This window comes from Megalobrama amblycephala, linkage group LG14 (assembly GCF_018812025.1).
Source record: "Megalobrama amblycephala isolate DHTTF-2021 linkage group LG14, ASM1881202v1, whole genome shotgun sequence".
Classification (NCBI taxonomy): Eukaryota; Metazoa; Chordata; class Actinopteri; order Cypriniformes; family Xenocyprididae; genus Megalobrama; species Megalobrama amblycephala.
Window position 1 is genome coordinate 31,081,064 of NC_063057.1, and position 72,089 is coordinate 31,153,152.

The 72,089-nt window shown below is 39.2% G+C and overlaps 1 protein-coding gene across 1 annotated transcript; it reads left to right on the plus strand.

Annotated features, from left to right (window-relative positions):
• Positions 1-26,254: 26,254 nt before the first annotated feature.
• On the plus strand, positions 26,255-31,310 carry LOC125244416 (E3 ubiquitin/ISG15 ligase TRIM25-like). Its single transcript, XM_048154504.1, has 4 exons — positions 26,255-26,830; positions 28,107-28,202; positions 28,289-28,317; positions 30,902-31,310. Exons 1-4 carry the CDS (start codon positions 26,255-26,257, stop codon positions 31,308-31,310), a joined length of 1,110 nt encoding a protein of 369 aa, XP_048010461.1.
• The last annotated feature ends 40,779 nt before the right edge of the window (positions 31,311-72,089 follow it).

The window sequence follows — 72,089 nt, forward strand, 5'->3', positions numbered from 1 at the left end:
TTTTTGTTCGCTATCGCTGGGACAGTAGTTTGCACGAAGACATACTGTTTTGTGGAGAGCTCACACGGACTACGGCTCAGGAATGTTTCCGCTGCATGGATAACTACTACAAAGAGAACGGCCTAGACTGGCAGAACTGTGTTGGGATGTGCAGCGATGGTGCAGCGTCAATGACAGGCAGGCATCATGGTCTCGTCAGGCAGATACTTGATCGTGCCCCAGAAGCTAAATGGACCCACTGTTTTCTTCACCGTGAAAGCCTTGCGGCAAAAAAAAATGTCACCAGAGTTACATGAGGTTGATGGATGTAAGTGTGAAAACCATAAACTTCATTAAAAATAATGCTGTGAACTCCAGATTTTCTGCTAAACTTTGTGAAGGCTTGGAAGCAGATCATGTCCAGGTGCTCTATCACAGTGAGGTGAGATGGCTCTCAAGAGGACTGGTCCTCAAGTGTTTGTTTGAACTGAGGAATGAGGTCCTATCTTTTCTCACTGAGAGAAATTCTCCTTTTGCACATTATTATGCCAATGCACAGTTCACAGCTAAACTTGCCTACCTCTGTGACATTTTTTCACAGCTGAAGCACCTGAATATCTCACTTCAAGGGAGAAATAGCAACATATTTGTTGTTGCAGATAAAGTTCAAGCTTTTAAGAGGAAACTTGCTTTGTGGATTAAGAGGGCTCAGGAAAAAAGGATGGACATGTTTCCCCTTTTGTCTGACATTTTGGAAAACTCCCCCAGGTGAAGATTAGTGACTTCGTCTCACAGCACCTCTCACAACTGGCAGTAACAATTTGATGAGTACTTTCCTGAGGATCCCAGAGAGGGACACATGTGGATTGCGGACCCATTTTCTGTGGATCCCACTAAAAATGATGTTGCTTTGCCCTCACATCTGGAATCCCAGCTTCTGGAAGTAGCCACTGACAGTACTTTAAAGTTGCAGTGGGGCAAACTGGATCTGGGCTCCTTCTGGATTGCTGTCTCAAAAGAGTACCCATGTCTAGCACTGAAGTGCACTAAGTAAAATTTGTCAAATCTAACTGATTTTTGTGTTAATATGCCTGACTTGAGCCTTTAAATTTGTTCTTGATGCAGATTGATTTGTTCCATGAATTGTTGTGTGTTTGGCATCTTGTTGTATGTGCAGGTTTACATACACATGAATAATAAACTGTTAAACAGCAAGTGGATTTCATTTAGTTATTGAATAAAAATCAAACAAAGGGTGAGATCAATAAACCAATACAGTGATAATATTTGAATGGGCCCTGGGCCACTTTGTACTGTAAAATTTGGGCCCTGACATCAAAAAGTTTAAGAACCCCTGATCTAGATCATCAAGACTTTTTTTGTTTCTTCAGATCATTGCTTCCAGCTAATGTCCTCTATCCATAATATTACTTTCCTCAGTGAAAAAATCATCTCTGACTGAATCAGGAGAGAAATATGTACAGATGAAGCACCGTTTACCAGCGAAATGAATCCAAAGGAGATCTACACAGATATGTTGGTGGATTTTGATATGAGGACAAGAGATGGATTTTTCACTGGAGGAAGTGTTACTATTATGGATTATGGACTCGTAATGTTAGCCAGAAGTGATGGCTTCAAGTTAAAATGTCTTAATGATGGATTAAGATGTTAGGGTAATGCCGATTTCTTGAGGATTATTGTGATTGTTTTTATTCAGCTGTTTTATTCTGACGGCACTCATTCACTGCAGAGGATCCATTGGTGAGTGATGTAATGCTAAATTTCACTTAAGGAAGCATTGCGTCATGTTAACGGGAGGTTCACGCTTCAAAAAGTAACAAATGTACAAGTAGCTGGATTATAGGTTAAAAACAATGTTAATTAAATCTAACTGTGTTAACAGTAGTTTTATACAAGCAATAATTATATAGAGGCTAAAAGATGTGATGAGAGCATTTCTCCCTTTACATCTCAGATATAGAGTGTTTTCACACCTGCCTAATTTAGTTCGAATCACACTAGAGTTCATTATCCTCCTTTGGTGCGGTTCATTTGGGCAGGTGTGAAAGCAGCAATCACACTCGGGTGCACACCAAAAGCAGACCAAACAAGCGTACCGAGACCTCCTTGAAGAGGTGAAAGCAATCCGAACCCAATGAACCAAATGATATCATAATTCACGGGAAATGTGTTATATAAAAAGCGATAGTGTCTGATTCTGTGAGTGAGCACATTATTTACCATAGTTGAAAACCAAAGAGCACCTCTTCATCTTAAATGTTGTGTAATTGCACTTCTCCGTGCGAGAATGCTATCCTGACAAAGCCTTTTTCCCGCTCTGCTTCATTATAACATTCAAATATGGTCTCAACACACTGACACAGCCTACTATAGAAAGCGCTGGGACATCCAGTTTAAATTTGCCGCAGCATTAATATGAATGTAGTATATAATTTAACAGCGGGAATGACAACTACATTTGTATAGTTTGTGTGTGTCTCGGCAGTTACAAATAAAGCCACAATAAGCTCATGAAGCGAACTTGTAAATCATTATTTTGATAGATAACACTGAGAAAACTCTGACCAATAAGAGGACAGCTGTACTCTCATGTGACTTGCATATACACATTTTGGTACACTTTGAAATGTTGCTGTGTGAAAGCGAACCGAACCAAGAAGAAAATGCAACACTGTAATATATTTAGTAGCTGTTTTGGAACAAATTATAGGTGTGAAAAAGCCCATAATTGACAAGATTTACTTACAGCGAGACTCTGTGATGAAGAAGAGGACTGTGGGTCTGTTCCAATCAAAGTAAAGCACAGTTTCACCGCTTCAGCAGTGGTGGGAGCTGGTTATATTCAGCATCAGACTCCTCAGAATCAATCTGATTCAAATCAAATTCAGGATTTCATCTGGGAATGACAGCGAGCATTAAAGGATTAGTTCACTTTCAAATAAAATTTTCCTGATAATTTACTCACCCTCATGTCATCCAAGATGTTCATGTCTTTCTTTCTTCAGTGGAAAAGAAATTAAGGTTTTTGATGAAAACATTCCAGGATTATTCTCCTTATAGTGGACTTCAATGGAGCCCAAACGGTTGAAGGTCAAAATTACAGTTTCAGTGCAGCTTCAAAGGGCTTTAAATGATACCAGACGAGGAATAAGAGTCTTATCTAGTGAAACCATCTGTCATTTTCGAAAAAAAACCTTTTGCTAAATTGTATTGCTATTATGCAATCATCTTCAGGGCCGTTACCATATTCATAATTTGTAAGTTTTCAGAAGATTACAGCAGCTGGAAAATTCACCTCAATGTATGGTTGATCATCCAGGCCTGGAACCTGTGTGTTTAAACGTGTTCTCACTTCAGAATGCATTAAACATCTACCGAGCAGACTATGGGCCTTTAGGTTTAAGGGGAATGGAAGGGTAAGTTGTGTTTTGATTCATTTCAGTCATAATTTTCTATTGTAACATAAGCAACTGCAGTGCAAAGCATAAAGTTCACTATCTGATCAACTGTAATTTTTTATAATCACAAAACATACCATTCAGAATGAAATACCAAATAATGAATAGACACAAAACTGTTTTGACTAACATTTATTGACAGAAATACTGTTTTACTGTATTCCACAGAGGTATGTAATAAGTTCTTAAAAAAAAAAAAAAATGCAGTTACTGCAAAAATAATTGTCGAAAAACAAACCGCAATAAATAAATGAAATTATGACATTAAATAACATTAATTTTCACAACAAAAAAATGTTGAATTTTCTCAGCTGTTACAGGTTTTTGGCATACAGAAGTTTCGTCAGCTGGTGTTGGGGCATTCTGGGCTGGAGAATCAGGGTTGTGCTGCCCTCCTGTGTGGTGCGACAAATAAGGGCAGAGTTCCCTAATGCTCAGGACAATATGTAGGGTTCAGACCTGCCCTTGATAAAACCTAGACACGTAGCTGTCTATCACTTACTGTTTGTCTGGTTTGTCAAACTGGGACGTGAGATCCTCAGGTATGGAGATCTTCAGGATATCGTCCATCTAAGGGGTTGAGTCCACAACAATGTTCTCAAAGATAAGTTCCAACACGTTGTCCATGTACTCTGTACAAATAAAAAAAAAATAATAATTTGTTATTTTCAGTTTACTCTGAAGCTGTGTTGATCAGTGTTGTGGCTACATGGTTTTGTATATAAAATTGTCTATAAGGTGTCTTGTATGTAAATAAATAAATAAAATTATACAAAATTTATGTTTAGCTTCAGATATTATGTCTGTACATAAAATGACTATTTTGCCTTTAAATAAAAGTTACACTCACGGAAGGTTGGTTCTACTTTCACTGGCTTTGCAGAGCATTGTCCTTTCTTGTATTTTGGGAAAACCACCTTAAATAGTGGCTCTCCAGCTGCTGTCATGGCTTGGAGACGGCCAGCATTCTCATTAAAATGTAGGGCTGCCAGGTAGAGTCTATAGATCAGAAATAACGGTTAACGGTTCTTTTTAAGAGGCACATAAATCTGGCTATCGTTCTAAAAATGGAAAGACATGCCATGCTTCCTGATTATTGAACCTAGTGGGAGCAAATACAGAGAAAAGAGAAGAGGGCCTAAAACTGAGCCCTGTGGGACCCCACAAGAGAGAGGAGCAGAGGAGGACTCAGAGTCACCACAGCTGACACAGAAAGTCTGACCTTCCAAATAGGACCTAAACCATTCAAGCGCCATGCCCTTGATGCCCACCCACTATTCCAAATGTGAGATCAGGATTTCATGGTCCACAGTGTCAAACGCAGCAGTTAAATCAAGAAGTACAAGAATAACACAATCACCAGAGTCAGTAGTTAAAAAGATATAATTGAAAATATAATTGAAATAATTGTTTCTATTCTTTATATATATATATATATATATATATATATAGGCCTAAACATTTAAATGGTGGCTGTCATAAAACAGATTTATACATTTAATATTGAAGCACATGTCCAAATACAATGAATATGCAATATCATATAGAGTATATATTAAGCAAAATGCTTCTCTCTAAGTTCATTTTATCTAAATGTATCTAAATTTCATTTTTGGGTGAACTAACCCTTTAATTTCTGACATTTCTTATTTTCCCTCATTCCCACCTATGCAAATTGGAAATAAAATACATTTTGATATATTCATAGGCAGGTGAACATTGAAATATTTATAATTCAAACAAAATGAAATGTCACAATAGAAAATAATGCCTTTTTATTTTAAAAGTTGTTATACAGATCAGATCCTATCTGTAATATTATTTGTTCTTTGTATAAAAGTGACTATCAACCAATGTAATAATTTCAATGTATAAAGATGTAATTTAAGCATGAAATTATTTTGCCCACATAGGTCCTATTAGGGTCCCATATTATCATCCAACATGGGCAGACCTATATAATAAATACTTTGAATGTTGCAATCCTATCGGACTTATGATACCTACCTGATTTGTAACTTAGCACTGTTTGCCAGAGGAGAACTGGCCCCCCGACTAAGCCTGGTTTCTCCCAAGGTTTTTTTTCTCCATTTTAACACCCGTTTGCCACCTGATGTCACCTGTTGGAGTTTGGGTTCCTTGCCACTGTCGCCTTTGGCTTGCTTAGTTGGGGACACTTGACATTTGACTTGACATTTGATATTCAACAGTGCTTTGATCTGCCTGCATTGACACCATTTTCTTTAAGAGCTGCTGTGCATCCAAAATTATATACCAGTTATCAATGTAAAGCTGCTTTGACACAATCTGCATTGTAAAAAGCGCTATATAAATAAAGGTGACTTGACTTGACTTGGTGTGACCCGCATAAATTGCCCATGTGCAACCCATTCCCACATGGAAACCATGCTGCCTGGATATAACCCACATGGGGCCCATATATCAGTGTTGGCTGGGTAGTTAATCAAAATTTGACAGAAAGAGTTTACCACAATTTACTATCATAGAATACTATACTAGGGAGCAACTGAGATCTTACCAGGCCGTGCATAGAGTGTATTCGATGTATTTTTGTACATTAAAACTTACAATCACAAGTCATGTGAATTAATCAACATCGTTTACGTTTATGTACTGTGGGTGGAATTTTTAGATGGCCCTTAAAGCAGGCGAATATCAAAAACGAAACTAACTTTACCGCGCTTTGCTTCTCACCTTCTTGCACTGCAGTTAGAATTGATACACAGTGGAAGAGCTTAATAACAGAGAATAAAAAAAGGAAGCATCAATTAGAGATGCCGACTTCCTTAATTATCACTGTATTATACATTAACAAGCTCTATGTGCGAAAATGCAGAACATGAAAGAGATAGTGGATGTGTTAATGAAAAGCGTCTGTTCAATACATGCAAGCTCACTTCAGAGACGGCTGTTTGTTTTGTGTGTATTTGGAGGAAGTCGACTTTGCGCTCTGTTCTCCCGCTTGTTGTCATGGCAACTGATAAACCAAAATCTTGCCTGATGAAAATGTATTAGTCAAATGCAAGTCAGACAGAAACTAAAAGGATAAGAACTGGCACCATTATATTTCTTTTTATTAAAATTTAACAGAAGCATTTATTGTGTGCGATCTACCAGCATTGTCTTTGCGATCGACTGGTAGATCACGATCGACCTATTGGGCACTGACATACAGTATAGGATATCGATCATTGTTCACATGATCAGGTTTATGATGTTTATGATATCAATATACAGTGCTGTGAAAAAGTGCAGATTTTTTATCTTTTTGCATGTTTGTCACACTTTAATCTTTCAGATCATTAAACAAATTTAAATATGAATCAAAGATAACACAAGTAAACACAACATGCAGTTTTTAATTGAAGGTTTTTATTATGAAGGGAAAACAAAATCAAAACCCACATGGCCCTGTGTGAAAAAGCGCTTGCCCCCTAAACCTAATAATTGGTTGGGCCACCCTTAGCAGCAACAACTGCAATCAAGTGTTTGCAATGAGTCTGTTACAGCGCTGTGGAGGAACTTTGGCCCACTCGTCTTTGCAGAATTGTTGTAATTCAGCCACATTGGAGGGTTTTTGAGCATGAACCACCTTTTTAAGGTCATGCCAAAGCATCTCAATAGGATTGAGGTCAGGACTTTGACTAGGCCACTCCAAAGTCTTCATTTTGTTTATCTTCAGCCATTCAGAGGTGGATTGCTGGTGTGTTTTGGATCATTGTCCTGCTGCAGAACCCAGGTTCACTTCAGCTTGAGGTCACAAACAGATGGCCGGACATTGTCCTTCAGGATTTTTTGGTAGACAGCAGAATTAATGCTTCCATTTATCACAGCAAGTCTTCCAGGTCCTGAAGCAGCAAAACAGCCCCAGACCATCACACTACCACCACCATATTTTACTGTTGGTATGATGGTCTTTTTCTGAAATGCTGTTACATTTATGCCAGACGTAATGGGACACACACCTTCCAAAAAGTTCAACTTTTGTCTCGTCAGTCCACAGAGTATTTTCCCAAGTCTTGAGGATCATTAAGATGTTTTCTGGCAAAACTGAGAGGAGCCTTTATGTTCTTTTTGCTCAGCAGCGGTTTTCATCTTGGAACTCTGCCATGCAGGCCATTTTTGCCCAGTGTCTTTCTTATGTCATGAACACTGACCTTAACTGAGGCAAGTGAGGCCTGCAGTTCTTTGGATGTTGTTGTGGGGTCTTTTGTGACCTCTTGAATGAGTCGTCGCTGCGCTCTTGGGGTAATTTTGGTCGGCTGGCCGGCCACTCCTGGGAAGGTTCACCACTGTTCCATGTTTTCGCCATTTGTGGATAATGGCTCTCACTGTGGTTCGCTGGAGTCCCAATGCTTTAGAAATGGATTTATAACTTTTTCCAGACTGATAGATCTCAATTACATTCTTTCTCATTTGTCCCTGAATTTATTTGGATCTCAACATGATGTGTAGCTTTTGAGGATCTTTTGGTCTACTTCACTTTGTCAGGCAGGTCCTATTTAAGAGATTTCTTGATTGCGAACAGTAATCAGGCCTGGGTGTGGCTAGAGAAACTGAACTCCGGTGTGATAAACCACAGTTATGTTTAAACAAGCACTTTTTCCACACAGGGCCATGTGGGTTTGGATTTTGTTTTCCCTTCGTAATAAAATCCTTCATTTAAAAATGGCATGTTGTGTTTACTTGTGTTATATTTGATTCATATTTAAATTTGTTTTATGATCTGAAACATTAAAGTGTGACAAATATGCAAAAAAAAAAAAAAAAGTCCAAAAGTATAGTGTAAAGTATATGTTTGTGCTGAATGCGGACAATTATAATTGTATTAATGAGAAATAAGAAGTGACGAGCATACATTTCTCTTTGAGAAGTGCTTTATAACCCAATGTTATTGGCAGGTTATTTGAAGTCAACATTTAGATTATTAATAAAAAACAATGCAAACTAAACACCTGCAGCATTTAAGTCATTAAATCTTAATACAATATACATCAACAGTGAGGATGGAATGCACACTCCAAATACCAGCTTCTACCCATTCTGCTATTGAATGAAGATGGTAAACCATGGACAAAGCAGAAGGGATACAAGATGGTGACTTGACTCCGAGTGGCCGGTAAGCTAATGAAGTAAATGTAAAGAAAATTGCTTCTCTGTTAACTACAACACAACTGAACAACAAAAAAAAAAAAAATCACTACAGATGATAAAATTTAAATAAAGTTCTAGTTCTATTTGTTTAGTCTATTGATCATCCTTTGAACCTCATTAGCACAATATATCCACAATATGTAAGAAATGTGTGCATTTATTTGTTATTTTGTGAGTTCATTCATAGTAAATAAAATCATTAATTGCCTTTCACTGCATGTAGTAACCAGTTCCAGGTCATGAATTGAAGAAACATGTAAATGTCTACAAATAATTGTATCATAATTGTGTTTTTGCATATCAAGCAAACGGCGAAGATCCAAATCACCACCACCCAACATGTCCATAGAGAGTACCTGCCCTATCGATCATCCTCTGAACTTCAAAGATGGCAAAATGCAACCTAGCGGCAGGTAAAATATGCATCTTGAAATGTCTAACAAGAGCAATCCAATATTAACAGGCATTAAAATATTAATGAGTAGGGCAGTGTGCGCATTTTCAGTAATGCCATTATATTCATAGTGGGACATTTTGTTCTATAATTACAAATATTTTATAATAAATACAGATAGCAATGTATTTCTTGTATCACAAGTTTAGCCCAGAACACTTTACTACTGTAAAAATAAGAATTAACTTTATTACATTAACATTTCCATAAGCTTAAACACAAAATGTACAGTATTTTATATCTATTTTAGTACTCAAATTATGTTCTTATTTTGCTTTTCATTGGCATGAACATACATTGGGGTGTTAAAAGTTTGGAAAAATTGTTTTTGAAAAAGGTCTCTTATATGGTTGGGTCGGAGTCCACAATTGTCGAGTCAGAGTTGAGACCAAGTCCTTAATCCATGAAATCCGTGTCAAAGGGGCTAAGTTGGACTAAAGTCGGAGTCCAGCCAAAACCTGAAAGATTTATATGACTTGAAATTGCAATTGTAAACTCAACACTAAGCCTTTAAATTAATATTTTAACGTTTACAAAGCATATGAAAATATAATTTGGAAAAAAAATATGAAAACATACAAAAAATATGAAAATATATCTTATTTCAAGACTCGACTTATCTGTGAAGGGCAGCACTAAATGAAAAAAGTTGGTAAGACTTTAGTTTATGGTCCAATTCTCACTATTAACTATAGTAGTTGCTTATTAGCATCCATATTACTAGGATATTGGCTGTTTATTAGTAATTTAGAAGCACATATTACTGGGTTAGTTCACCCAAAAATAATAAAAAAATTATGTAATTAATTACTCACCCTCATGTTGTTCCACACCTGTAAGACCTTTGTTCATCTTCAGAACACAAATTAAGATATTGTTGATGGCTCCAATGGCTCAGTGAGACCTCCATTGACAGCAAGGTCATATTTTTGTTAACAGCCAATTCCACCTTGCCAGTCTTCCTTGTACTTTTTCTATAACATTTTCCCAATTCTTTTCCTCTGTTATCACATCCCCTAAAACACCCCTAAATATTTAAAACCTCCTTTTGTCCACATGGTAAAGTTGGTTTTTCAGCTCGCCAATTACCCATTAACAGGGCTGAACTCTGAACAATTAACCTTTGAAGATGAACTTTTACCAGTCTTCAACAATTTTTGTTAGTCTATTGATGTCTTCTTGGTCATTAATTAACACTATTACATCATCAGTGTATGCTGACAACTTTACAGTCATATATGCACTATCATATTTGAAACCACACATACTCTCCCTTATTTGATTTAAAAGAGGTTCCAAAGCAATAGGATATAACATTCCAGACATTGAACATCCATGTCTTATTCCTCTTCCAACCTTAAACGGAGCACTCAAGCCACCATTGATCTTCAATATGCTTTCAATGCCCTCTTAAAGGACTTTTGTCATATTTTTAAAACTGTGAGGAAAACCAAAACTTTTAAAAGTATCCCATAAATAACAATTTTCTACCCAGTCAAAAGCTTGTTCCTGATCTAATGAGATCAGACCATATTTTAAGCCAACAATCCTTAAAACCTCTAAAACATCTCTGTTTAATGAAATATTGTCAACAATTGACCTGTTGGGTATACAGTATGACTGATCCATATGTATTTACACTCCCATCACTTCTTTTAATCGATTAGCCAAAGTTTTAGATATGATTTTATAATCAGCACATAATAATAATAATAATACAATTTTTGATTTCCTTTAAATTGCCTTTTTTTGGGAGCAGGGTTAAACCTGCCCTTCTACAGCTTTGTGGCAGCTGTCCTCCATTCAAGCTGTTATTCAGAACTTCAAGCAAATCATCTCCCAAAAAAGTCCCAGTAGGCCTTATTAAAATCATCAGGAAGACCATCAATTCCTGGTGCCTTCCCATTTTTTAAACATTGTAAAGCATACAACTCCTCCTTTGACAATGGTTTCATCAATTCTTCATAAAATTCTTCAGGCACCTGAGGAAGATCTTTATAAAAATGTTTTACCAATAAATAATTTTTTTCATGTTCACTTGCATAAAGCTCTTCATAAAAATCAACTGCTCTTCTTCGTATATCAGACATTTTAGTGATTTCCTTCCCATCATTGGATTTTAAACAATGAATTAACTGGCTTTGGCCATTTTTCTTTCTAGGCCAAAAAAAATCTAGACAGGGCATCCATTTCAGATATATTCTGAAATCTTGATCTCACCAAAGCCCCTTGCGCTCTAACAGATCAGTCAAAATTCTTTTTTTTTATTTTCAAAGATTTAAAATAATCTTGATCTCCTGTGGACCCCCATAAATTCTGAAGCTCCATAATATCAACTTCTATTTTTTTTATATATCCAGCAATGTCCTTTGTTACATTGAAAGCATAGTGATTGCAAAACTGTTTTATTTGAAGTTTTCCAGTATCCCACCATTGTTGCAATGAAATAAAATTTTCTTTTTGCAATTTCCATTTTTCCCCCAAAAAAATCTAAAACAATTTTTAAAATGAAAATGCACAATTAAAATGCCAATATGCTCTCTTATTTCTTATAGAGTTAATTAAAACCGAAGTAATCACCACAGATTAGACAAACAGTTATCCCTTCTTTCTCTCATCAAAACTTTTGCTGACTCAAACAACATCCGATCAGGGGTGCGTTTCCCAAAAGCATCGTTAGCTAACTAATATCGCAAGTTATGTTGTTACTTACATAGTTCAATGATTTGGTGTTTCCCGAAACCATCGTTCAAACGAACATTCGCAAACTGCATCGCAAACTTGTGTGGTTGGAGTGACAGCTCTCGAGCTGTGGTTAGAAGCATAGTTTCCTGTTTTTATGACAAGTGGACTTAAATCCTTATCTTGAGCAAAATAAGCAAGCTGACATTAAGTACAATGTATATCTTTTATTTCGAATATATACAAATGTCATTTAATATTTTAGTTTGTCAAGAGATTTAAAGTACTGTTTTTAAAGAGTGCGCATGTGTGTACATGCTCTTGTACGTCAGAACAAGCATTTGATTTAATCTGGAAATAAAGCAGAATAAAAGAAAAAATGAGAATTAGTCCTCTAATGCCATGTCCGTAATATATAGCAGAAATTCTAGCATTAATTCGATCTCAAACGGATTCATTTAAAGCTGCAGTAGGTAACTTTTGTAAAAATGTATTTTTTACATATTTGTTAGACCTGTCATTATGTCCTGACAGTAGAATATGAGACAGATAATCTGTGAAAAAAATCAAGCTTCTCTGGCTCCTCCCAGTGGTCCTATTGCCATTTGCAGAAATACACCGCTCCCGGTAAGAAACAACCAATCAGAGCCAGGAGGAGTGTCTTAGCAGTGTCAATCAAGCTCGCGTGCGCGCTGATCACACTCCTCTCATGCAGAGCGCGTACAGGCATTCAAATTCAAGATTACCGATGTGCGGAAAAACAATCCAAACTGCCAATTCCTCGAGTGGCACCTGCTCATAAAATAAAGACGGGTAAACGGAAAAAGACAGATGACGATGATAAAAAAGCCAAAAAGAAAGAATTAGATAGAGCCCGAAATAAAACGAGGGTAAATATCGGAGTGGCTTTTCCGAGGTGGAGGGAGCTACGTGTCCTGAAAGGATTAAAAACCGATGCAGAGTTAGCCACATTTCTGCTTGACAAGTAAGTATCCCTGCTTGATTTGTTTCATTTTTTAAGAACTACACAACTAAGATCATTTCAAAACAGGCCTGCCCGTCCCCTGCCTGATGCTCCGCGCACACCACGGCTTCCTCTTCTCCCCGCCCGTTGACTCCTCGAAGTCGCTGTGGGTGTGAATTCCTCGTCGGAGCCCATTGACTCAGTGTCAAAACTCTAGCCGCATAACATACAGATAAAATGTCACGCGCTGTGCAAAGCAACTATTGAAACCTACTAATTCACTGGCTTGTCATGTTGCTGAAATAATGTACTAGCAAACCTTATTTAGCATTACATATCGATAGAATATTTACTTGCATACTGTAACGTTAGTTACCGTTATATTATCATACTAGCTCTTTATTACTTATAGAAATAGTGCAACGTCATATAGTTACATTACATGTATTGCAAAATACGTAATGTTTTGAGGACCAAGATTGTAGTCAAAGTATGGGCAGGCCATAGTCAGTGTAAATCATATTGTTGATGTTTCGTCTGTACCAGTGAATGTGCCATAACTGTTTATCCGCCTTACTAGCCTGCGCGTTCACGGCAGGCTCCGTTGTGATGGGGGAGGATCTGTGGAGGGAGGGCTGTAGCGCAGCATAGAGCAAGGGGGAGTGACCTGTGAGTTGTGCTTGTTCAAATTTTCAGGCTAAGTCGACGTTTTCTAAAAACTCCCTACAGCAGCTTTAAAGAAGTTATTACGCCACCACTTGCGTGACGTCATTCACCAACGTGGTTGAACGACAGGTTTACGACAGTACGGTTTCGGGAAACAGTCGTGACTAGCTAGTTAATTTGTTTAACGATGCATCCTACTATGGTAGTTCAGCAGCAAGTTACATCATTGTTTGGGAAACACATCCCAGGAAAGTAATCAGTAACTTCAACATTCCGCTTCCCTTTAGTGGACTGTAAAAAGCTTCTCATTTTCTCTAAACTATAGCCACTAAAGTCTTTCTTCACATTATTGAATGAATCAAAAGATTCTTTCTCATTATCCGAACCTGAAACTTCAGCGCTGTAAGACTCTCCACAAGCCCTAACCTCCTTAGCAGCGTCACTGTTATGCATTTTTTTTCTTTGATTTGGGCACAACCTCTCATTGATTTGTTTTTCTTTTAATTGATGGAAAAATCGTTTTTATCATCTCTAAGCTGTTCTTCTTCTAGCTCATGTAGATCCATTTCTTCACTTTCCTGTGTTTCCTTCGTGTTTTCCTCTATACTTTCACTTGCTTCCTCCCTTTCCATCATTGTTTCTTTCTCACCCTCTTTCTATTCATACAACTGGATTGAGAGCAAACTGAAACATTGGAATCAGAGCACTCGCTCTCACTACTTTCATTTTCCACCTTATTCTCTTCTTGATTCTTTTTGGGCTGTTTCACAACCAAGCTCTTATTGTTTTTTTCCTCTTCTGAGGTGTTTTAAAAATTAACTGATCCATATCTAATAGCATACTATCATTTTGAATCACACTCTCCACTTATGACTCAGTATCTGAAGGCTGGCTCAAACTTGTTTGCATGTTTACCAGAAACTCTTCACAATTAATGCTGTTATTTTCATCAACTTAACAGGTTAGCATATCAGACTCTTTGTCTTGTCAAATCAGATTCAACATTTTTGTCTGCTGACACAACTGCTTCTTTAGTGCCAGAATTCAGCGCATTAGAAGTACTGGCAACTTCTATGTCTTCATTTTGCACAGCAGTGTTATCTTTACTTTGACGAGCGATATTTTCTGGCCACCCACTTATCAAGTGACCAGACTTTCCACAACTGAAACACCTCACTGTGTTTGTAGTAACAAAAACCGTGTGATCAAAATCATCCAATATGAATTTAAGGTTTAAGTCAAGATCAGTTCTGTTTCCGTTCAGTATCATATACGTGAATCGCCTAAACGACACTACATGTTTCACCAACTCCGATTTACTGCCAATAGCGATCTTTTTTAGGGAAGCAATCAGTTTTCCAAAGCGTGACAATTCCTTAGTTAGCATCTTGTCTTTAATGAAAGGGGTACATTTGAAATGGGAACTTTATTAGCAGGGGTAGAAAGAGGTAGTACTGGGGTAAATAAACCACATACATTTATTCCCTTTCCAACCACTTCATTCGCTTTCTCTACTGTACTCAGGAACAGCACAATTGAGTTGTTCATTCTGGACACCGCTAACACACATTCATGACCCACTACCTCACTGTTACAAACCCTTTTTTAAGTTGTCTAGGGTAAACAAGGGTGCAACATTAAAACACTGAACGTGCACTGGAAAACAATTACACAGCGTTAAGTCAGCAACGTGTTTGTTTATTATCGTGAAACCAATACCAATTAATCCAAAATATATTTACATAAATTTACAAATTATATACATTCGTTAATAAACCAAAAATAATTCATAAAAGAACGGGGAAAAGATAAAAGAACGAGACCGTGCCAAATCAAAGAAAGAAACAAAATATAACCAATCTTACTAAGCAGAAAACAAAACTTCTAACCTAACTCAACCATCAATATTCACAAAAAAACCCCTACATTAAACAGAAAAATCTTCAGTGTCAAAGACGCCCTAAATACTCTACACTTACTAAAACCAAAAATACAAAAAGTGGCACGTGTCGCTAAACTAGTGTTCTAAACAAAAATTGATAACTCAGTGCTGCACATATATATCACGTGATATCTTACCTGTTCTTTATCTCTTCCCCCCCGTTTAGTAATATCGTTTTATCAATCAGATAACAGAGAACGGCGAGAAAACACCAGAGAGAAAAAGACCGAGTAGCAGTTAACACTGTTTATCAAAGAACACAGACTTTACCAACAAACTTAAACGCAAGATGGTACAGGGCAACAAACACGCAAGTCAGAGGCTAAACAACAAAGCAATGCCGCGTGCCAGAGAGCTCCCGCTTCTTGCACAGGTCTTTAATCATCCACTAGGACGCCCTCATTGGTGAAGCCGCGCGTTGTCGTCACACGTCACGATGATTGACAAAATATTTGTCCATTCAGGTACCTGCATCACCCTGCTGAAACAAAAGTAAAAACAAAGAGAAAAAGAAAACAAAACACAAAATACCATTCCCAAAAACAAACATGGGACGTAACACTCACCAACTGCCAAACTACACTCCTAGCAGCCACCACCTTCACTCCGTGGCACCGCGTGAGTGAATCTAGAGCATTAGCTCACTGAGTTGCCATGATTGCAGTACAAGGACTGGTTTAGGGTTCTCTGTTAATTTCACAACAAAATAAAACTTTAACCCAACAACAACAAAAAAGAAAAAATAAGCTTTTAAAGCCACGGCGGGCCCGCTCTGCTCACTCAACAAACGCCCGCACATGCGCGCAGAGAGAGAGAGAGAGAGAGAGAGAGAGAGAGAGAGAGAGAGAGAGAGAGAGAGAGAGAGAATTTTTTGAATTTTTAAAACACCTTTATTAAAACAATTTAACAAAAAAATAAATAAATAATTAATTAATCAAAGATTAATCAAAAAGCAAGCATTAATTCTTCAACATCATCAACTGTACAAATGACCTCATTTATCCCCCACATGTACATAAAAGACTCCACACATTTAATCGTTTTATAATAGGCATACTCTATTCTAAGCCGAGCTGCGACCAAGCCTTTAAAAATCTTCAACACATCCAAAGAACCCTTTCCAGACAACTTATTTTTTCTTGATTTCCAGATAGCAAGTTTTGCTGTACCAGACAAAAAATTCAATAAAATACACTGACTTTTCCTTTTTTCTGTATACTTTGGACCATATATAAACATTTCAAAAGAGAAAGCTTCACCAATTTCAGTAAACCATTGAGATAAAAGTGAAAACAATTCATTTAGCCGAGTACACTGTACAAATAAATGAAAAACTGTTTCAACCTCTGTACAGAAGGGACAACCCACCCCAACAGAAGGATCAATGTGCACCACGTATCTGTTTGTGGCTATCGCCCCATGTACAATCCTCCACTGAAGGTCACCTGTTCTTTTATCAATTGGGCGTTTGTATAAGGACCGCCAGCAGCCTCTAGGGGAAGAAACAACTCCGAAAAATTCAGTCCATTTTGTTGAGGTCAGTCCACTCAAGAGATTAGCATTAGATGCTTTTACACAGGAGATATATAGGGCTTTTTTTCCTACTTCTTCAAAAATTCCAAGCTGAGGGGTTTTAAAAGACAAAAGATTCTTTCCATCATCTTGCCAATCTCCCACAGCAATAGTTACATTAAGAGAGGGGAAAACATAAGGAATCCCCTTTCTCCACTGATCTACTGCTATGGAGTCATTTGTCAAAGTCTTATGGTCCCCATGCAAAGATGTTAAAATTTCAATAGTAGCTTGTTTCAGCAGGCGCAAGGATCTCACCCCAGCCCTTTCACTCAGTTCCTCTGTGCTTGTAGTCAAAATATGCCCCAACTTTGTACATCCAGCAGCCGTTAAACATGCACGCAGACTGATACCAGACATAAGTCTTGAAGGTAGAAAATTGTTCAGAAAAAGTGGCTCTTCAAAAAGCCATAATCCATAATTTGTGTCTGATGAACGTGAAATAGTAAAAACCTTCCATGCCTCCATGACTGATTTATAGAACAACGTAAGACTCGCCCGATCTTCATTCTGAAGCTCCATTAAGAACAAATGTTTGTCCAGTCCCATACCTCTGACCCGCCTAAGAAGAGCAGAAGCTGTCTTTAGCCATGATACATCTGTATGATACAACAGTCTTTGAGCTGCTTGTAGCCGGAAAGCCATAATTCGGGCTCTGATGTCTATCAGTCCTTGACCTCCTTCTTGAACAGGAAGGTATAAAGCAGCAGCACGTATCCAATGTTGTCCAGACCAAAAAAAATTCACAAGTTTCCTTTGAATTTCTTCAATAATTCCAGCAGGTGGTTGTAACACACTTACTTTGTGCCACAAGGTAGAAGCAACTAAATTATTAGTCACTAAAATCCTCCCCCTATAGGACAACTGAGGTAGCAACCATTTCCATTTAGACAACTTGCTGCACACTTTCTCCACTATACCCTCCCAATTTTTCTTTTGAAAATCATTTGACCCCAAAAAAACTCCCAACAATTTAAGTCCCTCCTTACCCCACTTAAGGTCCCCAGGTAATTTTGGGAGATTCTCAGATTCCCCTTTACCAGCCCAAAAAGCTTCACTCTTAGCCCAGTTCACTTTAGCTGATGAAACTTTCTCATAAAGACTGAGTACCTCAGATAAACACTTAATATCTTGAGTGTGATTCACAAAGACTGTAATGTCATCAGCATAAGCAGAGAGAGAAATTTTTGAGTTTAAAGAAAAACCAGGCACTTTAAAACCTGACAGTCCTTCTCTAAGTTTAATAAGCAATGGCTCAAGTGCTAAACTATATAGCTGACCAGACAATGGACAGCCTTGTCTAATACCCCTTAAAATAGGAATTGGCCGACTCAAAGTGCCCCCTATCTTAACCATACATGATGCACCATTGTATAATAACTGTATCAAATTTAAAAAAGTTTCACCAAAACCAAAAACCTTCAATACATTAAAAAGATAATTGTGATCAACACGATCAAAAGCCTTCTCTTGATCCAGAGCAATTAGTCCAACATCCACATTAAAACCATTGCAAATATCTATAATGTCTCGCACTAAAAACAAATTGTCCATAATAAACCTCTTTGGAATACAATATGATTGATCCTTATGTACAACCAAACCCAAATAATTTTTTAATCTATTTGCCAGACATTTTGAAAAAATTTTATATTCTGTTGTAAGAAGAGCAACAGGACGCCAATTCTTCAATAAAGCTAAATCTCCTTTTTTCGGCAATAATGATAAAACAGCATACTGACAGGTAGTAGGTAAAACACCCTCTTTTATAGATTCACATAAAACATCAAAATAATCATGTCCAATGCAGTTCCAAAACTTTTTATAAAAGTCTGCTGGCAGTCCATCTATTCCAGGGGATCTTCCTGAACTAAGTTGTCCCACAGCAGCAGTAATTTCCTTAAATGTTATACTAGCATCCAAGACAGTTTTAGATTCAGAGTCCAGCTGAGGAAGACCTTGAAGAAGTTGTGTCATCAATTCATCATTTTCACAATTTTCTGCAGCATAAAGACTTGAATAAAAATCTACAGCATGGTTTCTCATTTCTATAGTCTTATATGTTGTCCTCCCATCAGGGAGTTTAAGACATGGCATTTGTTTTTGTTGAGCCACCTTATATTCCAAGTTAAAAAAAAAAGAAGTTGGTGCATCCATCTCTGCTAAAGACATGAAACGGGACCTTATCAAAGCTCCCTTTACTTTTTCATTTAGGACCAGACTTAGCTCTCCTTTTTTCTTTTGTAAATCGTCACACAGTACAGAATTATGTGCATCAACAAGCTGCAATTCCATCAACTTAATTTGCTTTTCAAGTGATTCAATCACATTCTTTATTCTACTACTACAGTTGGCTGAATACTGCTGACAAAAAGTTTTTATCTGAGTCTTACCTACATCCCACCACTGTTTCAAGTTTTCAAAAGAACTTTTTTTATTTTTCCACTTTTCCCAAAAGAAAACAAAATTATCACAAAAAACAGCATCCTGAAGCAATTTAACATTAAAATGCCAATAAACAGATTTTCTAGGAACATTTGACATAGACATTGTCATAATAATTAGATGATGATCAGAAAAACCTACAGGACAAATGCAACATTCAATTACTCTACTACTAAAATATTTAGACACATAAAATCTATCTAGTCTAGCAGCACTAACTCTATTATTAAAAGCCTTAATCCATGTATACTGTCTATCATCAGGGTGTTTTATTCTCCACATATCCAATAATTGGAATTCTTTTATAAGTTTTGTCAATGCACTTGAAGACTGTATATGAGGTTCTACAGTATTACGGTCTATAGTAAAATTTATTGTGCAGTTCCAGTCTCCACCAATAATAACACATCCTTCACTGGAACACTTTTTTAGACTCTCATTGAGTATATTTAAAAAATGTAAGCGTTCCTGCCCCACTGTTGGCGCATAAATATTAATTAGAAAAACAAGCATTCCTTCAATCTTAGCTTTAACTACCAATAACTGACCCTTTACTGGTTCCTCTGTACTTATAATATCTACCCTTATGATTGGAGAGAAAAAGATTCCTACCCCTCTACTTAAATTTGTACCATGACTTAGTATTTTATGTCCCTTCCACCATAAATTCCACTCAATTTCATTTTTTATATCACTATGAGTTTCTTGCAGGAAGACAATATCAAGTTTTTTTTGTTCAATTGTTTCATAGACTACAGCACGTTTTACACTATCCCTCCCACCATTAATATTTAAAGAGCCTATCCTCAAAACCGCCATACTCAAAATTAAGATGGAAAATAAAGAATAAAGCATGATATGAAAGCAAGGAAAAGACACCATGTGATACATGATTGTTTTAGATTTTTGATTTGCTCTTTTTCCTAGTCATTGCTTTGCCCTTTCTTATAGTGGTAAGATGCTTTTTCAGCCGAAAACGCTTCTTCTCACTAAGTTCCTCAACTCCAACAGTCCTCTGATAAAACATAACAGACTGAACAAATCTGTCTACATCCGAAAAGAAATCACTTATGTTAATTTGTTTACCATATGTCTCATCCAGGAAACTATTGATTTCTTCAAGACTATACAAAGAATCTTTATTGAAACCTCCTGAAAAAGCTGCCTGAGATGCATTAAATGCAAGTCCCTGTGAACCACCATCATTTTCACACATAGAAACTTGTGACTCTGTGTCATCCGATTGCTCCTCCTCCACGTCCTCATAACTCAATACGCCTAAAAACGATTTTTTTTCAATTCCATCATTTGCAATTTCCAACTGTTTAGTACCTCTAGTACTAGATACTTCATCAGTAACATCAGGAATTAAATCCATTACACAATTCTTTGGGCCTACATTAACTACATCACCATCAGTTTCAGTATCAACAACCAGTAACGCATCATCTGAATTAACAGCACTCACCTCAACAAGTGGAACAACCTCGTCTTTGGACGCCGCAACCAGATCAACGTTATTATTTGCGACCCCATTCTCTGATCCTGCCGCGCTCTCCTCACCTGTTTTTTTGTGTGGACACGTAAGACGCTTGTGTCCGATGTCTCCACACTCGAAACATCTTATGCTGCCAGTAGTTGCATACACCATATACAACCTTCCCTCATGTTTTACACGGAAATTAATATCCAGAGTGTTCTCAGGTGATTCTAGCACCATATAAACGTACCGTCTGAAAGACGCAACATGCTTCAGAGCCGGATGTTTACATCCAAGCGTAACAGTTTTAAAGGGACTTACAACTTTTCCAAAGCGCGCTAACTCACGTTGCAAAACGTCATTAGATATGAAAGGCGGGATATTTGAAACTGTTACTTTCGTTGTCAAAGTATACAGCGGAGAAAGTTGCACAAACGCATCATTAACAGTAAGACCGGTTACAATTAAGCGATTAACTAGATTTTGTTCCTTCAAAAAAACAACAACAGCCTGATTCATACGTGATGCCGATACAATATTCTCATGACCAATCTGATCACCAACTGCAATTAAAACATCCTCCACAGTAGAATTATCCTCAGGAACGCACCTGAAACCATTACGGAGTGATAATGGCGGCGTCTCATCAAGAGACGCCATTCTGCCAAACAATCACCAGTATTCAACTATTTTACAATTTCCTTTCTAAATCATGTATTTTCTGGATAGAAAAGAAAAAAAAGAAAAACAAGCTAGATATGGAAACTCTCACCACCACCACCACTCTCAACAACTCCCAGCATGCAACAGAGAGAGAGAGAGAGAGAGAGAATTACATCATAATATAACAAGGTACACTGTAGATTTCTATACTTAAACTAGAACAACAGGAGTGAAATTTACACTGCGTTTTAACAAATATGATATATTTTATTATAAGTATGTTGGTAAAACACCTTTTCTTGTCAGGGATCTGTGAGGGAGGACTCAAACGCAGGATGAGTTTTACAGGTTTATTGACAAGACTTGGAATATAGAGGGTGAGGAGGTGAACAGTCCATACAATAGGAAGGGGGTGCGACACAAATGACAAGCACGCTGAGGGAACGGCCACTGAGAACAGCCCAGGTAGTAAGCAGGCCGGTGAGCATTGGCAGGTGTGCAGTATGAGGCCCAAAGATGTAGCGGGAGCCAGACAGGATCAAACAGCATAAGTAGTTAGAACCATCAGATACGATCAGGCACTGAACCGGTCTTGCTGCTTGGCGGGGAGAAAGAGCAGCCACAGGGATCCTCAGTCTGTAGGACAGGACAGGGGGAGACCAGAGACACTACCAGGACTAGACGAGACAGGTGGTTAGATGGTCTGGAATAGGGAAGACAACAATGGCAAAAATGGATACGAGAATCTCCAACACAAAATGCTATGAGCTTAGGTGAACAAAAGACTAGAATACAGGCACGAAGCTTAACGAACTGGCAAAGACATGAGGGAAAGAGTGCACAATATAAAGGAGGCAAAGAACACGAGGAACAGGTGACAACACTTAGACTAACGAGGACTCAACAAGAAAGGGAGCAGGGAAGATAGGGAACAGGTGAGAACACTAATAACAAACAAAGACTGAACAATGACTAGACCAGAGGGCGTGGTGACAAACAAGGAGGAGGGAACAGAGGAGCACATGGCAAACACAAACACAGACAAAGCCATGTGCTCAGACACAACATAAACAAAGACACATTAAACAAAGACAAAACAGACAAGGCTGTCAGGGCAGAACCCTGACATTTCTGTCCTTGTCTACCTTGCAGGCTAATTATTTAATTATGCAGAATAATTTTTACAACATACACACACTCAATTAAAATCAACAACACTTAAACTTCCGTTTTGGTAAATACTCAATTTAAAATTGTTTTTTGAATTTGCACTTAACTTTACCTTCACTTTGTCTAATATAAACCTCTCTGAAAATACAGGGCGCTGTCAGCGCGCGCAAAAACTGAAGGTAGCGGCCTATAAAATGCGGTTCAGAAAAAAAATCATTTCCTTGATTACAAACCCCGAGATAGCCATAACAGCTAGTGTGGATTTTGATTAATCCCAGATTACCAGTCACTCAAATTGTACGATTCTGTTCATCAAAAGACTTGTTTAGATTAATTCACTAATAATTTATTCGGTGAGTCAGTGACACTTCTGTTGGTTACATCTTTACACCTGTTGGTGGCTACCATTGAGTGTTTTTTTTGAGTGTTTTAAGTAAGATGGAATCATTCAAAATAAATTTAAATAACCTGCATATTTAAAAAATAACTTATTTTTAACTGATAAACACCATAAAAAAATATCTGAACACGTCCAGTGTATGTAATCAGAAAAATCCTGTATCTGAAAGTCTCTGTGCATCTCAAGTGTGTGAACATGTACGGTATTCCCTATGCTTGATTGGGCCGTCCACCTCAAATTTCACTGAAATTTCCAATGTCTGATTTAACCTGGTTAATGGACTTTGTAAGCAGTGTAATGATCTGAGATGTTGTCTCTGCTGCAGAATTTCAACGGCATCAATATCGATTCCATGACAATATTAGATCAAAAGTATGATTACAACAATGAGTGGGTCCTGACACGTGTTTCTGAACTCCAAAAGTTTAGAATATCTCTAAATGCCAATACCAGTGCATGTTTTTCATTATCTACATGGATATTAAAATCACCAACAATAAGGACTTTATCCGCAGCCAGTGCTAACTCTAATAGAAAATCAGCAAATTCTTTGATAAAGTCTGTATGGTGCCCTGGTGGCCTGTATACAGTAGCCAGCACAAATGTCACACAGGATTTATCATTTAAACTAGATAACGTTTCATAAAGCACCATCACTTCAAACAAATTATATTTGAAACTAGACCTCCGAGTAATATAGAAGATATTGCTATAAATTACAACAACACTTTCCCCTTTGCCTTTTGGACATGGCTCCTGTTTATAACAGTAATCTTGGGGTTTGGACTCATTTAAAGAAATGAGTCTGGTTTTAGCCAGATATCTGTCAAACACAGCACATCTAGGTTATGATCTGTAATCATATCATTTACAAAGAGTGATTTTGTAGAAAGGGATCTAATATTAAAGCTGCAGTCGTAACTTTTTTGGGTTAAAAATTGTCCAAAATCAATTTTTGAGCAAGTACATAACCAGCCAGTGTTCAAAACTATCTAATTATCTTGTCTCGATTCACAACGATAAGCTTGTTATAATGTTTTATAATAAGAGCGACATGGTGGATTTCCGCAGGAAATTCGAGCATGCAGCAGTTAGTCTGTGCGTCATTATGTCACGTCCGTAAACAGAAAGGAAGGAGTCCCATCCAGGCTAGTCGGTTTTATCACGTGAGGATGCTGCTGGTAGCGGCACATTTATAGTCTTTTCTCACAGCAGCTGAAATAATTAAACTTATCATTTTGAGGGTGGATTGTAATCCAGAAAGGTCCAAATGACAATCATCAGTGACAACTGGAGATTCACCTGTAGTAAAAAGCAAAAGACTTTGGACTGTGGAGTGGCTACAGAAATTGAAATCTACAGGTAACACTAATACACACTAAATACACAGTCACGCAATGCTGATGTTGTTAACATTAACAATTTGAGAACAATATAACAGTAATAATAATTTGCACGGTTTGCCGTGATCCGAGCTAAGCGATTGTTAGATTTAATCATCATTGGCAGCGCGATTTATTGTAGGCCTAATGCTTTTTTCCTCAGTTGGTCAGAACAAAAGTGGCAGAAATGTTACTTACTTGTTCAGATTATATTTTCCAGTGAAAATTCTTATTTTGGTCATACTTTCAAGACGTAGAATCTGTGATTCTGAAGTACAGTATCCACACAGGTGCGGTGACTGACAGCAAGCATTAGATTCATCCGCGCTGACGAGCTGTGCCGAGGCACAACGCACGTACAGATAACTGTTCTGCATATGACTGCAATCGCAGGTTTCAAACAGAGATGGCGACAAAGAGGAAAAATCGCGGAATATAGCTTTAAACAAACCGAGCTTGATAATTTATTTGTTGAACATCTCTTAAATTTTTACCGTTAAATGGGTTTGGGAGTTTTTTGTATTTACTAATTCAAGCTACAGACACAGTCTCTATGTGATGATATCTAGGTGAAAGAGTCTCTATGTGTTGGGATTTATCTGACTTCTCAGACATCAGACAGCTAGCAGACGGTCGGTTTAGCCAGTCTGTCTGCTTTCTGACCTGGGCCCCAGTTTGTCATGTTTCAGCTCTAAGACTATGTGCCATAAAACTAGAGAGAAGATCAGTACCACCTCAGGAGGGATGAATACCATCTCTTTTAAACAGGTTAGGTCTGCCCCATAAACTTTTCCAATTGTCTATGAACCCTATATTATTCTGTGGACACCACTTAGACAGCCAGCCATTGAGTTATGATAGTCTCCTAAGTATCTCATCACTCCGATGAACAGGGAGGGGTCCAGAGCAAATTACAGTGTCTGACAACAAACTTGCGAATTCAGTCCACTCTCGAAGTCAAACATCATTAGTACTAACGTAAATAATAATCTTAGAGTATTTATGATTAGCATTAGCCAGCACTTTAAAATTTGCTTTGATGTCAGGCACTCTGGCTCCTGGCAAACATGTGACTATGGTGGCTGATGTCTCTATATTTTTAACGTTCCGTGTAATAGAATTGTCAATAACTAGGGCACTACTATCCTCAATTAAAGTTTGGATGTGTGTCTCACCGCAGACAGAGAAAGCTATTCTATACATGTGACAGGTGGTGGAAGTAACAATAATGGGTGAAGATGACATGACTAACTGTGTTTGTTGACTGATCCGACTCACCACAGTCATTTGATGGACTCGTAAAGGCATAAGTGCACATGAGAAAAAAAAGACGGCAAGCACAGATGGCAGGTTAACAGGCTAATGAAATGCTAGCGTGTCATGCTAGCGATAACGATTTAGATTTAAGCCACCAATTTCAGATTAATATGATAGGCAATATTAGACAATATCTGATATATAGTGGTAAGTTATATTTAACAATATAAACAATAAGGAATGATAGTAAATAGAGATTCAAAACAAAAAGCTACATGGCACTTACAGATGCAGACCACTCAGCAGTGTGGCAGACATGTTGTAACATTCAGTGGACTGAATGTTACTACATGTTGAAGGTGTCCACTGAAGGTGTGTCAAAGAACCCAAGTGCAGTCTATTAAAAGAAAGTAGCAAAACACAATCCAAAACAGGCATGGCATGACATTACATCATTTTGCACACGTCACTCAAACACAGAAACAGGAAACTGAAGTGTAGTTGATCTTTGGTGTTTGTGTCTCTGTATTCATGCAGTAAAATGGCAGAAGCCAGAATTTCAGTGGATCAGAATGAGTTCCTGTGTCTAGTGTGCCAGGATCTCCTGAAGGATCCAGTGGCCATTCCCTGTGGACACAGTTACTGTAAGATCTGTATTAATGGCTGCTGGGATCAGGAGGATCAAAAGAGAGTCTACAGCTGCCCTCAGTGCAGACAGACCTTCAGTCCAAGACCTGCTTTAGCTAAAAACACCATGCTGGCTGAAGTGGTGGAGAAACTGAAGAAGCGTAAACTTCCTGCTGACTGTTACGCTGGAGCTGGAGATGTGCAGTGTGACGTCTGTACTGGAAGAAAACACAAAGCCGTCAAGTCCTGTATGGTGTGTCTGGAGTCTTACTGTCAGAATCATCTTGAACAACATGAGAGTTTGTTCAGAAGAAAGAGACACAATCTGACTGAAGCCACTGGACGACTGCAGGAGATGATCTGCCAGAAACATGACAAGATCCTTGAGGTTTTCTGCCGCACTGATCAGAAGTGTATATGTGTGCTGTGTATGGATGAACATAAAAACCACGACATTGTATCAGCTGCAGCACAGAGGACAGAGAAACAGGTATGAACTTAAAGGGGTACTTAAAGTGATGGGGAGGTGGAGGGATGCCGGAAGAATTGTCGCTGGGATGGTGCAATGACTGCTGCTTATATACGTTCATAATGATGATTGACAGGACTGAATGATTAGACTCCTCCCAAACCTATGTTTGTAACTTAATGGTTCAGAAAGCAGTCATTTTAATAATGGTGAAAACACAACGAAAGACTGAGGTGTTGAGGGATAGTGTTAAAAGTACTGTTTGTGTTTATTTATAAAGCATGATTAAAACAGGATTTGCTGATTGAACAATGTGCTGTACAATCATAGCTAAATAATTAATTAATTATAAAAATAGCACATAAATGTAACACAAATTTCCCGACAGATTTTTCACGCTCAAACTACAGTATCACACACTAAAGAAAGATGGAACATGGGGAAAAAAACATAACATGACCCCTTTAAATCAGTAGTTCACCCAAAAAATAACATTTGTCATTTACTCATGTTCTTCCAAACTATTGTGACTTTCTTTTTTCTGAGGAACACAAAAGAAGGTATTTTAAGGAATGTCTCATTTGTCCGTATATTGAAAGTCAGGAGGGTCCAAAAGTTTCAATCTTCATAAAGGACATTAAAGTAGCATAAAAGAAACCCACACTCCAATGGGGGTAATCTAAGGCTGAATCCCAAATGTCACACTTCTATGCACTTTGTAGGGTGTCCCATTCATCATTTTAGGTTTCAGAATGGTGCTCGCGAGCGCCCCCGATGCACACTTCAGCTGAGCTCGCAAGTCTGTAAGCTACGCAGAGGACTTTACCTGGTAGTCAAAGTGGCATTACGTCACGAAAGTGCAAACTCAGAGAAAGACCATGAGGGTTTAGGGTGCCATTTGGGACAGAGCTTAAGTCTTCTGAAGCAACAAGAAAAATCAAATATGGTGGCATATTTAGTCATGTGACATGCATCTGCCATTGAGGTTTGATGTTATTGATGAGTCACCATATTTGATTTGGGCTTCTTCAGAATATCTTCTTTTGTGTTATGCAAGAGAAAATCATATCAATCCCAAGTTTGGATGAGTAAACACTGAAAGAATTTACATTTCTGGGTGAACTATCCCTATAAAACTAGGCATTGATGAAATAATGCTGACACTTATGATTGAACCTATAAACTTACCATGCAAGATCTTTAACCTCTCAGTCTCACCACTTTACTGATACTGGATTCATATCTGTTTACTTGATGATTTATGTGATGTATCTCCTGTTATTGGTTTGTCCTTTAGCACCAGCTGAAGGAGACGCAGAGGTCGTTCCAGCAGAGGATCCAGCAGAGAGAGAAAGATCTTCAGCAGCTGAGAGAGGCTGTGAAGTCTCATAAGGTGAGTCTGGAGAAGAAGGGAAGTTTGAGAAGTCTCAGTCAGGACTCACTGAGGCCACTGTGTGATTGTGATGTGTGTCCTAACAGCGCTCTGCACAGACAGCAGTGAAGGACAGTGAGAGGATCTTCACTGAGCTCATCCGCTCCATTGAGAGAAGAGATCAGGAAAAGGGTGCAGTGAGTCGAGCTGAAGGACGACTGGAGCGACTGGAGCAGGAGATCAATGATCTGAGGAGGAGAGATGCTGAACTGGAGCAGCTTTCACACACACAGGATCACATCCATTTCCTGCAGGTAACAGAGATCTAGAAGAACAGGATCATAGTGGACTTGAGCAAGAGACTCACAGAGAAACATTTCATGAGATCAGAATGAGCCGTTGACTGAAGTGTTGAGTAATGTTTACCAAAATCAGATAATCTTCAAACTGAATTTTTTTTTATAGTAATTTTCATGAACACATCAATGAATTTGACAGTGAGGTCCTCAAACAGTAAGTGAGGTTGTATATTAGCAATGCTTCAGTGTATTTAAACCACAAAACCTGACCTTGGGATCGTGTCCTAAGAGTTCTTGTGAATTTCAGAGCCACTAACTGCTCAAAAGTTATAAATAATAGTCAATTTACTTGTTGCCTTTGAACTGCTTTTCCTGTTCAAATCTACTCAACCCTGTCATGTGACGCCATTGATACGCTTGATCTGTTTCATTTATGTTGTCTGATCATCAAGTGTTTTACTAGAAGGTTCACACATAGTTTAAGTGTCAAACGCTAGAACTTATAGCTCTAACATGATATAATGAATATGAGAAGAATGAATCTGATGCAGTGAAAGGGCTGGATTGAGGAAAGTTGCTAAAGATCAACAAGAGCTGCTCAAATCTGACAGTAGTGCAGGTTATTGGCTGAAGTGTGGAGATGATGTGCTTTGATTTCTGTTTTCTGTAGAGTTTCCAGTCTCTCTCAGCTCCTCCTGAATCTAGAGATGTAAATGACGATCCATTCAGTTCTCTCTCCTCTTTTGATGTCATGAAAAAATCTGTTCATCAGCTGAGAGACAAAGTGGAGGATTTCTGCAAAGAGGAGCTCAAGAAGATCTCTGACAGAGGTAAAGTCCTGGAGATTCATCTGCTCTCAGAAATGATCCTCCATCATCTCATATCATGTAGAAGATCATATTAGAAATGTCTTAGGAACGGATGCAGAATCATTTTCTCTTGACATGATAATCACACTCTTCATGTCTGTTGATTTCCACAGTCACTTTCACCAAGATTGTTCCCAGGACCAGGAACGACTTCCTACAATGTAAGTCACTAAGAAAATAAGCAGAAAAACTCACTGAGTGTGTTCATGTTCTTCCTGTAAAAGGAGAAAGAAAACATGACAGAAGAGTTTTATATCTGATCATGTAAATGATGATTTGCACAGGATATCTGGTAAACTGTACTTAGACACTACTGATATATTGAACATTGACTTCATTTATTTGATCAAAAATACAGTAGTATTGTGAAATATCCCTTTGATTTTAAAGAACTATTTTCTACTTGAATATATTTTAAAATGTAAAATAAAAATGGGGAACGTGTAGAGGTGTTTTTTATCCAGAATTTTTGATGAATTGAAAGATTGAAATAGAAATATAAAAAAAGAAAAATAGAAATATGTGTTATTTTGAACTGAGGATTCAACATATTCTTCAAAAACAGTATATCTTCTAATACTAAGGGATAAATATGATTATTTTTCACTGAAAGCCAATTAAAAACATCCAAGATTGAGAGGTAAAATTACAGAAGTAAAAAAAAAGTTTCAGGAAAGTAAGAACCAACTAAAAACTTTGTAAATCAAATTTTTAAGTTGGCTTGAAAAAGTTAAACTTAATGATCTGCTACTTAAGGTTTTTATTCTTCTTATACGGAGACTAAATTTCTGAATGCTGCTACTTCTAGAGCTTTCAGACTGTTCTGACTCGAGTTGCTATTGTAACTGGTCCCACGTAATGGCACGTTGGCTCTGCATTGTGTGTGTGCATAGATCAAATGGACACCAAACTCCTATGGCTGGCTCTTTATTTTCTGGACAGATGAAGAATTAATATTAACAAACATGCATTCTATGTCGCCTCTCTCAAAAACATCATCTTTGGCTCTGTGAGCCACCAGACATCTTTATCTCAGTTTAGCTTAGTGTGAACTGAGAGGAGAGAACGCTCTTCAATTTGTGCTTCACATTCCGTTTAGCTTTGGTTGTGTGCTAATCGTGACAACAAGTGAACAAGTGGGACAAAACATGATAATTTGAGAGAGAGAGATGGAAGAAAACGGTCTCCAAGCCCTATCCAGACACGGGCTAGCACCGAGTTAGCCATTGTGGATCTGGTTGGTGAATTTAAACAACTACAAAAGGAAATCAGCAGGGTCACATTGGTACAAAAGTGTCGATGACAAGACTAGAAACAAGAATCGAAAGATCAGATAACAAAGTTGCAATCGTGTATCATGGAGGCTGAGGAGTGTATTAGCAACAGTGAGGATTCCGTATTGCTTCATGGAAGGGCAATCCAATACCTGCTGCAATGAAAGGTGGAACGAAATAACTTGAGAATCTACCAAGTGCCTGAAAACAATGAAGAAGGGAAAAATCCAGTTGATTTTGTTACAGACCTACTCACTTCAACTTTCTCCCTGACATAGACATGAAGATCAAAAGGGCTCACAGTGCTTTGGCTCCCAAGCCAAAAGAAATGGAAGCACCCAGATCATTAGTAGTAAAATTCACGATTTTACAGTGAAAGAAGCGATTCTGCGCCAGACCTGGGTACAAAAACAAGTCATGTATAATAACAAGCAAATTTATTTCGACAATGACTACTTCCCAGATTTGCAGAGAAGGGCTCAGGTGCGAGACATGATCAGACAACTCAAGAAGAAGGACAGTACAGCACAAAGTTTCTACCCTGCACAACTGAAGATCAGCCTGAATACAGGTGACAAAACTTTCTCTACTTTGGCGGATGCCCTGCCAACACTACAGGAGCTCGGTGTCAAGACGCAAATGGGGAAATGCGACGCATTGGAGATGGAGCTATCAAAAGCCCTGTGACAGACGTGGAGAGGAGGCCACTGCCAGATTAATCAAGCAACGCTGTCAGACACGGATGTTAGAGCTTTCTTCCCTGAGTAGATGATATAGCTAGCTATATTGTTTTGATGAACAAATGCAAGCAAGATCTATAATTATTGCTTCTTTCCCCCTCCCCTTCGCCATGAAATCGAGGTAAGAACTCAAGGATGTTAACGGGAGGGTTGTAATAGAGACTGTATTGAGATTGACATTTATACTGTGACTACATTAGGACTGGTAAATTTTTTATTTTTTTTTCTATAATGGTAGACATAAAACCTTTAATGAGTGGACGACACTTGCTCGTTGGGCTGCGACCACCCCAAAGGAGCTATTCCAATGGCACGGTCGCATACAGGCAAAGCATTCTTTTCCCCCCACTCTCTCCCCACTTTCAATCAGGAACTGTTTGCCTTTTTTAATTTTTGTTCTGACGAATCCGTTTTATGCAAAGTGCAAACAGCTGGATGTGAAGTTCAATCTGACGTTCAAGTTCATTGTTCCCTATTCCTTGACAGCGGAAAATGTTAATGTACACTTAAATAGGCTCAATAATTGCGAGATAATTGTTTTTGGTATGTGACCAGCCCAAAGTGGCAATGTAAGAAGGCATTTATTTTTTTTAATAACCATGGAAATTCTAACTTGTTTTAGCTACAATGTGAAGGGACTAGGTAGCCCAGTAAAGATGAAAAAAATACTGAATCACCTTAAGACATTAAAGTGTGGTATCGCCATGTTACAAGAGACTCATCTCTCAGACGGAGAACATTTAAAGTTGAAACGAGAATGGGTGGATCAGGGGGGTGGCCATTCTTGTTGGTAAGGCTGTCTATTTTACAGATGAAAAATTGATTAAGGATAAAAATGGCAGATATGTCATGGTTGTGGGGACAGTTGGGGGTATTAGAATAACTCTTAAATTTATATGCACCGAATGAAGATTGCCCATGTTTTTTAAAGAAAATCTCCACACTTGTGGCAGATAAAGCAGAGGGGTTTTTAGTGATAGGTGGAGACTTCAATTGTGTCTGAAATCCGAACATGGACAGGCTGCCATTAGAAAAGAGACCCCAGTCTCATAAAACAAATACAGCTTTGGGAATGATGAAAGAGCTAGGGTTGGTTGACATTTGGAGATACCTTCATCCAAAAGAAAAAGATTTTACATTTATGTCACCAACACACGGGAGCTATTCTAGACTAATTTTTTCTGCATTTCAAAAAATGAAGTGCATAGAGCATTGGAGTGCAATATAGAGCCAATTACTGTGTCAGATCAGCAATTAAGTCAAGTCAAGTCAAATTTATTTATATAGCGCTTTTACAATTGGTAATTGTTTCAAAGCAGCTTTACATATTAGAAGCACAGAAAAAAGGGAAGTGGTTAAAAATAAGCTGTACAAACAAGCGTGGTAATATGTAACATATACAAGATGGTGCTATATTAAGCCAATGTCGGCTGACTCCCAGGGGTGGAAAAAACCCCCCAGGAGAAAACCCAGCGTGGGAAAAAAGTCCTAGGAGGGAAAAAAACCCTTGGAAGATATATATAATATATGTAAATGGATATGGAGATCAAAATCTGAATTATACATTTTTATTATAGAGATTAAAAATAGATTATATATAAATATATGTAAGCGGATACGGGGATTAAAAATCTGAATTACAGATGCAGCCAGAACTGGATCTGTAGGCCCATTGTCTCCTGGGCTACGTTGTAGTCAGGTCCAGACACAGGTTCTCCATCTGATCTGGATACGGCCTGGATCCAGCACCCGGCAAACCTCGGGATAAGCAGAGAGACAGATATTAGCGTAGATGCCATTCTTATTCTGATGTACAGGTATATCCTATGTTATAGGAAATGTTCTCGGTTCCGGCCGACCTAATTATTGCAGCGTAACAATCCTTTAACGGATTTGAAAAATGTTAATGTATTGATAATGTGTTATGTGTATGCAAGAGCAAAGAGATGTGTTTTTAGTCTAGATTTAAACTGACAGAGTGTGTCTGCTTCCCGAACAATGCTAGGAAGATTGTTCCAGAGTTTAGGTGCTAAATAGGAAAAGGATCTGCCGCCTTCAGTTGATTTTGATATTCTGGGTATTATCAACTGGCCTGAATTCTGAGATCGCAATAAACGTGAATGACTATAATGCATTAAGAGCTCACTTAGGTACTGGGGAGCTAAACCATTTAGAGCTTTATAAGTAAGTAGCAAGATTTTAAAATCTATACGATGTTTAATAGGGAGCCAATGTAATGTTGACAGAACTGGGCTAATATGGTCATACTTTCTGGTTCTAGTAAGAACTCTAGCTGCCGCATTTTGGACCAACTGTAGTCTGTTTAAAAGCCGAGCAGAACAACCACCCAGTAGAGCGTTACAGTAATCTAGTCTTGAGGTCATGAATGCATGAACCAACTGTTCCGCATTTGTCATTGAGAGCATATGTCGTAATTTAGATATATTTTTTAGATGGAAGAAGGCGGTTTTACAGATACTAGAAACATGACTTTCAAATGAAAGATTGGTATCGAAGAGCACACCCAAGTTCCTAACTGAGGACGAAGGTTTAATGGAGCATCCGTCAAGTGTTAGAGAGTATTCAAGGTTTTTTCGTGAGGAAGTTTTTGGTCCAAAGATTAGGATATCAGTTTTTTCTGAATTTAATAATAAGAAATTTCTTGTCATCCAGTTTTTAATGTCAGCTATGCATTCTGTTAGTTTTGTGAATTTGTAGGTTTCGTCAGGGTGCGAGGAAATATAGAGCTGAGTATCGTCAGCGTAGCAGTGAAAACTAACACCATGCTTCCTAATTATCTCTCCTAAGGGCAGCATGTACAGAGTGAAAAGCAACGGTCCTAGTACTGAGCCTTGTGGTACTCCATATTGAACTTGTGATCGATACGACATCTCTTCATTAACTACTACAGACTGATAACGGTCAGATAAGTACGATTTGAACCATGCCAAAGCAATTCCACTAATGCCAATATAGTTTTCAAGTCTTTTTAAAAGAATGTTGTGATCGATAGTGTCAAAAGCAGCACTGAGATCTAATAACACTAATAGAGAAATACAGCCACGATCGGATGATAGGAGTAGATCGTTTGTAACTCTAACGAGAGCAGTCTCAGTACTATGGTATGGTCTAAATCCTGACTGGAAATCCTCACAGATTCCATTTCTTTCTAAAAAGGAGCACAGTTGTGTTGAAACTGCCTTTTCTAGTATCTTTGACAGAAAAGGTAGATTCGAGATTGGCCTGTAATTTACTAAATCTCTCGGATCTAGTTGAGGTTTTTTAATAAGAGGTTTAATAATAGCCTGCTTAAAGGTTTTTGGCACGTATCCTAGTATTAACGATGAATTAATTATATCAAGAAGTGGACCTACGACCTCTGGAAGCATTTCTTTCAGTAGTTTAGTCGGCATTGGGTCTAACATACATGTCGTTGATTTTGATGATTTGATAAGTTTAGATAATTCTTCCTCTCCTATAGCGGCGAATGATTCTAGTTTTACCTCAGGGACACTACAGTGCACTGTCTGAAGCGAAACTGTAGACGGTTGCATGTTTTTAATTTTCTCTCTAATATTATCAATCTTGCAAGTAAAGAAGTTCATAAAGTCATTACTGCTGTGCTCTATGGAAACGTCAGCAGTTGAATCTCTGTTTCTAGTTAATTTAGCCACTGTGTCAAATAAATACCTAGGATTATGTTTGTTTTCTATTAAGAGATTTGAAAATAAGTAGATCTAGCATTTCTTATAGCCGTTCTGTACTCAATCATTTTTTCTTTCCACGAAAGGTGAAAAACTTCTAGTTTTGTTTTCTTCCAACTACGTTCAGCTTTTCTAACAGCTGATTTTAGAGCCCGAGTGTGCTCATTATACCACGGCGTTGGATTAGTTTCTTTAATCTTCTTTAGCAATTACTGTGTCAGATCAGTTGTTTTAAAACTAAATGTGGGGCAACAAAACAGTTATATACTGTTATATACAGTTAAATACTGAAGACTAAATATCTCAATATTGAGCAATGAAACATACAAAATGGAAATACAGAAGGAATGGGATGATTATATTAAAATAAATGATAATGGATCTGTTTCTCCCTCTATGTTGTGGGATGCAGCTAAAGCAGCAATAAGAGGAAAGATTATTGCACTTACATCCAGAATAAAAAAGCAAAGGGAACTTAAATGATTGGAAATAGAGAAAGAAATAAAGAGGCTGGAATGACCTTGGCAAATTTTATGAAGTGTTCATAAATTAATTAACCCCAATTCTGTGTCGAACGTATAATTACGCATTAGAGAAAAGAGATCCTCCAAAATCATGGGCTGAGGCAGTGATAACAGTGATAAAAGCCGGGAAAGACCCCACTCAGTGTACAGGTTATAGGCCTATAAGCCTATAACTAAAAATTTTAACCTGGATTTTAGCAGACAGGATTCAAATGCATATAAAAAAATTAGTAAAGCCAGATCACACAGGATTTGTTAGTGGACGCCAAGGTACTGATAATGTTACAAGAGCTCTAATTATACAGATGATTGAGGCAACAAAAAAAAAAAAAACTCCCTCAATGTTACTTATTTTAGATGCGGAAAAGGCATTCGATAGATTGGATTGGACATATTTAACCCTCTGGAGTCTGAGGCTGATTTGGGGCCTGGAGAAGTTTTGACATGCCCTGACATTTGTGCTTTTTTCAGTTGTTCATAAACATATTAATGGCAAAAGTGTCATTACACTGTATTCAGCACAAACTAGGCTACCATAATATGTGAGGAACATGTATATACTGTTGGAAACCTTTTCCCTCGTCAAAGCAGAGACCAGGAGACGTTGGGATATCTTTCAAGCAGAAGTTACTCTTTATTGAGAAATGCGCTGTGTGTGTCGCTGTAGTCATCCAAGCCTAACTCAAGCAGTGTACTTGGTAGTTCATATACATTCAAGGGGGAGGGATACATAGAGTAGAGGTGGAGCCCAGCCATGATCTAATCAGCATAATTGTGTCATTCAAATGCATCGGTGCTAATCCAATCAGTCTGACAGTATCACCCATACCTTTACATTATCATAGAGACAAAAGGACAGCTGTATCTTGAGCTTGTCATGCCAAATGGTTAGGAAGTGCATGAGACAAAAGGTTAGAGTCTCAGACACCTGGGCTGCCTGCCTTGATCTCCTTTAGATTGTCATTATCTTTACCTCAAAATGGAAAACACAATATACATAAAGTTTTCAGTTCATATACTATTACATTTGAACCTAGATATAACATAGAACAAATTTGTAATCCCACAGTTCCCCCTTTGAGAGTTAGTTCCCTTAAAAGTTTCATTCTTGTAACCTATGATCGTTACAGGCACATAGCACTTGCTCTGTGTTGATTGTCTTTAATGATGAATGGCATGTTGACACAGAAACAAACATGCAGCTAGGGCCCTTGTAGTTATTACGGGTAATAGTCTTTTCTGGTTGGAACAGTCATTTCCTCGTGATGAGTGGGGGTCATTTGTTGAATGAAACACTTGATACTGTGGACGCATAGATAGTAAACTAGTAGGAAAAACAACAGCAGAATTGCTATTTCCTTGATCCACAGCCAAGGTTTACATAACAGGTTTCCGAACCATGAAGAATTATCTTCAGTCATCTGGTGTAATTTTGCTGAAAGATCAAAAATGTCTTGTTGGATTTTGTTCAAGTTCTCTGTTGGATCCATTAACCCGGTGTAGCACTCAGGTCCGATAATGGTGCATGCTCCCCCTTGCGTTGCAAGAATGTAATCCAAGGCCACTCTGTTCTGTAAGATAATTATCTTGTGCGAAGCGAGAGTGTCTGTAATGTTACCTAGAGCCAAAGCCGTATCATTGGCAAGTTTCTGTACAGAGTTCGATAAGCTTCTGACTTGATCGAGGGCTTGCACCAAGAGTTCTTGACCACCATGTTTGAGCACAATTGAGTCCTGGAATGCAGCCATCTTCTTTGTTTGTGGTAGGAGCTGAATTATATAGATGTGGAGAGCTTGGGGTGGAGTGTGTATTTTCTCTAATAGCTGGTAGAACATAAACCAGGGTGCACCTGCCGTTGAATTGGCTGGGTAGGATGTTGTAGACAGAAGTTCCACATAACCAAAAGGTGCCAGTCGGTGGAGGAATCATACACCACTGATTTATTGCAAAGAGTTTTGGGAGAGATGGTGTCCGGTGGAGACAGCCTTCTAAGTCCTTTTCTCTCTCCCTGCTGATGGAGTAATGTCCACATGGGATTCTGTTCTCTTTTCGACTACAAGGTTGCAACGTTCACGAGGAATTTCACCCAAAGAGTTGAGGCTGAAACATAATTTTCCACGCACCAAGGAAAAGTAATTGGCAAGAGTAGATCTGTCATGTTGGGAGTAGCTGAAGTTAGGTTGCAGGATGGTAATCCAGGAATGCAACATGGAGAAGCTGGAGGAGTTGTGATGTTGTGACATGTACTCTTGTTGTATATTCCACAGGTATGAACTTCAAATAAGGTACATGTGTCACAGTTGGAGATGGGGTGTGCCACCCATGGGATTCTTGCTCCTACTGAAGGTGGGTGTGACATGCAAACGTTCTTTCCAGCAAACAAGGCATTTCTTGACATATTCATCAACTCTAAGAATATGTTGTTTCTGGAGTCTACACTTTGTGCGATGTCCATGATGATTACTAGTATGGCAATCTTGATCATGTTGATGGATGACTGAAGTTCCCGTATGTGATTCTCTGCGTTGTTTTTTTTCTTTCTTCCGTGACAGTTGACTCGGTAGTGGGTCTAGTTGTCTTCATACGCAGGTCAGGAGGTCAGTGCGTATGGGTCTCGGGCAGCTATCAAGTGGTATCTGCACAGAGTAAGAAAAAAAACTAAAGACAACAGAGCAGTATGTGTTGCAAAAGTCTGCAAACACTAGGGTTGTATCCTCTGTTCAATCTGAGTCTGCTATTGTTGTTCCTTCTTTCCTTATTTCTTAATTCCTGTGACACCTAAAGAACAGTGAGGTAAGGATGGACTAGTGGGTGGGGGAAGGCCTATGAGGTAGTCTTCACCGCAGGATTGGCCCCCGATGCCTGTTGCATTCGGTTCTTTCCCGGGCTCCTCACTGGTCCGTGTGTCCTATCCTATCCCTGTAGGTGGGGGAACAACTTTACAGTGTGACACATGAGTCCAGGTTTTCCTTCCCTGACACAACACTGCAGCAGCTGTAATCAGCATCACTTGATGTGGTCCGTGCCACTTAGGCTCTAACGGCTTGTTTCAGAATGACTTTATCATGACCCACTGACCTGGGATGATCGTGTGTCCACCTTCTGGTGGAGTCGGCCAACACGACTCAACTCTCTCTCTCTGGCACTCTGTACTGCCTTTGTGAGGTTTTCACATGAAGTGATCAGAGCATCTGAGGCAATGTGTACGTCAGCATTTCTAAGATCAATCACACCTTGCATCTGCATTGGGTGCCCTGTAATAATCTCACGAGGGCTCAGTCCTACTTGATCTGAGTCAATGTAATCTGGCAATCCCCATCTGGGAATGAAATCAGTGACAAGACATTTAACAGTATGTGCAGCTGTAGCACGCCCTGTTGGATAAGCTTCTATCCATCTTGAGAACTTGTCTTGATCTTTTGACTGTTTTGGTAGGTACATTTCTGAATTTTGGATTCCACCATTGATTTGAGAACCTGTGATTCATCGTTGCTGGACCACTGTGACCCAAATTGTGTATTTGTTGAGCCAAATATGGCAGCAGTGATTCGGGAGCGACATACTTGCCCCTTTTGGTCCAGCAACCAGATGAATCCGCTGTGGCTCCTTTGTCTAACCATGTCCATGCTTCATATAGAGGAACGTCTTTGTACAGATCAATTATTGATTCAGGAGGCAGAATTGTCTTCTGTGCAGTACTACCTGAACATACTTGTACTGTTGCATAATAACAAGCCTGTTTAGCAGCTACATCAGCAAGAGCATTACCTTTAGCTTCCGTAGTATTAGATGTGAGATGTGCTTTCACTTTGATCACCGCTCATTTCTTTGGAAGTTTCATGGCAAACATTAGATCTTTCACTAATCCAGCATGCTTAATGGGGGATCCAGCAGAAGTTAGAAATTGTCTACTCTGCCAAATGACACCAAAATCATGAGCTATCCCAAAAGAATACCTGGAATCAGTGTAGATATTTGCTACCGATCCTGAAGCTAGCGTGCATGCTCTAGTTAACCCTCTGGAGTCTGAGGCTGATTTGGGGCCTGGAGAAGTTTTGACATGCCCTGACATTTGTGCTTTTTTCAGTTGTTCATAAACATATAAATGACAAAAGTGTCATTACACTGTATTCAGCACAAACTAGGCTACAATAATATGTGAGGAACATGTATGTACATGTTTGTGTTTTTGAAGGAATAATGTTTATGCGTGGTTATTGAAAAAACAGAAAACTTAAGCCACTGAAATAAGGCCAAAAAAAGTATAGTAAATCTGTGTTCACAAGACTTCTGGGTATTGGAGGTTGTAAACTAGAGTTTTTGCTTCAAAATTATGTAAAAATTATGCTGCCTACTCCTTCATATAAAACAATATATTGATTTAGTTTTTGTAAGACACTTTTTGCCAAGAAACACAGTATGCATGGAGGCGTGAATCACCACTGAAAATGGGCCATTCTCACCTGAGAAGACAAAAGAATTGGATAGTAATGAGCTGAAATGACTTGCATATTAATGAGGCATTTCAGTCAGGTAGGCTGTGAAAAAAACCTTCTGTGATGTCTCAAGCTCATCATGATATATGAAACATACAGAAAAATATTATTACAATATAAAGTAATGGTTTTATATTATACTTTAAAATATAATGTATTTCTGTGATGCAAAGAGTCTGAATATAGGCTTTTAGTTTAAAAGCATGCACATTTGGAGAAATATTGGATTCTCATATGCTTATGTCAATTTTCTATACAGAGTAGTTATATTTATTTAATATTCATTGTCATTACTATGAGCGCTGGTGTTTTCAATTCATCCTTGAAGTCGGAGGGCGCTCTCTGTGCATTTTTAGTCCACAAATTCATCTAAAAGAAGAAGAGGCTATTCCATGAATGGAGTTTCCAATTCATACTGCAGCCGGAGGGCGCTAAAGAAACAAAAACTCATCTAAAATTCATCTATAGAAGAAAAGAAAACAGGAACTAACTGCATGTCTTCTAGAGCTCCCTAACCATGACTTTTACATCCAGATAAACACTTTTCAAGACAATAAATACACGATTGAGACAATGAATGCATGTATTGCCTCTGAATTTGCGTCTGAATAGCGCTGGCTCTGTGGGCGTGGCCGCATTAGCAGATAATGAGCTGAATCACGGACTTCTGACATGGCTCTCTTTCATACAGATTACATAAACACAGAAGGTTTGTTTTCGATTTGACTTACATGATTTAAAACCTGACATCTTAACGTTTTTTTTAGACATAAGTTTAATTTTTCTGTGATTAGTATTCACTAAGTTACAGTTCATTTTCTGAGAACTATCAGATTGGACTTCGTTCAGAGGGAGAGGAGAAATCACGCATCATGTTAGTTTTCTTTATTTTACAAAAAGCACAACATTGTGCTTTTACTCTGAGTGTATACAAATAAAAGAAGATATTCTATAGTTTCAATTGATATATTACTTATGTCTCTATGACAAAAAATGACAGAGTATTTTAAGTCTGTTTTGCTGCAATGTGAAAAAAAAACTGCAAAACGCGCCGACGCGTTTTCAGACCTCAGAGTGTTAAGGCTACCAGTTCTGCAGCTTGAGCTGAAAAATGATCTGGAAGTCGACCTGAAGCTACCACTTCAGTGATGGAAGTTACTGCATAGCCTGCTCGTCTGTTACCCTTAATAACTTGAGCTGAACCATCAACAAACAACTCCAATTCTGCATTTTCTATATGAGTTTCTTTTATTTCACTCGTAGCTGCAAATGTAAGTGTAACACAATCGTGAGTCATTTCTCCTTCATCCTCTAACACAACTTCAGTCATTGCAGACATAATACATGAGGATGTGTTGGTGACTGGCGCACACTGTAAAACAATGTTCGGGGCTGTGAGAGTTGTTAACCAATTTCCCCAACGAGAGGTGGTAACAGAAGTGACTTTTGCTTGATTCATTAGTGCGGACACTGTATGAGGCCATCTTACATTTACTGTCTGTCCTAATACCATTACTGATGAAGCCTGAAGAGCTAGATGAACTGCCTGCACTGCTCTAAGACATGGGCCCATCCCTTGAGCGACTATGTCAAGTTTACCAGAATAGTAATGAATGGGGCGTAAACTGCCCCCATGATCTTGCATTAGACATGCAGTCATAAAGCCTAAGTGTTCATGGACATAAAGCACAAAGGGCCTATCAGTTTGTGCAATTTCTAATGCTGGTGCTTGACATAGTGCTCTCTTCAAATCATTGAAAGCTTTGAGATGAATTTCTTCCATACAAACAGTATCAGAATCTTTAACCTGGCCTTTCAACAAGTCATAGAGTGGCTGAGAAATCGAGGCATAGTCTTCAATCCAAGGTCTACAGTAACCTGCTGTTCCTAAAAATGATCTGAGTGTTTTAATGTTAGTAGGTGGAGGTATGGCTTTGACTGAAGCAGCTCGATCCTGTGTAATGGATCTATTTCCTGCACCAATTGTTTGACCCAGAAATGTGACTTGGTTTTTAGCAATTTGAGCTTTGTGACAGCTGCATTTGTGTCCTCTTTTCTGCAAATAGTCCAACAATGCTGCCAATTCAGTTTGATGTACCTCGTGATCCGTGGAGGCAATGAAAATATCATCAACATATTGAATCATAGTGGACTGTTTGACTGGACATTCTGGGTCACACAAATCACGTCTGACAGCCTGATGATATATAGTTGGGGAATTCTGAAATCCCTGTGGTAACCGTGTCCACTGGTATTGCTCATAGTCAACTGTGAAAGCTAACCATGTCTGGCTGTCAGAGTGCAATGGTACAGAAAAGAATCCATTAGACATATCAATTACTGAAAAACCTTACAATCTAATGGTAGGCCATTACAAATTGTTGATGGATCTGCTACTAGGAGGGTGATTTTATCAATATGTTTATTAGTTACTCTGTAGTCTATGGTGAGTCTCCATGTCCCATTGGATTTCTTGATGGGCCATATGGGTGAGTTACAGGGACTGTTGGTCTTAACTAGCACTCCTTGCTTTAGCAATTTTTCTACAATAGGTTTGATTCCCTGTATAGCTTCCTTATTGATCAGATATTGTTTGGTAAAGGGAGGTGGAGTTCCTGTCAATTTGACCAGTTCTACACCTGTCAAAAACCCACAATCATCCTTGTCTTTAGCCCAAATTGGATGATTCTGTAAGAAAGCATACTCAGGAGTGATTTCATTAATAGTAGAAATTTGTGCTGAGGAAATTTTTATGCTAGCAGATTCTGAGGACAGGTCTAAAGTTAGATGCACTTGTCTCAGTAGATCCATGCCTAGGATTGCACTTGTATTTAATGGAGCACATAGCAATTTTGTAGTCAGAGTCTTTGGGCCTAGCTGTACCTCCATGGACGGGGTTTCATACAAAACGTCTCGGGTTACGAGTGTAACCCCTGTTCCCTGAGTAAGGGAACGAGACGCTACGTCGAATGACGTGATGGGAACCCTCTGTGTTTTGTGTTCGTGAAGCACCTCTGTATCCAACCAATGAGAAAGACGTGACGTCAGAGGCGGGTGACGTCACGGATCAGGAAGCTATAAAGCATACCCAGAACAAAGCACGCTAGCTTCTGTAATAAGTCTGAAGCAAGCGCTCCAGGTATGTAGGAGGTACGGCAACGTGACGTAGCGTCTCGTTCCCTTACTCAGGTAACAGGGGTTACACTCGTAACCCGAGACGTTCCCTTTCGTGGGAACTATCGACGCTACGTCGAATGACGTGATGGGAACGCTATCCCAACTACGCCGTCTCTCTGAGTGCCTGGCTGTTATCTTGTAGAACTCTGGCACCCGGAGTAACATTTAGGTTGAGATTATAAAATCTAATGAAGGTGTGCTGGGATGACCATCCAGCCGCACCGCATATGTCGTCCAGAGAGACTCCTGACAAGAGAGCTTTAGATGCAGCCATACCTCTCGTGGAATGAGTGCGCACAATCAGGGGACATGGGCGTCCCACTGTTTCATATGCTAGTGAGATGGCCTCAACCACCCACTTACTCATCCTCTGCTTGGATGCTGGGCCCCCTCTCTTAGGGGACCCATAACACAAATAATTGATCTGTTTTCCTCCACAGGGCAGCTCTGTGGACGTACGCATCCAGTGCCCTCACGGGGTAAAGCAGATTTTTCTTTTCCTGATCTGGATTTGTGAATGGAGGCGGGCAGAATGCTTCAAGTATAATGGGACCTGGGACCCTCGATGGCACCTTTGGAACATAGCCCGGTCTAGTGTGTAGAAAGGCCTTAATCATACCAGGTGCGAATTCTAGACATGATGGAGCGACTGACAGCGCTTGTAGATCGCCGGTCCTTTTTAGGGAAGAAACGGCCAGTAGAAAGATGGTTTTTAGTGTCAGGAATTTATCTGACACATCTTCTATTGGTTCAAAGGGAGCCTCGGCTAGCCCTTGAAGCACAATAGTCAGATCCCAGGTCGGGGTTTTTGTGCGCACCACAGGTCTCAACCTGAGTGCACCACGGAGGAAGCGTACAACTAGGGGGTCTCGGCCCACCGAGGAACCCCCTACAGGGTTATGATAAGCCGAAATGGCTGCAATATAAACCTTCAGTGTTGAAGGGGTTAAACCTTCTGAAAACTTTTCTTTAAGGAACTGTAGCACATAGCGGATAGGAGACTGGACAGGGTCCAAATTACGTTGTCCACACCATGTAGTGAACAATTTCCATTTATATGAGTACAACTTCCTCGTGGAGGGAGCTCTGGAGTGAAGGATGGTCTCCACAACCTCGGTTGGGAGACCAGATTCTATGAGCCTTGCCCCCTCAGAGGCCAGGCCCACAGTTTCCACATTTCTGGACGGGGATGGAGAATCGTGCCGCCCGCTTGAGACAAGAGGTCCTGTCTGAGAGGAAGCTCTAGGGGAGAGCCGTGAAGTAGTGACATTATGTCTGAAAACCATATTCTGGTCGGCCAGTAAGGGGCCACCAATATTAGGTCGGCCTTCTCCTGGCGGACCTTCTCCAGAACTCCCGGGAGCAGTGAGACTGGGGGAAATGCGTACAGACGCAGCCTCGGCCACGTCTGTAGCATAGCGTCCAGCCCTAGAGGTGCTGGGTGCTGTAGGGAATACCACAGAGGGCACTGAGCTGACTCCTCTGTGGCAAACAGATCGACTTGAGCTCGACCGAAAGTTTTCCATATTAACTCCACCACCTCGGTGTGAAGTTTCCATTCCCCCGGTCTGGCGCTCTGCCTCGACAGAGCGTCCGCCCCACATTCAACCGCCCGGGGATGTAAGCTGCTTTCAGCGAAAGGAGCTTCCCCTGGGACCAGAGGAGGATGCGACTGGCCAACTTGGATAACGGGCGAGACCGCAAACCCCCCTGATGGTTGATGTACGAGACCACTGCAGTGTTGTCCGTACGGACCAACACATGGTGATCTCTCAGGTCTGGGAGGAAGTGTTTCAGTGCAAGAAACACCGCCATCATCTCCAGCCGATTTATGTGCCAGGAGAGCTGATGGTCCTCCCAAAGACCCTGAGCTGAGCGACCACTCATGATCGCCCCCCAGCCCGTGAGAGAAGCATCTGTCGTAAGCATTACACGACGACGAGAAGTCCCCAGCACGGGTCCCTGGGACAGGAACCAAGGCTTCTTCCACATGACCAGAGCACGAAGGCATCGCCGCGTGACTTTGATCATGCGAAAAGGATTTCCCCTCGGAGAAAACCCCTTGGTCCTGAGCCACCACTGTAAGAGTCTCATGTGCAGGAGGCCAAAAGTAATAACGTTGGACGCGGCTGCCATCAGACCCAACAGTCTCTGAAACTGTTTTACAGTGAGTGACTGGCCTAATTTCACCCCATTCACGGCCCCGAGAATGGAACTCACACGAGCAGGGGACAACTGTGCCTGCATCGTGGTGGAATCCCAGATTACTCCTAGATAGTTTGCAACCTGACTCGGGACCAGCACACTCTTTTTGGCATTGAGCCTCAGCCCAAGCCTTTTCATGTGTGACAGAACAACATCTCGATGTTGAACTGCCAATTGTTCTGTTTGAGCTAGTATCAACCAATCGTCGATATAGTTCAGCACGCGGATGCCCTGGAGTCTCAGCGGAGCCAGAGCTGCATCCACGCACTTCGTGAACGTGCGGAGTGAGAGAGATAGGCCGAAAGGAAGAACCTTGTATTGGTAAGCTTCGCCCCCGAAAGCAAACCTGAGGAACTTCCTGTGAGAAGGATGGATGGATACATGAAAGTATGCGTCTTTCAGATCTATCGCTACAAACCAGTCCTCGGACCTGATCTGAGGGATGATCTGTCTGAGTGTAAGCATTTTGAACTTCAGCTTCTTTACGGATCGATTTAGCACACGTAAATCTATGGTCGGACGCAACCCTCCATCCTTCTTCGGAACAATGAAGTAGCGGCTGTAAAAGCCCGACATCTTGCTGGGAGGGGGAACCCTTTCTATAGCCCCTTTTTGCAAAAGCGTTGTAACCTCTTGTTCCATCACCAGAGACTGCTCTGGGGTTACCACTGTGGGAAGCACCCCTTTGAACTTGGGCGATCGAGAACCGAATTGAATTCTGTACCCCTGTTCTATCATGAGCAGCACCCACTTCAAAATGTTCGGGAGACTTTTCCATTCTTCCAAATATTCTACTAAGGGAACCAGTCTCTCGAGACTGGTCTCTGGTGTTTTCTGAGCACTTGGCTCGTCTATCTGACGCGGCGCACCGGCAGACAAACGAATCACGTGCTGACCGACCCTCCTCGGAGGATCGGCGGAGACCGCTGTGCCCTGACGCACACTGGGTGGCAGGGTTGACAGAATGGTCCCCTGAGGGCACCGGGGAGGACCCGATATCCAAATCCCCCCAGAGGGGGCTGCCCTCGAGAGATCCTGCATCACAGATGTCAGGACCTCTTCTTTGAAGCCTTCCGGGAGATAATGACGGTCCTCAGATCCGTCCTACCTCCGGAAGGCTTTGCCTGTGCCGCCCGACCCGGTCCCCAAGATCTTTGTGGGGGAGTGCGGGCGGCGACACTGGCCTTCTGTTGCGCCCTGTGCGCTGAGGAGCTGGCTGTCGGCCGAGGCTGCTCCCGCCCAGCAGCCTCGGGGGGATGAGAGTGGCGGGGAATGATTTTTAAAAAAGCCGCTGTTTGTTTCCGTGTCTCCTGAAACCTGTCGACGACAGTTGACATTGCGTCGCCGAACAGGCCAGCAGGAGACAGCGGCGCGTCCAAAAGCACGCTCTTATCCCTCTCTTTGATGTCAGAGAGGTTGAGCCAAAGATGCCTCTCCGTGGCCACCAGGGCTGCCATAGAGCGGCCGATGGATTTGGTCGTCTCCTTGGTGGCCCGGAGAGCTAGATCTGTCGCCTTTCTTAGCTCGTGAATCGCTTCAAAGGACGCTTCCCCACTCTCATCAATCTCCCCCAGCAGATCGGCTTGATATGCCTGTAAGATGGACATAGTGTGAAGGCATGCAGCCGCCTGACCTGCTGCTGAATAAGCCTTGCCCACCAAGCTAGAAGTTGTCTTTAGGAGCTTGGTGGGCAACGTCGGGGTCTTGAGGGACGATGCGGACTTGGGCGAGAGATGGCTGGCAAGCGTCTCTTCGATCCGAGGCATCGCCCCATAGCCATGCTGTTTTAAGCCAACAATATTACTATACAGCGATGTCTGTGGGCTATATAGTCGATACTGGACCGGTCTCTTCCACGACCTCGACACCTCGGTGTGGAGGTCGGGAAAGAACGGCAGACCCCGACGCTGGGGTAGTGACCGCGCGGGAAGAAACCTTTCATCTAGCTTGCTTTTAGGTTTACCATCAGCTTTCTCCGCGGGCCAGTCAATATTTAGTTTTGCTACTGCCCTGGTCACTACCTCCAAAAGCTCCTCATATGCAGGGGATGAGGCTGGCGGTTCCTCATCGATGCCTTCCGCATCAACCTCCTCGGAGGAAGATATGTTGAGCATCGGTGTCTCCCTTCGGGGGGAAGAAACCGCTACGCGTGCTTCCGCCACCAAAGGAGAGACACTGGGTCTAGCAGGTAAAGGAAGCGATAGGACAGCGCCCGTCTCTTCCTCCTCTACTAGATCCAATTGTGAACCCCACGAGTGCAGCCTTCGCTGTGCCTCGGCAGCAGCGGGACCAGACCCGCGGGGAACACTCGCCTCGGTGCCCTCCTCAAAGAGCGCCCGGCGAGATCGCAGCACTCTGAGGGTGAGCCGTTCGCAATGTACACAGACAGCTCCCTCGAGAGCCGCCTGTGCATGCTCAACCCCCAGGCATTTCACGCACATTTCATGTGTGTCTCCTGCCACAATGAAATGCGGGCAAGGAGAAGCACACTTTTTAAACTGCTGCTGCTTTTCCACCATTTTTATATATACGTGTCTTATTGTGCTTGGGAACTCTTGTCCTCGGACAAAGAGACCACAATGTGTATGAGTAGACAATACAACAATAAATAAGACAAACAGATACAGATAGCGCTTGCTGAAGACAACAGAAGCTAGCGTGCTTTGTTCTGGGTATGCTTTATAGCTTCCTGATCCGTGACATCACCCGCCTCTGACGTCATGTCTTTCTCATTGGTTTGATACAGAGGTGCTTCATGAACACAAAACACAGAGGGTTCCCATCACGTCATTCGACGTAGCGTCGATAGTTCCCACGAAAGGGAACAGAATCTTCACCTATTACACCAGTTAAACAAAGTTTAGTTTTCTTGTACGGGATGTTTAAACCTTCTGCCAATTTTGTAGGAATTACTGCACCTGTAAAAAAAAAAAAAAAAAAAAAAAAAAAAAAGCAAAAAGTCTCTTTCTCTTGTATGCTACCTTTCACAAATTTTTTTTGGTCATTGTGATGTATTACAGGGGAAAGGTAGCTACTCACAGCCCCAACAATTAGTTTTTAGCGCTATTGACTTGCACAATTTAAAACCTGCCATTTCAACATTTCTTTAGACATAACTCTAATTTTTTTGTCATTAGTATTCACTAAGTTACAGTTCATTTTCTGAGAACTATCAGATTGCACTTCGGTCAGAGGGAGACGAGAGATCACGCATCATGTTAGTTTTCTTTATTTTACAAAAAGCACAACATTGTGTTTTTGTACACAAATAAAAGAAGACATCCTATAGTTTCAATTGATATATTACTTATGTCTCTATAACAAGAAATGACGGAGTATTTTAAGTCTGTTTTGCTGCAATGTGAAAAAAATCCTGCAAAACGCGCTGGCGCGTTACCCGACTCCAGAGAGTTAAAACAAACGTTGGTGTACATGGGGATATCTGACCACAAAGGAGTCGCGAGACCGCCTTTATCAATTGTGGGGATCAGTCTAGCATTCTTTCTAAACATTTTGTGAGTTTCTTGGTTACCACACAATCAAAACACTAAAACTTATCTGATCAGCAGAGGGTACACTTGTTAACACAGATCAACTATTGTCAACCTTCCTTGGTTGAACAGAGGACAACACAAATTATTAGCACTTTACACTAATTCTTCCCTGTCTGAACAGAGGATACCAATTTTAGCACGTAATGCTAAATCTTCCCTGCCGAAAACAGAGGATACCAAATATTAGCACCTAATGCTAATCTTCCCTGCCTACACAGAGGCTAACCTTCTTCTCTAGTACATTTTTAGAGGATAAAGGATAAAAGGAGATAAAAAGGGTAAAAAGAGGTAGAATATTTTTAGAGGATAACTTAGTTAACCAAACCCTACAACTGTCTGTTAACTCTTCTCTGACGGCGCAGAGGATAACACATTTGTACTGGTCTTAAAAGTTCTTTTGGATAGAGTATCACTCACCAACCCTTGGGTGTACAGGAAAATTCAGCCTGGATCTTCTTTTGGATCAGATCTTTGTTGTGCTTGAAGTTTCAATCTGGATTGAGGTGAGAAGCTCTATCCGGGTCACGGCACCAAAACGGTTGGAAACTTTTTCCCTCGTTGAAGCAGAGACCAGGAGACGTTGGGATATTTTTCAAGCAGAAGTTACTCTTTATTGAGAAACGTGCTGTGTGTGTCGCTGTAGTCATCCAAGCCTAACTCAAACAGTGTACTTGGTAGTAGGGATGTCCAGATCCGATCACATGATCGGAAATCGGGCCCGATCATGTGGTTTCAGACTCGATCGGAATCGGACGTTACCTCCCGATCAGGAGTCGGATATATATGTATATATATTCTCATTATTTTTAACACGTCTATAGTGATGCGGTGGCACAGAGTTAGGCCTGTTTCACACTGCAAGCATAAGCGGCGCGTGAGTAGCGCATATTTTTTTCAGCGTGCATGTTAACCAACGGATGCATTCACACAGGCAGCAGGAGCGTCACGTAAGCAGCAGTGCCGCGATCGTTTCGGCACCGAGTCTATCCCTGTGTCTCAATCAGCTCCCTAGCTCTTTAGGTCGTGAATCAGTATATAATGAAAGTGAATGTGGCTGATACCCTGATCAGTGCCCTGACTACTGAACTAGGGAGCTGATTGAGACACACGCTGCACTGCTGACGCGTAATTAAAGTGAAAGCACACTTTTGATAGACAAAATAAATATAATTTCACACAAAAAGTGTTCAAAATGCACACAATACGCATGTCTAATGTGTTTTAACAAGAATTTGAGTATGACAGAAAAGAAAATTAAGAATCAATAATAATAATAGAAGATTTACCCATTTAAACTTGTTTTTTATTATTCAGTTTGGGTTAAAGTATGGTGTATTATAAAAAACTAAAGTAAACTAGCCAGAAAATATGATATATATAAACATTATTTTAGTTATTACACAGACTGCAGCATACCCAAATCAAACCAAATATATTTGTTTTTATATTAGCCTTTTTTATATTTACTGTTGCACTAAAGTGAAGTGAAGTGAACAATTTATGTTATTTATTACTTGATTGTTCAAGCTACCTCACAGAAGTGCTCTGTTTGTAATTAAATAAAAAAATAAGGAACGTCCTGGATCTGTTTTTTTTTTTTCGCTCTTCTTTATTCTTTTTTTGATGTATTATAGAAGTATAGGATCGGGACTCGGTATCGGCAGATACTCAAAATCAAATGACTCGGACTCGGACTCAAGGGCAAAAAAACCTGATCGGGACATCCCTACTTGGTAGTTCATATACATTCAAGGGGGAGGGATACATAGAGTAGAGGTGGAGAAAACCTAAATAAAGCATGCAAATGCAGTGCAGGAAATCAGTCTATTCCTTATATTTCCCAGCCATGATCTAATCAGCATAACTGTGTCATTCAAATGCATCGGTGCTAATCCAATCAGTCTGACAGTATCACCCATACCTTTACATTATCATAGAGACACAAAAGCACAGCTGTACCTTGAGCTTGTCATGCCAAATGGTTAGGAAGTGCATGAGACAAAAGGTTAGAGTCTTAGACACCTGGGCTGCCTGCCTTGATCTCCTTTAGATTGTCATTATCTTTACCTCAAAATGGAAAACACAATATACATAAAGTTTTCAGTTCATATACTATTACATTGGAACCTAGATATAACATAGAACAAATTTGTAATCCCACAGTACATGTTTGTGTTTTTGAAGGAATAACATTTATGCGTGGTTATTGAAAAAACAAAATAGTATATTAAATCTGTATTCACAAGACTTCTGTGTATTGGAGGTTGTAGACTAGAGTTTTTGCTTCAAAATTATGTAAAAATTATGCTGCCTACTCCTTCATATAAAACAATATATTGATTTAGTTTTTGTAAGACACTTTTTGTCAAGAAACACAGTATGCGTGGAGGCGTGAATCATCATGAATAATGGGTCATTTACACCTGAGAAGACAAAAGAATCACATAATAATGACCTGAAATGACTTGCATATTAATGAGGCCTTTCAGTCAGGTAGGCTGTGAAAAAACCCTCTGTGATCATGTCTCAGCTCATCATAAACAGCAATACTGTGAAATATTATTACAATTTAAAATAATGGTATTTATTATATACTTTAAAATATAATGTATTTCTGTGATGCAAAGTGTCTGAATAATTATGTTACCTCTATGGCATTTCATATAGGCTTTTAGCTTAAAAGCATGCACATTTGGAGAAATATTGATGGATTCTCATATTTTTATGTCAATTTCTACAGAGGAGTAATATTTATTCAATATTTATTGTCATCACTATGAGCGCTGGATACTGTGTTTTCAATTCATACTTGCAGCTGGAGGGCGCTCTGTGCATTTTTAGTCCACAAATTCATCTAAAGAAGAACAGGAACCAGGAACTAACGGCATGTCTTCTAGAGATCGCTAACCATGGCTTTAACATCCAGATAAACACTTTTCAAGACAATAAATACACGATTTAGATGATGTATACAAGTATTGCCTCAGAATAGCGCTGACTCCGTGGGCGTGGCTGCATTAGTGGATAATGAGCTGAATCACGGACTTCTGACATGTGTCTCTTTTCATATAGATTACATAAATACACAATGTTTGTTTTCGATTTGACTTGCACAATTTAAAACCTGACATTTCAACGTTTCTTTAGACATAAGTCTAATTTTTTTGTCATTAGTATTCACTAAGATACAGTTCATTTTCTGAGAAAATGAACTGTATTGGACTTTGTTCAGAGGAAGGTTGGACTTCGTTCAGAGGGAGACGAGAGATCACGCATCATGTTAGTTTTCTTTATTTTACAAAAAAGCACAACTTACTCTGAGTGTACACAAATAAAAGAAGACATTCTATAGTTTCAATTGATATATTACTTATGTCTCTATGACAAGAAATGACAGAGTATTTTAAGTCTGTTTTGCTGCAATGTGAAAAAAAAAAACCCCTGCAAAACGAGCTGGCGCGTTACCCGACTCCAGAGAGTTAAAACAAACGTTGGTGTACATGGGGTTTCATGACACATTTATAAGATGGATACAAATATTCTATCATAATCCTAAATAAAGAATTAAGGTGAATGGCCACTTTTGGCCTTATTTCAGTGATTTTTTTTGTTTTTTCAATAAGCACACATAAACGTTATTCCTTCTAAAATACATATGTACATACATGTTGCTCACATATTATGGTAGCCTAGTTTGTGCTGAATACAGTGTAATTGTAATGAGTCATCACACAAAGTGGGATCCATCTGCAGGCTTTATTAAACAGTGTTCGTAGTTAGACGGTCAAACAACGGCAGACTGGTACAGCAGAGAACACATAGAATCGTGGTCATAATACAGGCAGTGGGTCAGGGCAGGCAGATATCAATCACAGGTCAGAATCAAAGCAAAGAGTCCAAAGGGCAGGCAGCAGAGAATCGTGAATGGGGATCAAACAGGGTTAACAACAGTCAGGCAAACACAATAAAGAACACTCAGAAATGCAAACCGTAGTAATACAAGACCTCACAATGAATGCAAGGTTGAGAGCAGCTTAAATAGTCCAGTTAATGTGCTGCAGCTGGGTGTGGTGATCAGTACCAAGGTATGGGGATGATGGGAAAAGTAGTGTGTGTGTGTCTGTGTGTGTGTCAGTATTCTGGTGAAGGCACCCTCTGATGGCCAGAGGAGGGGATCAAGGAGTTCGTCTCAGTGACAGTAATGACACCTTTTCCATGAATATGTTTATGAATAACTGAAAAAACACAAATGTCAGGGAATGTCAAAACTTCTCCAGGGCCCCAAATCAGCCTCAGACTCCAGAGGGTTAAACGGTAATGGCATTTCATAATGTCCATCATCATTAAGTTTGATACCATCTTTCATCTTTGCTAGGAAATTAAGATCTTTTTGAGACATGCAACAATCCTCTGATGCCCTCTCGCTAAAGTCAGATTCAAACACCTTAATAATGTCCATTGGATAAACTACTTCTTTGATCTTTGTTTGGCAGACATAATGCACTTCGCTTTTAAGGTTGACAGAAGCTTGTAGACCTGGCATCACTTGTCTGACAATGACCTGGTTACTTATTCCATAGGCATCTCCATAGTCAACACATGGATTACCATAACCGATTACACTCCAGCCTAGATCAGTTCTCTGTTTCCTTCACCGGCCAACACTTCCCATGGGCGAAGAGCTTGAGGGCATTTGTAACCAATTAATAAATCAACATCACAGCTCTGTCTAGAAGCAAGCTTCAATCATTCAACACCTCGAGTCCCTTAATCTGAGGAATGGCAGCCTCACAGCTTCAAAGAAAATCCACAAACTCTCGCAGTTCCAGACTGTCCTTTGGACCCACCTTTGGCCATGCATATAGTTTACCTCTGAAAGACTTGGCTATAAAGAATGGATTTCCATATCTTTTCTCCAAAATTTTCCAAGCTGCACAATAATTAGATTCTGTACCAAGAAGAAAGTAACATTCAAGAGCCTTCTTAACAGCACCACCTACATATCTTTGTAGACAGAAAAATTCTCTTCTGCAGGTATGGGTTTCCTGTCTATCAACATTGGAAAGGAAGTCTTCCAATCACTGAATCTAAGTGGATCTCCACTAAAAACTGCTGGCTCTGGTACAGGAAGTCGATTCACACTAATACATTTTAACAAATTCCTAGTTAAAAAAGTTAACAAATTCCTATGATGATGATCCCTTTTCTCTACTTTGATCTCTTTAAACTCACAGTTATAAAACAAATCCCTCATGTCTTCTTTGTCTTCTTCTAAAGCTGCATTTTGTTCATATATTTGCATACGTGCTTTAGCAGCATTCAATTTCTTAAGTGTCTTCAAATTTTCCAGTTCATGGCGCTTATCTTCTAGTAACTTACGTCTTGCTGCATTTTCCATCTCATTCCTAGCTCTCATCCTAGCCTCTTCTTCAAAGCGTTTCAAGGCCTCAGCTTCTTCCTCAGCTACTCGCCTCTTGTCCTCAACTTCAAGTTTCAGCAGCTTCTCCAAATGCTGATCCTGTTCTCTTAAAACTTCCAAAGTGGCTTCATTAACAGCAACCTTCTTGTCTTTTAGCAGCAGACAAAACAGAATATTTAGATTTAGCTTAGACTTACTTTGAGACTGAGCAGAAGTCTTAGAGATACTCATGTTCACACTGGATTTGATATGGTGATATGATGATATGGTATCCATCCCACTCCATGCATGGCAAATTTCACTTTCTTTATTCCCTTCAAGACTACTCTTTACCCACTCCACAATATTTCTTGTAACTGCTTCACAGGTATCTACTCTATGACATGTGTCATGATCAGGAATACCAATTCGACGAATGTCTTCATACACATTACATAATCTGCAGAAACCTTTGTCACTCTTGTCATAACATTTTTCTACAACTCAGAGGAGAATACAGTCAGCAATCGTTTACCTTCCTTAACAAGAGACTTCTACTTCTCATAACTTGCTCTGAATCTGAATTCAATTTCTCATCATGCAGTTTTTGGCCTTTTTCAGTCAATTTACGGGTTCTCTGGCTTCTCCGTTGCTCATCATGGGATACCTCAGCATCTACTTTCTTGCTTTTCACTGGAGGCTGTATGCTTGCTTGTATCTCTTGTTTCTGCTGTTGTACTGCTTACATACACTCTCTCTATCATCCATGGATAGCTCACTTAAATCTTACATTTTAGTTTTATTAATCTTTTTTCACCCTTTCTTTTTTTTTGTTTCACTTTCAATTTTCAGTAAGCACGTACTAAAAGCTAAAATTCCATAAGATATACTTTAAGCCTTAATTAACATTAAATAAATCACAGTTAAGGCAATATACCCACTTATCTTTGAAAGGCACATTAAATGTTAAGCAATGCTTAAGTCTCTTTTGCAATTAGTGTTTAGACTTTAGACCACCTTAGGTACCTTTACTTGAACTTGACTGCACCTGTCTTGTAGTTGGTCTTGACTCTTGCGCTGCTCTTCAACTTGTGTGTATCATGTCTCTATATAGAAACGTCCATGTCCTTTTCTTCTCGAATTGCTGGGGACATGCATGAAATTTGTCTGGCTCCACCAGAACTCTTCAACTTGTGTAACCTTTGGCTGGGTGGTCATTTTCCTTTCCTACTCACGATGAGCAGTGAGTTCTTACCGTCACTCCCTCCAGTAACACACGAGCAAAAGTTCTTTCACACTGACTGATGGTTTATTCCTCATTCACCATTAACATGGATGACAGACACAATGATGTCAAACAACACCAGACATAAGAACTGAGAACAAACGAATAAAGAAATAAATGATAAACAATCGTCTTGTTCCTTGTATGACTCAACTTTAACGGCTATACTAAAAATCACAAGTATTACTACTATAAATACCATCATCAACTGCTATTATACAAATTAAACAAAACATAACACACATTACATAAAAATACAATGACATTTAGAGTAAAGTCATTTAAAATCAACAAACATTAAACACATTTGTATTTTGCATATGCAAGTGATCATTATTGCAATACACTTTACTCAAGATCAACAAACATGCCTCATTAACTGCTTACAGAAAGGAGGATTCAAAGAAAACATCAGGACTCTTCAATTTGTGCTCCACATTCCGTTTAGCTTTTGTTGTGAGCTAATCGTGACAACAAGTGAAACCGCATTGTCTATAGAGTACCTCAGGAATGACACGTTTTTGTAGGCCAACCCGAAAGTTAGCGGCGCAAGGGTTCCCTCGGTTGAAAGCCTATGCATTTTTCCCATAGAATTTTGGAAAATAGCAGAAAATAAACTCTGTGTTAAAGGGTTATGACACTTTACACATTTTGTCTATCAAGATAATATTTAAGTTAAAACAACATTTATACATTTTGAAGCCTAAATGAAGTCGTCAGATATAAAAAAGCTAACAGTAGGCTATAAACGGACTACAGCACACCATGGTTGCGGATCAACGTCGTCACCACCAAGCTTCCTAAAACTGTATTTAAAAAACAACTTCATTTAAAAACATACTCTCTGATTATGATCTGCGCTGTGTATGAATACTTATCCACTTTTTCATGAGAAATGCTGTCCAAATGTCCCGTTTTTAATGATGACGTCTAAAGTCCCCGCCAAAGAAAGTAGTCCCTTTTAGCACTTTGTTAGCAACCGTCGTTTTTAAGACACAGTAAAGGTTTAAAAAATCAAGTGGGTTTTAACTAGTGTGTTTTATGTCATAGATCAAAACGTGAAAATATTTAGAGGCTTTGTTAACCACAGACCTTATTTCAGGCGATTTAGCAAAAACCCATTCAAAATACCAATTGACTTTACGGCGTTGGAACCAGAAGCCCTAAAATGCTAACTCGCTTCCGGGTTTTGCCTACAAAAATGTGTCATCCCTGAGGTACTCTATTGTGTGTGGCTGTTAATGGCTCCTGGTAAAGTTCCGGCATAATTAGTTCCGCTTAACCAAAGGTGTCTCATGACCATATTCAGACAACCGTTACAATACATACCAGTGTATTTAAATCAAAAGGCAATACAATGAAATCAAATAATATATTCAAAATTAGAGGATTTTGAGTGAAAATAATAATGCTGATTTTACACTGGTTACACTACATCTTTTCAAGCTAATCCAACTTACAGTTTTTCTAAAACTGCTGGAAATATCCCGTAAAAATCCCATAGACTAACACCGTGTCCAAACCAGAGGCGATGCAATAAGATTCCAGCGACAAGCAATTTGACAGTCCACTAGAGGCGACTCGACAATGAGAAGCGATAAAATCAATCATAACCACAGCCAATCAGGAGAGTGTGGGCGGGCGCTCGGCAAGGGCACAGCAGACACAATGAAATGGAAAAGTACATAGTAAAATTCATACATATTACACAATTTAAACATCATTTAAAGTACATATGGAGTGACTGAACCAATCTTTGTCATAGAATACACTTGTTTGTTTATATCGAGGTGACAGTTTGAACGTTCTTGTGCCCATTTATTTATTTTCAAGATCTGAGGTGAATTAGCCAGTGTTGTTTTCATTACAGCTAAAAAGCTGGGAACACAGAATGATTCAATGATTCAAACTCACATTAGACACTTTTAATATTAAATAAGCACATAAACAGTACCTGATATTATCAATGCCATACTTTGTGTTGCTGTTCCAGCCACGACGTCATGGAGAAATAGAAACCGTTTCTAAAATAGAATATTCACATGTGACCGTCGTGGCTGGTTAGGACAAAATCAATCAATCAATCAATCAATCAATCTATCTATATCTAATCATAACTAGCAAAGCCTAGCAACTAGCCTTGGATATGCTAACAATGTGCCCTTTTTACAAGATGTAATATAAGTCTCTGGTGTTCCCAGAATGTGTCTGTGAAGTTTCAGTTTAAAACACCCCATGGATTTTTTTATAATAGCATTTTTAACTGCCTATTTTTGGGTGGGAGAAAAAATGCGCTGATATGGTGTGTGTACCTTAAATGCAAATGAGCTTGTACTCCCCGCCCCCAAGCTCGCGATTCCAATACACTGAGGCATAAAAGATACAGAAGAAGCTCACACAGCAAATATAACTCTCAAAATGGATCATTACAAACTGTTTGTGATGCATCATATCAGAACATGTAGGTATGGCATGTGTTTTGTGGATGTTTGCTAACATTTGATTCTGAATGAGTTTGATAGTGTTGCATGCCTAACATGGCTAAAGCTACACACTGTTGGAGAGACTGAAGAATGAAGATGCGTTTATGAATTATACAGATTGCAAGCGTTGTCGGGTTAAAAATGAAAAAACAACATGACTCTGATCTCTGTGAATACATTAAGAAACACTCTAGGACCAATGATACCGGTACACTGTTGTCACTTGCGAAAACAAAATGGCGACACACTGGGTGGAAACATACAGAGTAAGGGATGGTAATATTATAATAAGATTACCTTCCAACGTCACAAGGGGATTGAAAATCTGAGCAGTTCGTTTTTTTCACATGTTTGCAAAGAAAGGCTTACCAAAACAAAGTTACTGAGTTGTCCTTTTTCAGTTTTCTGGGATGGTAAACACAGAAAAAGTCTGATTTTCATGATATGTCCTCTTTAAACATGCTAGCAATGTGATGATATGTACTAGCAAACAAACAGCAACACCCTAGCAACCACCCTAAGAACCATAGCAACTGCATAGCAACACCCAAGCAACCACCCAGAATGCCCTAGCAACCACATAGCAGCCACTCAGAGTACCCTAGCAACCACATAGAAGCAACCTTAGCAACCACCCAGAATACCCTAGCAATGCACAGCAACGCCCTAGCAACCACCCAGAATGCCTTAGCAACAGCATATCAACACTTTAACAACCACTATGAGTACCTATCAACCACATAGCAACAACCTAGCATTCACCCTGAGTACCCTAGCAATCAAAATGCAACACCCTAGCAAAAAAACAAAAACTATTTTTTTCAAACTTTCAGTCCAACTTGAAGTTTGTCTACACACTTTCTTTATCTGGTTACACTTATTGTTGAATCTAATTAAAGGATCCTCACTGAATTAAGGTGTCAGTTTCTTTTAAAAAGAATCATACTGACCCCAAACATATGAATGGTGTAAATATAATAATAGGCATAATTATAATAAACACAATAATAACCAAAATTAATATTTCAGGGAAGGCATTTAGAAAATGTTTGATAATGATAATGATGGGATATCACAGGATATCAGACAGATTCATAATTCCTGATTTTGATGTGTTTTATCTTCATCAGATTCCCATCAGCTCACTCTGGATCTGAACACAGTGAATAAACACCTCCGTCTGTCTGAGAGGAACAGAGTGATTACTGGCACTGACAAAAAGCATTCATATCCTGATCATCCAGACAGATTTGATTATTATGATCAGGTGTTGTGTAGAGAGAGTGTGTGTGATCGACGTTGTTACTGGGAGATTGAGTGGAGTGGTGTTGTGTTTATATCAGTGTCATATAAGAGGATCAGAAGGAAGGGTGAGCGTAATGAGTGTTGGTTTGGATATAATGATCAGTCCTGGAGTTTGAATTGCTCTCCCTCCAGTTACTCATTCAGACACAATAACATAGACACTGATCCCTAAACCCATCCCTGTAGGAGTGTATGATGAGGATGATGATGATGATGATGATGATGCCATTAGCAGTAGAATAGGAGTGTATGTGGATCGCAGTGCAGGAACTCTGTCCTTCTACAGCGTCTCTGGAGACACAATGAGCCTCATCCACACAGTCCAGACCACATTCACTCAACCGCTCTATCCTGGGTTTTATGTTTATGGTTCTGGATCATCAGTGAAACTGTGATGAATCAGAATAGACTGTAGTGAGATTCTACCCATAATGCTTTGAGCTCATGATGAATCAGTATCAGTGAGATGTTATAGAGTCTCTTATTTTCTCTTCATTACATTAATACTACAGCTGAACTTCTGTCAGTGAAATAACATGTCAGAATAAATGTGTGTAATGAATCCTCATATAGACAGTGAGATCAGTGTGTGTTTGTGAGTCATGATAAGTGACGGTGTGTATCTGTGCTTTTATCAAACTCTGTGTTGATGGAAATCAGTCATTCAGTTCTTATTGTAGTGTCACATAAATCATTTTTATTATTTCTGTCAAAATTACCTTTGAATTGAAATGATCACACGCAGGATTCATTGAAAAATGTAACATTCAATAAAAAGTAATTTTCTGTAAAATGTATAAATGTCAATTTATTTATTAATAAATGTGAAATATATAGACCCAGATCATGTGATGACACGATTATTCTAATCTAATCCAGTTTACTTTAAATAAACCTCCTCCTGAACTGAATTTACAGACCTGATGCTCTGACAACTCTGAGAAAAGATAAAAACAACAAGGATTGAGTCAATCATCATCAGTTCAATCCAGATAACTCAGAAATATATTAGATATGAAAGAAGGAAAACTGTAAGATGAACTCTGAAATCAGTCCAGATGAATCTCATCATTACTGTAAATGTCAGAATTGTTGGAGTTTCTTTGTTCAGTGGTTCATGCTGCTTGTCCTGATCTAGAAAGTATCCTGACATGATAAAACCATCATCAAGTCTGTCTGTGATTACATGAAGGAACAGGAAAAAACTGAGACAGATTAAATCCAGAAGAACTGCAGCAACGTGTCCAAGACACTTGGAGAAACCTTCCTGCAAATCTATCTGAAAAACTGTGTGCAAGAGTACCTGGACAAAAGCTGTTTTAAAAAACAAAGGGTAGTCACAACAAATATTGATATGATTTAGTTAATAGAAGTTAATTGATAAAAATCTATGATGTTATTTTTTAAACCATCCTCACTTTACAGCATTTTTACACAAGAGCCTAAATTATTGCAGTATTTATAATATTGCAGTTTAAATAGCAATATGACAAAATAATTGCAATATATTAAATCACATTGTGCAGTCCTATTAAATACAAAGAAGAACTGTGCATAACAGTATACTGCATTTATACTATTGTGATATTAATTATTGTGTATTCTTGCTGATAAATAAATAAATATCAATAAATATAAATGCTGTGATACAATGACAATCTTTAAATTACCTTGATTTGAAGCTAGAAACTTGGGAAGAGGGTCTTGATTCTGATTCTGCATGAAACAACACAATGATCAACAACGTCCATCTAGATCATAAAGACTTTTTTGTTTCTTCAGACCATTGCTTCCAGCTAAAATATGAGTCATCTATCCATAATATTGCTTTCACCAGTGAAAAAATAATCTCCTCTGAATCGAGAGAAAAATATGTACAGATGAAGCACAGTTTACCAGCGAAATGAGTCCAAAGCAGATCTAAAGAGATATGTTGGTGGATTTTCTTTTTAATTGGAGGAAGCGTTATTATGGGCTCGTAATGATAGCCAGAAGCGACTATTTAAAGTTAAAACGTCTGAATGATGAATTTAGTTATTACAAACACGCAGCTTTTGCTTCACAAGATGTTAATTGATGGACTGGAGCCATGACGATTTCTTGTGGATTATTGTGATGTTTTCTTCATCAGCTGTCATTCACTGCAAAGGATCCATTGGTGAGTGATGAAAAGCTACATTTATTTCTTAAAGGACTTGAAGCATTGTGATATTTTAAGGGGAGGTTCATGCATCAAAAACTAACAAATGAAAAAGCTGGATTCTTGGTTAAAACAATGTTAATTTAATCTAATTGTTTGTAGCTGTATACAATCAATAATTATATAGATACCTGAAAGATGAGAGCATTTATCCCTTTACATCTCAGATATTATGATGATGAACAAGATTTGTTACCTTCAGGCCGGTAAAAAGCGAGCCTCTGTGATGAAGAAGAGAATTGTGGTTCTGTTCAGATCAAAGTTAAGCAGTTATTTGTCTTATACATCAGAGTTCACACACCATTCTTCCAAATCACTCCCAGACATATGTAATGGGTTATATTATTTATAATTTAGTTCTTCATTTTTATGGACCAATTAGGAAAATCGGAATATTTGTTTATTCGACTATGGAGGTAGAGGGTAATTGCTGAAGGAACGACAGGAGACCACAATTAAGGTAAGTACGTAGATTTTTTATAAATGTTCCCTTAAATGCTGGCCTTTCCCCTTTTTGAAAGTAAATAATAAAATAAATGAATAAAACAATTCAAAGTTACATCAATTCAATGAAAATAAATAAAAGAACAAATCACTTAGAGCTAGGGATGTGCAACGATTAATCGCGATTAATCGTTTGCAAAATAAAAGTCTGTGTTTACGTAATATGTGTGTGTTCTGTGTATAATAATTATGTATATATAAATACACACACATACATGTAAGAAAAATGTTAGATTTATATATATTTATATCTATATGTAATATAAAATATATAAATTTATTTAAACATGCATATTTCTTAAATTTATGCATGTATTTGTGTGTATTTATATATACATAATTATTACACACAGAACACACACATATTACGTAAACAGACTTTTTTTGCAAACGATTAATCGCGATTAATCGTTGCACATCCCTAACTTAGACCAAATCACTGTCAGTTTCACACTAGAATAGTATGAATACAATAGAAAACAATAGAATGACAACAATTTGTCCAGATTCAACAACAATTTTGTGATATCACGCACACTTCGACGATCAGTTCAATTTCCAAATGTTCAATAACTGATATGAGTTCCTTCTTCTAGTTATCTCAGACAGTATTCAGTCCCGTATGGAGAAAACACAGTCTCTATGCAGGAATAGTTTTACCTTGAGCAGGGGAAAAAAAAAAATGAAATCACAATACTCTCCTGATCCTATATATTTTCTTCTTTATTTTCCAGTGTCCGAATAGGTTGGCTCGCCATCAAAGAAAATCAATCTCCCCTCAGGAAAAAACCTGACCTGTTTAAAAGACCAGAAATGCATGACTGCATTTAGTCAACAATAGCATCACATCAGGTAAGTATCTCCACATACCAATTAATTAACATACAAAGTAATAATTTGACTATATGGCTGGCTTAAAATGAACCCATAATTGGTTGGAAATTAAAAATCAGACACAATTACTAGAAGCAACAATAATAATCAAAAGGTAATCATTTACTAATAAACAATTTAATAAATATTTATTAATTAGTTATTATATTTAATATTAATAAATGTTAATTTCCAACATATTTTGGTTAATTTTAAGCAAGCAATACAGTAATTTTTACACAATAGTTGGGTTAAATAAAATTACCCAGCAGGTTCGGCAAACTGCTGGGTTAAAACAACCCAATTGCTGGGTTTGTCCATTTTTAACCCAACTTGGGTTGTTTTTAACCCAGCATTTTGTAATAATAGTTGCAACTTGCACTCTTAAATGTGCATTGAAACTTGCTGATAATGCTCCAGGGACCATACTCATATAACATCTAAGGCTATCTCAACTAGCTGAGTTATATGGTGATTGATACTAAACAGTAGAAAATCAGTCCAGAGTCTCTTCAGCTGTAAATGTCATTGGCTGTTGCTTGTAGTCTTGTGTTGCTTATAATAAATTGACATGAAGATCACAGTATACTCACTACAAAAAACTAGACTACACCACTGCTTTAAAGTAATTCTAAATAGGGATACACCGATATTTCGGCTGTGTAACATTTTTGACTGAAACGGCCATTTTCAATTTTGGGCCGAAAAGGTTTTGGAGGGACAAAATCTGTTTAATAAACAGACATTTAATTAGTGCTCCTCTGATCACGTTTTGACCGTGTTCAGCATCTATTTCTGTCATGATCACCAGTGAGAGTGCCCTTTCAGCCACTAGAGGGCACTCCATTCCGGACTCTCATTTCCACCCATTGCATTCACTACATTACCCATAACACAGTGCCGGACTCATTATCCTTTTATCACATTATTACAACCAGCTGTCATGTATTATGTAATCAGTGTCTGTCTATTTATACCCTGTCTGTTTCTGTTCACATCCTGGAGTTTTCAGTTCACATTCCCCGGTCTGTGTTGTTTCCTGTTCCCGTGTTTTGTTCTTGTTTTTTGATGGACTGATTACCTGGCTTTTGACCCATGCTTGTTCGTGGACTACGATTTTGGATTACCCTAATAAAAACACCTGCACTTGGATCTGTCTCTCGTCTTCGTGTGTGAGCCACCGTGACAGAAAACTCCAGCATCTAACTATCCAGCAGGATGGGGATCCACATCACTCCTCCTACCACTGTGAGGGAACGGATGGCTCGCCGGAGCAATCTAATCACCCTGCGGCAACAGGGTCATCAGGTCGGTGGATTGGCACAAATGTTTTGGACCCTGGCGGCAGGGCTAGGTTACAATGATGCGTGTCTGATTGACCTTTTCAACGGTTGTCTGGATGACCCGTTGCCGTCGAGGGAGATAGATGGATTGGGTGACGTGGATTTTTGGGGGTTCATCTACTACCTCGAAGATCGGGGTAGAGGGACCCCACCTAATCTACCAGGCAGTGTACATCCTCCAGCCCATGAATCCGTTCCAGAAGTCACAGGGGAGGTAGGCACTGAGCTTCTGCTTAACCCTGGTAAAAGGAGGAGGAGGAGAAGGAGGAAGGTTCCCTTCTTCCCCCAAGGTCCAGAGCCCGCTCCAGAGCCCGCTTCAGTCAGTGAGTCCGCTCCAGCCAGTGAGTCCACTCCAGAGCCCGCTCCAGTCAGTGAGTCCGCTTCAGTCAGTGAGTCCACTCCAGAGCCCGCTCCAGCCAGTGAGTCCACTCCAGAGCCCACTCCAGCCAGTGAGTCCACTCCAGAGCCCGCTCCAACCAGTGAGTCCACTCCAGAGCCCGCTCCAGTCAGTGAGTCCGCTTCAGTCAGTGAGTCCACTCCAGAGCCCGCTCCAGCCAGTGAGTCCACTCCAGAGCCCGCTCCAGCCAGTGAGTCCACTCCAGAGCCCGCTCCAGCCAGTGAGTCCACTCCAGAGCCCGCTCCAGCCAGTGAGTCCACTCCAGAGCCCGCTCCAGCCAATGAGTCCACTTCAGAGCCCGCTCCAACCAGTGAGCCCGCTCTAACCAGTGAGCCTGCTCCAGAGCCCGCTCCAGTCAGTAAGTCCGCTCCAGCCAGTGAGTCCATTTTGGGTGAGCCACTGCCTCACCCTCATAAGCGGAGGAGAAGGAGGAAAAGGGCTTCCTCCGTCCTACAAGGCCTGGAGACAACTCTAGTGGTTGTTCGTGGGTTCTCCAAGCGCCTTGCCCTGCCGGCGCCACCGAAGCGCCTTGCCCTGCCGGCGCCACCGAAGCGCCTTGCCCTGCCGGCGCCAACTAAGCGCCTTGCCCTGCCTCCTGAGCAGCCAGAGCCGGCCACGGAAACCGTCACCGAGCTGCCCGCTCTCCCTGATACGGCCATGGAGCACCCTTGGTCAGCCCTGCCACCGCCGCCACCCAGATCTTCTGCCCTGCCGCCGCCGTCCAAGCCTACTGCCCTGCCGCCGTCCAAACCTTCTGCCCTGCCGCCGTCCAAGCCTTCTGCCCTGCCGCCGCCGCCCAGGCTTTCTGCCCTGCCGCCACTGCCCAGGCCGTCTGAACCGTTGGAACCAGCCTGGTCAGTTCCTCCGGCACCACCCTGGCAATCAGCCAGGACTTCAGACCCGCTGGAACCAGCCTGGTCAGTTCCTCCAGCGCCACCCTGGCAATCAGCCAGGATTCCAGACCCTCTGGAACCAGCCTGGTCAGTTCCTCCAGCGCCACCCTGGCAATCAGCCAGGATTCCAGACCCTCTGGAACCAGCCTGGTCAGTTCCTCCAGCACCACCCTGGCTTTCAGTGGGGCGCCCTGGATCTGGCCCGCCATCCCTCCCCCTGATCCTCCTCCGGTCCACCTCCCTCCTGAGTTTTTTTGTGTTTTTGTGTTTTGTCTGGTGGAGCGTCTGGTAGCCGCTCCTTTGAGGGGGGGTAATGTCATGATCACCAGTGAGAGTGCCCTTTCAGCCACTAGAGGGCACTCCATTCCGGACTCTCATTTCCACCCATTGCATTCACTACATTACCCATAACACACTGCCGGACTCATTATCCCTTTATCACATTATTACAACCAGCTGTCATGTATTATGTAATCAATGTCTGTCTATTTATACCCTGTCTGTTTCTGTTCACATCCTGGAGTTTTCAGTTCACATTCCCCGGTCTGTGTTGTTTCCTGTTCCCATGTTTTGTTCTTGTTTTTTGATGGACTGATTACCTGGCTTTTGACCCATGCTTGTTCGTGGACTACGATTTTGGATTACCCTAATAAAAACACCTGCACTTGGATCTGTCTCTCATCTTCGTGTGTGAGCCACCGTGACATATTTCATGCACACAACATGGAATGATACGGTTTGTTAAATCTAAAATCTTTTAGGTCTGTTGATGTGCAACATGAACAAATTCACTAAATATTTGTAGCTCGCCTGCCATCCAATAAATCGCAAAAAGCATTGTTATTTTTTTTATATGGAGCAAAGTCTCACTTTTGTATATTTTATGATGAAATTCAGATAATAAATGTCATGTTGGCTGTCTTTTTAATATAGCATGACAGATCGCTGTATGGATCAAGCACACGTGAACCGATCATCTCATCTTCTCTTTATTAGTTACAGCTTAAAATAAATATGAGTGAACATCAGAAGGTATGTTGAACAATACAGTACAACTTATCGAAATTAATTGTTAATTGAAATTAAAGATGTCAATAAAACAGCATGTAGGCTACATAATCTCACATTACATGAATAAAATACATACCTTTGGTTGGGGAAGTAAAGCGAAGGTCTGGTTTCCTGGAACATTGCCCATTTCCAAAAACTGTTTCTGGACTATTAATGAGTTCAGTGTGTAATGTCAGATGTAGGCACCATTCATCCACACTAGAGATAATGATAACACAGAGGTATTCAAACCTGCTCCTGGAGGCCAAATGTCCGGCAGAGTTTTGCTCCAACCCTAATCAAACACACCTAAACCAGTTAATTGAGCTTTTCAGGATTGCTTCACAAGCTGAAGCAGGTTAAATATAAACTTTGCAGGGCAGTGGGCCTTCAGGAGCAGGGTATGGGTTTGGGACTGATCATCTCATCTCTTCAGCTCAAAATAAATATGAGTGAACATCAGAAGGTACGTTGAACGATACAGTACAACTTACTGAAATGAATTATGTCTGTAATCATAAATGAGTGTTTCAAAAGGGGAAAGATGTCAATAAAACAGTTTGCAAGCTACACAATCTTACATTACATAAATAAAATACATACCTTTGGGAGGGAAGTAAAGAGAAGGTCTGCCCATTTCCAAAAACAGTCTCCTGACTATTAACCTGTTAGCCAGCACCCCCGCTTTTGGAAAATCCCAAGAAATGACATACCCAAACTAAAACAGATACAGTTCATGAACCTTTTGCACTAAAAGCACAAGTAAGGTCTCATTTGAAAGCAGACACTTTACAGTTTATTGTAAAGTCATAATTAGTTATTGTCACAATGAAGAAAATAGTTAAAAATAGCTTCAAATTTTGAAAAGTTATTAGAAATTATTTTTTATGAAATATCTTTATGGAAATAAAAGTGAAGTTGGCCTTTTAGCAATCTAGAAATGCACTGCAGCTAAAGCCACATGTCTGACCATGTTATATTTCAAAACTGAAGATGATAAGTTTAAAACTCTGAGTTTTATTACATGTTTTGTAAGACCATGTCATCTGATTTTATTTTGAAAAGACTCTAAAGTGCTAACTGGTGTTTATTGTCATCATCTAAGCATCTATTCAAATGTATTGTCTAGTTTGTCATGTGGTGATAATTGCCCGATTCAGTTTCAGTCTCCCCTGAAAACATTTACACCTCTCCAGCCTTTTTATGGCTCTGATTATTCTTTTCTTTTGTCCCTATTATAATTACTATTCAAGATTTAATCCCTCATTTCTTTTACCAAACTTCTCACTTCACTTTCTTTAAAACTGTATCTAATGCCCTTCTTGAAAAAAAGCAAGAAAAAAAATCATTGAGCTGTACAATTCAAAATTATTTATTTCCATTATTATAACAGGTGCATTTCTGGGCTCGCTAGCATGTTAGCTTAGCACACCAACAAAACACGACAATTTATAAGATTAAAACCATGTTTTTGCTCCAAACTTACAAGTCGAGTGTTTTTAATAACCTTCTTTGATGTGATGTGGTTTCGGATAAAAATCAGACAGAAAATATATCATTGTATACTATTCTGCACAATGAGAAAAGCTATCTCGATTAGCATTGCATTATTAATATAATCTCCCAGATAGCAAACGGACGTCGATTCAACGTTTATTTTTGGTTGTAAAGATCAGTATCAGTCGCCGATCAAATTTCAATGTTGATTCAACGTTCACTATTTGATCGGTACATCAGAACGTTATTACGTCGAAAATATGACATCGATTCAATGTCGAAATTAGGTTGTTTCATCAACAGATAGCTACGCCGACGCATATGATCGAAATCATAACGTCTAATATATGTTGAAACTTGGTTAGAGGAATCGGACATTGCGTGCACTGTTAGGACGTGCATGTCTTTTGACTTATTTACTGATATAATTTTAATTCGTTATAAAAACCCTATTTAAGTAAATTAAACAAGTTTATAGCAGCGGTTATTTATAATAAATCCACATAAATGAGCAGCAAAATCTAGCAGGCTCTTACTCTGACACTGATAAAATGAGCAGTCCTCAAAGTTCCCGTGATTTCTTGTCCGATGCATCCATTTTAAAATTAAATGAAAGCATAGCCTACCGAAGATTGCTCAAACGGTATCGGCAGGTCTTAAAACACACGAGAAGGAGCGTTAATGAAAACCATGAATGCAACATATATGTGAAACACTTAATATGAAGACTTAAGATGCAAAAGTCTCTAAGTACCGTCTGAAATTTTTATCAAGCTCGTAGATTCAGTAATTTCACTTGAATGGCAATTAATAGGTCCTTTTCATTGCCATTAAAGTGAAATAACTGAACATAAACATATAAGCTTGATAAAAATGCTCATTTTAGAAGAAAATTTCAGATGGCACTTAGAGGCTTTTGCATCTGAAGTCTTCATATATATATACAGCTCTGGAAAAAATTAAGAGACCACTCCAAGTTCAGAAATCAATGTTAAGTGGTCTCTTAATTTTTTCCAGACATATATATATATATATATATATATATATATATATATATATATATATATATATATATATATATATATATATATGTATCTATATATGTATGTGTGTATATATATATATATATATATATATATATATATATATATATAAATACTGTTTATATTTTAAAATGTAAAAATGCATAGAACATAAAGCTTAAAAATTGATCTTCATGTTACATGCATAAATAGGCCTGTGTACATATGTAAAAATATATTTAAAAAATATAGCCTATTCATGAATCGTTGTGTGGTTATGTATATTTTTTAACAAGAGACAATATTGTGAAACAACGAATGTGAAATGACTATGAGTGTACACAAAGCAACACACACACACACACACACACGCACACACACACTGATGCCTGGATGCTATATGCAATCAATCACACAATCACATATTTATCAAAACCAGCAAGTACATATACTTCAATTCACCCACTCGACCAACAAAAAGAATCAAAATGTTTTTTGAGACTCCATCCTATCTTACATTTTTTCATTCTGATTGCCATTGCTCATTGTTTCAGTATGTGTAAGTTCAAAATCTTCAACGCTAGTTCACATACTGTGTTTGAACTCTAGCTCATAATACTGTATGGTTAAAATATGATTTTTTTGTTGTTGTTGTTGTTGTTGTTGTTGTTGCTTCCATCCTGGTGCCCATTGTAGTGGACATGAAAAAAATCTAATATATTGTACATTTATTTTATTTATTTTTTTACAGTTAAAGAGAATCTGAAAAGCACAAAAAACTGGCTTTATATATATATATAACAAAAGTAAAGTGTTGGTATAAAAATACTCCAAGGACGTTTTCCAAAAATATAAAGAAGTTCTTTTAAAGTTTCACTTTCTCATTTTGCACAATGGGTCGATAGAACTACAAAATGCATTTTAAATTCATGATTTAATAATTGTATGTAATGTTATAATTCTATGTTTATGTTTGTAAATGCTGCATGACTGTGACGTGTTTTAATGCGCGTGCGCGTTGAACGTTCGAATCGCTTTCAAATGCTGTAGCGGATCTGAGTTGCCATGGAAACGGGGAAACGTCAAGCAGCAAGCCTCCGTCTCGCTGTTGTTTTCACTGATTTTAGGTAAGTTTAGTCCACAAAATCACACACATAATATATAAAACTGTTCCTGACACTTTTCTTAAGTGTAACTTACACACTTCTGTTGAATATTTACTTAAAATAAATGATTTAGTGTCTTTGAAAAAGTCCGTTAGCATCTCAACCGTTTTCAGAAGCGGTTGGCTAACTCTATATTTTGAGCCCTTGTTTAATGAAAGTTTGGGCTTTTAATCTCATCTTTATGTGTAGATGAGATGTTTTGATAGCTTTGTAAACGTTTTGCTGGCATATTATCAATGAATGATGGTAAACTTATTTATTTAACCTAAAAGTATGCGCTGGCTGTACCGTTAATCGGTGACGTCACTTACATGAGCGCGAATATTAGCTGAATCTATTTCAAACACGTTTTGATCTCTAATGGTAAACAAATATTGATAAAAATTGTTCTGTAATTTCAGGGACGACAGAAAACCCCCTCCAACAAAGGGTAAATTCCAAAGTTTGCAGCATTTCTGGAGGAAACTGAGAAAGCTCATTAAATACTTTAAAATGCATTTATTTCACAATATATTTTACCTATATCACCATGCATCTGCAGTTTTCTTTTGTAAAATTATTCTTAATTTATTAGTTAAGAAGGCTTTGACATCCAAACGTAAGTGAAACTGTATGTACAATAGTGAATTCTAATACTAAAAATATAAATTCTGTTAACTTAAGAAATTATTTTTTAATATTATGTATTTTATTCTTTCCACCTCTGCTCTAGCTTGGTTCCTTGTAATAAACCTGTAATAAATGTTGTTGGCTCTGTGACAAATTGCATGTTGTGTTCGTAGATCCTTCCATGCGGATGGACTCCTGCACCCCAGCAGAGCTGAGCGACCTCCTGTCAAAGGCCATGAACCAGATGACTATAGTAAGCAAAACCTCAATCATTCACTACACTACTGTTGAAAAGTTGTGGGTCTGTAAGATTTTTACATGTCTTTGAAAGAAGTCTCACATTTTAAAATCATTAACCCCAGGTTGTTTCAGTGAGGTTGTTCTTGAAAGGCCTGTAGGTTAAATAATCATCTAAATGAGGTAACATATGTGACAAGTATAATGTTATAATGCTTGTAGTTATAATCATTTATTTAACTATTATGATAACAGGATATCATGGTCATTAATCTATTTTATTGTATTTCTCTGTCTATTTGTAGTTATGTTTGCCAGTGACAGACGCCATACTGTTCCACTCAAAGGTATTTATTTATTTGTATACGTGCATGCATTTTTTAATGATATATTCTTAAATACTTTTTACTTATAAATGCTGATTGTGGTCCAGGGGGTCGACAACTTTAGGCAAGTAAGTGATTTTCGACAGAAATCTGGGCAACTTACTCATTGCTCATATTAGCCTCTAATATGTTTGAATTTATATCATCAATGCAATATCAGGGGGGGTAAAGATATCATTAGGGTTCTTACAGTTATGGCTGTACTATGCTCTTGTTACCAGATGAGATGTAATCCCTAGCGTTTGGAACTGTGATTCTTCAGGACAAGATGCCATTCACACTTGATACATGAAGATGGTGAGTTTCACAATAGCTGCACTGTCACAAATCAAGAGACTGACTCAAGCTTTCATCCTTATGAACTCACCCATATGTAGGGATGGGTACCGAAACATAGTATTAAACAGGCCCCGGGGCT

What these genes read in the sequence shown, in the direction of transcription:
- LOC125244416 (XM_048154504.1), top strand. Translation starts at nt 26,255, where the DNA reads ATGGCAGAAGCCAGAATTTCAGTGGATCAGAATGAGTTCCTGTGTCTA. An exon ending in CACAGAGGACAGAGAAACAG is followed by an intron (nt 26,831 to 28,106) that starts GTATGAACTTAA and finishes TTTGTCCTTTAG; the next exon opens with CACCAGCTGAAGGAGACGCA. An exon ending in CAGACAGCAGTGAAGGACAG is followed by an intron (nt 28,318 to 30,901) that starts TGAGAGGATCTT and finishes TCCCTGACATAG; the next exon opens with ACATGAAGATCAAAAGGGCT.